This window comes from Capsicum annuum, chromosome 12 (assembly GCF_002878395.1).
Source record: "Capsicum annuum cultivar UCD-10X-F1 chromosome 12, UCD10Xv1.1, whole genome shotgun sequence".
Taxonomy (NCBI): Eukaryota; Viridiplantae; Streptophyta; class Magnoliopsida; order Solanales; family Solanaceae; genus Capsicum; species Capsicum annuum.
In genome coordinates this window covers 91649587-91721675 of record NC_061122.1, presented here as the reverse complement: position 1 = coordinate 91721675, position 72089 = coordinate 91649587, and the positions used below count along the sequence as shown (strand labels likewise).

General features: G+C 33.8%; 2 protein-coding genes across 2 annotated transcripts; both read right to left on the bottom strand.

Annotated features, from left to right (window-relative positions):
* Positions 1-47079: 47079 nt before the first annotated feature.
* Positions 47080-48758, bottom strand: LOC107850145 (HMG1/2-like protein). Its single transcript, XM_016694568.2, has 3 exons — positions 48627-48758; positions 47289-47378; positions 47080-47211 (listed from the first exon to the last, which is right to left on the bottom strand). The coding sequence occupies exons 1-3, from the start codon at positions 48674-48676 to the stop codon at positions 47085-47087; spliced, it is 267 nt and encodes an 88-aa protein (XP_016550054.1). The 5' UTR covers positions 48677-48758; the 3' UTR covers positions 47080-47084.
* An 803-nt stretch (positions 48759-49561) lies between these two features.
* LOC107849056 (probable ubiquitin-conjugating enzyme E2 26) lies at positions 49562-52179 on the bottom strand. Its single transcript, XM_047401608.1, is given in 6 exon segments — positions 49562-49601; positions 50016-50375; positions 50464-50602; positions 51130-51200; positions 51307-51872; positions 52099-52179. Coding segments are annotated over 6 exon segments (1257 nt in total).
* Between the last annotated feature and the right edge of the window lie 19910 nt (positions 52180-72089).

The window sequence follows — 72089 nt, the reverse complement described above, 5'->3', positions numbered from 1 at the left end:
CGTGAAGTGTAGTATTGATGTAGAAAGTATAGTCGAGGGAGTATTTGAGAAGTGTGGCTAAGATTGAAACTTAGTAGTTGTAGTGCATAAGGCTTAGTAACTTTATCCTAGCTAATGCTTCGTAGGCCTGTATTCTATATTACAGAATTTTAGCTATGTTGTGATTTCTTATTCAGACCATGCCCAAGATTCTTTGCTCCCTAAGTCATTAGAACTTCATAGAAAGTGTGTCAAAGAATTACTCCAGTTAAGTATAAGATTTTAGTATGAGTTAGCTTGTTTAGCCAATAATTCAGCATAACAGTTAGATAGATAAGTTCCTATGGTTTTTCATCTTTCCATCTAGCCATAATATATGAAGTCTCATGAATATGGCTATTTGATGAGGTTAAATATTCGCACCCCTGCAAATTATGAATTTAGCTCAGTTTAGTTCATGCATCAGTTCTAGATTCCAGATGTTCAGTTATGATTCAGTTCATAAGAGTTATGTGCATTATCTCAGTCTTTCCTTAGTATTTTAGTCAAGCTATTATCATGTGGAGGACAAACTATCCCAAGTGGGAGATGGTGTAACACCCTTGAGTTTTCATGTACAAAATCTCTCAACTTTTCGTCATGAAACTAGATCCAACTTGAGGCAGTGGTTACTTATAAGTTGACTACTCAGTCATATACTCACCTTCATGTCATTGCATGTATTCACGAATTAGTTTAGTCAGTCATCATGTTGAAGACTTAGTCATGTAATCATGTTCCCAGTCAAGCATGCTCAGTATGTGATCTCAGTTGCCTTAGTTCAGTACTCTCAATCTAACCAGTCTCATTCGAGGACGAATATTCCCAAAGGGGAGATATTGTAATACCCCGTACTTTTCTTAGCTTATTTTAGCTCATAGTGCATGTATAAGAGACTTAGAACCTGGAAATTTAGATAAGTGTTGGAGACTAAGTTTTATTTTTGGAATCTTAATTTTGTTGGTTTTTTTAGTGACCTTCCCGAACCTGAGATGTAAGTTTTTGAGTTGATTCATGTTTAGGGGTATAAGTAGAATATCTCGGGTAAGTTTTGAATTTTTTGGATGAGGTTTGGACCACTTTTGAATATCTAAAATAATAGCTCACTACAATTTTGGTGCATCGCGGTAGCTATAGCGGTGGTCACCTCACCGCATCGCGGTGAATTTCAAAATGATAATTGTTAGATTCTATCAAGTCATCGCAATTGTACTATGTTGTGGTAGAATTGTGATGATAGCCTTGGTGCATTGCGGTGAGGGTCAATTTTGAGTTCCAGTTATGAATTTTAATTTTCCAAGGGTAGTCTTGTCATTTTTTCCTCACCGAAATCCATCCAAAACACACAATTTAAAATTCTAACGGGGCATTATATGCCCCATTATTTAAAATTTCTCTCCAAGAAAGTAATTCTCTCTCAAGAACAAACCTTATCCCCTTCAAGATTCAAGCTCAAGTTTTAAGAAAATCACCAAGAACTTTCGCAAATACTTCAATAAAGGTATGTTAGATGTTCATCCAGGGGCTCTTTTCACCTATGGAGTTCAGGAATTCAATTTCAAATTCAAAGTTATGATTTTCTACAAGTTATTGTGATTTTAACCATGGATCTCCATGAATTTTTATTCTATACCATGTTTACATGCAATTATTGTTGTTATTAATCCCCACTCATTTGAAGGGTGTTTTTCGCTGAGTTAAACCTTAATTGGTGATTTTAATAGTGAAATCATACTATTACTACAAGTCTTAAGACTATTCCCATGTTTAGCTTAAACCATGAATTGAAAGTGTTTGATGAAATGCCTACAAGAATGAGTTTTAAATGAATGCTTACATATCATGCCCTTAAAGTTTTAGCATGATCTTGATATTATTGCTATCGAGTCCTGGGGTTTATGATACCCAAAATTGAGTTGTTTTACTTAGTTGTCGATAGTTATAAAAGGGTCCCAGTCGTATCATCAACATTAGTATTCAGTTAGTTATTCAACTATCAGTTGATATTGAGATTCTTATAGTATTGTTTTCATAAAGTGTTTTAGTATTTTAGTACAATATTTTTTTTCTTATTTAAAAACCTTATGGCATTTTATTCTAGATTTCGTACATGTTGCTTGTTTTTTAATTTAGTGATCGTAGTAGGTACCATCATGGGTTGGCTTGTGGTCACTTGTTACCATAAGCACCATGTAGCACCCAAGGTGTATTCTTGGGGAGTTACACCTGAACGTTAGAGTAAGTTTATTATAGCTTATTTTAAATGGTATGGAATATGTCCAAGGACTTAAAATATTAATGTTGATCTATGGAGAAGATGATAAAGTGAATAGCCAAATTGGGTCTTGAGAATTAGAAAGTGATGTGACTTGTAAAAAGTTATGTTGAGATAACATTTCATTCCTACTCTAGCGTATTCCTCATATTCATATTCTATTTTAGTTCCTAGTAATAAGAAATAGTATCTTCAATCTATGGTCCTAACTATTCTCTATTAATCAATGAATTTCATATTTATGGTATAAAACTCCTGAGTTGTGAACTCATATTTTATTATATACTAAGTCCTATAAATTAATGTTATGCCCTTAATGACTACTGAAAACACACTATGTCATGTACATTCTCACATCCAATCTCTTAGATAATTTGAGTTTTTGATCTTCTTCTATTAGCCTTGTTTATGCCCACCTATGAAAGTGTTAGATGGTTATGTCAAGTCCTTATCCATAACAACTCCCTACTCAAACTCTATACATTAATAAGTATTTATGCCTATTGAACCATACCTCAAAGGTCCTGATAAGTAAAAGTCATTGTTGAATAGTATCCCTCCTATTGGACATACTCATACCCTAGTCTTTTGTGGCTCTACTTATATTATGATAGTGGTGATAAAAATAGAAAAAAATGAGATAAATGGGATAGAGAGTTGATGTTCCTTATTATGGAAATTGTTGTGTTCTTGTTCTATCTAAGGTTATAATTATGGAGTAAGACTGAGATGAGGATTTGCTATATGAAATAGATATTAATTTTTGGGAAGTTTTTATGTAGTAGTTCTTTAGATTGTTGTTGGCAGAAATATTAGAAAAATGGGAAAATTCTTAGATAGTTTGGTTTTATAGAAGGAGCTGTGAAGTAGATATAATGATATACTTGAATGTTTATCATGGTGTACATATGGGTCAATGTAATATGCACTAGTTACTTCTTAATTAGAACTTGAGGCGGGTTGAATGGGTGGTAAATACAAAGCAGTTTTCTTGGGATGGAAGTCCCTTAGGAGATATAGAGCATAAATCATGTGGCTTAGATTAGTGTGATCAACTTATGTGTAGCCCTTTGTGACATTGAGTTAGGCTTAAACATTGTAAGAGAGTAGTTAGACTCAAACTTTGGTAGAAGTAGTCATATGTACCCTTCGATATAGGTTGCAAATGATGAGGTGGAGTATTCAGGATGATAATCATAGCACAGAAGTATGCTAAGTTTAAAAAATATCAGCCATATTACTTATGTAATAGTAGCCCTATTTTTACTTTAGGACCCAGTTAACTATGTTTCATATCAAGTAGCTTATGATAGAGTGTGACTTATGCTCAAGTCTATACTGCTCCTACTCTATGGGCACATATCAGATGACTAGGATGCATAGAAGATGTTAGTATTCCATATCTAAATGTCTTACATAAATCATGCATGTGATTCTTTCCCCTGAATGTTATGATAAATTCAGATGGGAATGTTTGAGGTAATTACCTTTTTCCTATAGCAACTCCTAGGAGCTTTCATGTCTTGATTAGTTATCTTGTAGTTCCATTATTACGTCCATGATCATGTACTCTCTAATGTACAAATCTTGGTATAACTCAATTTGGTTTATGATAGTAATTGAACTTTTAGAGATCCAAAAGAAACCTTTAATAACTCATCTTTTCACCCTATCTTTAGTCTTTATTCGAGGATGAATAATCCCAAGGGGAGATATTGTATCACTCCAAAGTTATAAACTAGGATCTGAAGAATTCTTTATATGTGTATAGACCTAAACATGATGATTTCTAATGGTACATAGGTGTTAGTAAAAATTTATTAGCATGGGAAGCGCTTTGGGTATGAATTAATGTCATAAGGAACCTCTAGAACTAAGTTATGATGAAAACTTCCAAACCAATTGAATTTTAGTATGTCATTTTACAAGTTCCAATTTCAAATGATCATAACTAGTTGAATATCAAGAGTTTTGTAGATCAAGACCCACCATATAAATATATTTGAGTCTCCTTTCCAATGCCACTAACAATTTATCAATCCAAAACCTGAGTAAAAAGTTGTACCTATATTATCAAAGGGTGTATGTCTGCCAAAGAGTGACGACGGAAGTGGCAACTCGTCAATTGGGTGACGACTAGCAACTGAGGTCATCAAGATTAACTAATAAGCTTGATAATCTCCTAAAAGTCATGAGCTGGGTGATGATTTCCATGGGTAACGAAACATCACCAATGTCGTCAGACGGGAAATATCTGCAGTTTTGAATAGTTTTAAGAGGTATTTTGGTCCTTTCATTACCCCTAAACTTCTCCCCACGAATTAAATAACCTAACAAATGTTATTTCTTTAACACTTAGCTAATTTTCATCACTCTTTCTCCTCCCAACTCTCAAGAACAACCAAAGTAAGGGTTTCTCTTAAAATTCAACCTCTAAGGCTCCAAACTCAAAGTCTCCTCCAAGAAATTGTTAGGTTCAGGTACGTAGGACTTCAATTAAGACTTTATTTCACCCTCATGTACAAAACTTCTTAGTTTCATTAATTAGTTTCTATATTTAGGGTTTATAAACCAACTTTTAAGTTCACCATTTTGATGATTTAATTGTATGATTTTTTGAAGTATTTACTCATGATTATGGCTTATTGACTATTGTATGTCCTTTTGTACTTAGTAAGGTTTTTCATTTTCATCATTTTTACTCATCGTATTTCACATAGCATGATCTCAAGTAATATGATTACAAATATGCATTGTCTTCAGAAAATCCTTATTTATGGTCTTTAACTAATTTACTCTTAGTTTGATACATACATTTATGAAAGTCAAATTTTAGTCATTGAGTTATTTAGCTACTCAGATTTGGATTCAATATATATTGAGTTTTCTTATATTGCTTAGCCATTGTCTTACATACATAGTACCTTCCTTGTACTGACACATACTTTTCTTGCACTACATTATTTTACAATGTAGCTTATAGATATACAGGTATATAGTCAGGCTTCATTAACCATCTTTGATTAAGCTCTCATATTTCTAAAAGACATGTCAGTAGTTCAGTTAGTCATTTGTCTTTCCTTTGTAGTGTTAAAAATTAGTATGTAGTAGAGGCTAGGACGATTCGACTTGTGTTCATCGAATTTACCCACATACATTGTCAATTCAAGTCATTTGTAATTAGTTTTACACATCTATAATATTTCAGTTATTAAAAGTTCATACTATTTTATTTCATTTTATTTACAAAAGTTTTTCCCAAGAATTTATAAACAGGACAATCTTATAAGCATGAGAATTAGTATAGGAAAAAAAGTCTTGAAAACCTACACTTTTGAACTATCTTACATAAGCTATAACAATGTTTTTATCCACAGAATGAATTGTAGTTTTGAAACTACATTACAATGCAAAATTTACAAGTTGATCTCATACTAAATGAACTATATCTCCTTCTCGTTTTTCTTCCACCACCCAGTCACCTTTGGTAGCATGTTTATGTGTTCATCATTCTTTCTTTATACTCCTTCAATTCCTTCTAGTACCCTTCTTAATCCTTCACTCCATAGTCTTGATAGACCTATATGAATACACCAATAATCAATATCAAACTCTCTTAATGTCCCTATATAATCTAAGTTTTGCTCTAATGATCCAATTTGAGAACAAAGAAAGAAATAGACTTCAATCAGAAACAAGTTCGAGCCGACTACATAAAACTTTATTATCAATTTGACCCATTTAAGGCTCACGTTATCACTTTATGATAAAACATCGTAATACAAGAAAACATTGTATGATTGAGTGTCACAACACAAAAACAAGGGTCAAGAGAACACTTGTCATGTCAAACCTTGACAAGTAAGCCAATCCACCAAACTGATACGAAAAAAGGAGAAAAGATAGAAATAACCCCAAGGTAAGGCTTCTAGAATAAAGCTGAACCATACAAGTAATTATTACAATTGCGGAAAGAACATAACCAAAATACCATACAATCCCAAAACTAGATGTCAATAGTTTAAGAACTAATCATACAGTTCATGAGTCAAATACATCAGAAAATAAGCACAAAGGAACAGTATCTGTCTCTGAATACTAATAAATACATAACTAATACAGAAAAATAGAGGTGAACTCCGGATGCATGAATTTCCAACCGCTACCTTGAGAAATATTTAGGCACCCACAATCAAGCCATATGAGGTGCACACGAACACGAATATTCACAACAACGATACAATAGGAGTGAGAATGGTCCACTTATACTTAGTAGGTATCTTAGGCCGACCGAGCAAGGTAGAAAATAAAGCATACAAAATACACACTAAGGGCACGTCACCTGCAATCAGAAAATGCCCCACAACGGTAGCCCACACCGCTTGCACTAATAGTTCTACTGTATACGTATCACATATATTGCAATAACACAACCAGGTAGAACACAATTATACATCATACAACATACACTTAGAAAACAAGAAGAACATGTATATACAAGATAGTTAAGAACATGTATATACAAGATAGTTAAATATAATTAGCGAAAGATAGAACAAATGAAGGTATGATAAGTCAATATATCTATTCAATCACAACATCAACTAAATAAAGCAAGGACAATGTATAATGAGATGATGATGATAATGATTATGGTGCATGAGTCCATCACACAATCTCCATATACACCCACCGAGGCAAGCCTCCTATAGTGGGACCCATGTAAGGTTCGTCAACCCTATACAATCCATAATCCATCTATACTCCTTCTTAACACATCCCTTAGGATGGATTTTATAAGGATTGCAATATCTCCTCCCCGCCATATCCCTAGGGGAAGGGGGGTTATAAAAAATATTTCCAGTGTTTCTCAAGTGTTTCCATGATGGTACCATTTGTTTCATAAATGAGTATGATATGAGAATGCAATGCTCACAATCTATCACAATGAGTATTTCCACATCCAACCACAATGATATATTTCCACAACCTATCTCAATTATATTTCTAAAACAACGTAAGCCAATATCCACTCATTATTTCCATTCATCCATGAATTTTCACAAGTTTCATTTGACAACAAGAATAAATATACCACAATATCCTGACGGTACCACAAAAAGGCATTTTCAACAACACAATATAATTACTCACATGTATTTTAGGCTATCAACATCACATAGGATCCCACACGATCATACATATCGCACAATATGTCAATATCAATAATTACATCACATATAGGCCCCCACATGGGCAAAACACATAGATAGCCATTTATCATGATTAGTTCCCACCCTTAACATTTATTTGTACTAACATTTACTACCTAGACCAGTCTGAAAGAGTTAAACCATAACCTACATGGAAGACCAAAACCAGGTCAGTAACACTTCAACCACAAAGCCCTACTTCTCATGAAAGATCCCCAAATCAACTAAAACCAAGAAATATAGAATCTATGTGTCAAAGTAAAGCCAATGATATTCATATTCCCCGGATCTGGTTGGGAATCAAAATGGACTCCCAAAATACAAAAAAGAAGGGCATAATGGTAACTTTACTTCATAAATATGTTCCCCATACCTTTACGAATCTACAGCCAAAAACTCAAGTCAAATCGAGTAAAAACCGAGGTTCAAATCAAAGAAAACCCATTTTGATCTTTACAGAGTAAAACCTTTGAAATCTATTTTAAAATCAAGAATTGAAGATGTTTTGAATATAAAATTGGAGAAACCTAGCAATATATGATTAAGAACATTATTCAAGTGAAAGGTTAAGAATGTGGGGCTAAATCAAGTACTAAAGTTATGGGATATTTGAACAATTAATCTAAGAAATTTGATAAAGAAAAAGGTGAATTCTTACTTTATATCCGTAAGAGAATCAAGAAATAGATTTTAATCTATCTTCCCAAGCACCTATAAGCTTCAATGTTAAACTCTCACACTATTTTAGGGTTTACTTATCCAGAGGCAAGATGAAAAATAAGTAAAAATCGAGGAAAAAAGGGCTATTTATACTCATACCAGGTTACCAGGTACATACGGCATAAAATACATTCCTCAAATAAGTTTTACTCTTTGTGATCCAAGTTGAACCAGCAACCCGGTAATCCAAAATTTTCAAGTCTAAAAAGGAATTCAACGGGGTGCTCGAGATTTATTTAGAATCTGATATATGCAAAGGAACTATGTAACCACTCTAAATTAAATGCTTTAGACACAATAGCGATATAAAAATTTCAAAAAATATCATTTTAACACAGTCAACCCCCGAAACTCAAAATCACAATTTTTCAAATCGAGGGTAGAAATAAGATTTAAAAGCCATAAAACCATACAAACTATGTTACCACCCTAAAATCGATGTTTCAGATTTGGTGGCGAACCCCGTTCCGCCATCCATCACGCAGATTAAAAGATAACCACAGAAGTTCAAAATATGGCTCTCGAAGCCACCAAAAACCACAATATCTCATAAATGGTACCAAAATGTATAGAAAACCATACCAGTAACTCTCACACCCTAGAAATACGACAATGCAACTACGAGGAGGGGAAAAATAATCAAATCACACAAAATCACATATTTCACATATTTCATCAAATTTCAGGTCATTACATTATCCACTACTAAAAATCTAGTTCGTCCTCAAACTAAAGGCAGAAGAAATACCTAAATCCACAAAGAGTTGGGGACAAGAACTACACATATCAGACTTAACCTCCTAAGTAGCCTTATCTATAGGTCGATGTGTCCATTGAACTTTAAAAATAAGGATAACCTTAGAACGCAGTGATTTAACATCTCGAGACAATATGGAGACCATCTTTTCAGAAAAACACAACCGCTCATCTAACTGAACCGATTCCAAATGAATGACATAAGACTCATCTGAAATGTAACTGCGAATCATAGAAATATGAAAAACAAGATGAACAACTGATAAATATAGAGGCAAAGTTAATTCATAAGCCACATCACCAATAGTTTGAAGAATCTTAAATGGGCCTATACACCTTGGGCTAAGCTTGACCCTCCTTGCATACCTCATCATACCTTTCATGGGTGACACTCGAAGGAAGACATAATCACCAACACCAAATCTTAAGGCATGAAGTCTATGATCTGCATAGCACTTCTGCATACTCTAAGTTGAACGAAGCCTATCCTGAATCATCTGGATTCTAACCAAGGACTCACAAAGAAAGTCCATACCTCGAGGTCTATCCTCAGAAACATCAAACTAACCCACTGGCGAGCAGAAACACCTACCATAAAATGCCTTAAAAGAGCCATATCGATACTAGAATAGTAGCCTTTGTTATAAGAAAACTCCGCTAAAGAAAAGTGCTCCTCCTATTGGACACCAAAGTCCATCACACAAGCATGGAGCATATCCTTTAGAACCTTAATAGCTCGCTCCAACTGATCATCAGTCTGGGGTAAAATGCTCTGCTAAGATCAACCTGAGTACCCAACTCATCTTGAAAAGTCTTCTAAAAGTGAGATGTGAACACCAAAACTCAATAATAAATGATAGACATTGGCACACTATGTAGTTACATAATTTCACAAATATAGATATGGGCCAACCTCTCAGCACTAAAGTAGACCTGAATTGGAATAAAATGAGCTGACTTGGTCAATCTATCCACGATGACCCAAACACTATCAAAACTAAGATATGTACGAGGAAAACTAGTCGCAAAGTTCATAGTGATCCGTTTCCACTTCCACTCGAGAATGGGCAACCGATGAAGCAATCCACCAGGCCTCAAATGCTTGATCGTCACCTATTGACAAGAAAGGCAATAAGCTACAAACTTTGCTATATCTTTCCTCATACCCCACCAATAATGTTTTCTCATGTCACGATATATCTTAGTCACTCCTGGGGGGATAGAATACCTGGAACAGTGAGTTTCCTCCAAAATCAATCTAATCCAATCACCCATTCTCGGCACACAAACTCGGCCCCCATTCCTTAAAATTTCATCTGAATCAAGTGATGTTTTCTTAGACTCACCACTCAATACCTTATCTGAATCGATTTTAATCTCACATTATCAAACTAATGAGTTTAAATCTGCTTTAACGAAAAAGCTCTAGCCTCCACAAATGCCAAAATACGCTCAGGTGTTGAAATATCAAGCCTAACCATCTGTTTAGCTAAAGAATGGACCTCTAAGGCTAGAGGCCAATCTTGGGTCAAAAGATGAGCCAAGCACATGCTAGTTGACTTTCGGCTTAAGGCATCAACAACCATGTGATCCTTGCCCGAATGATAAAAAATAGTCAAATCATAATCCTTGAGAAACTCAAGACAATGCCGTTGCCTCATATTAAGATCTCGATGGGTGAAGAAGTATTAAAGGCTATCATGGTATGAGAAGATCTCATAATGAAGTCCATATAAGTAGTTCCTCTACAACTTCAAAGCACAACTTCAAAGCAAACACAACCGCACACAACTCAAAATCATAGGTAAGGACTCCTCTCATGGGGCTTTAACTGACGAGATATATACGCAATCACCTTACCCTCTTGCATCAACAAAGCACCTAACTCAATGCCTGACGCATCACAAAACATGGTAAAGCACACACCCTCCTCGGGCAAAGTCAATATAAGAGTTGAAGTAAAAAAATCCTTGAGCTTTTTAAAGCTCGCCTCACACACATCAAACTACTGAAAATAAATCTTTTTCTAAGTCAACTAGTTATAGAAGTTGCAATGGATGAAAAGCCCTCAATAGTATGCCGATAATAACCTACCAAACCAACAAAACTTTGAATCTTGGTGGGCATAGTAGGTCTTGCCCAATCACAAACAACTACAATCCTGGATGGATCAACCATAATACTATCCTTAGTCACCATATAAACTAAGAAAGGAGCAGACTCCATCCAAAAGTTATACTTGGAGAACTTAGCAGACAACTTCTCATCCCTCAATCTCTGAAGCATAATCCGTAAATGCTCCTTATGATCATCCTTACACTTAGAATAAACCAAGATATCATCTATAAATACAATAACAAAGGAGTTGAGATATGATCAAAACACCTAGTTTATCAACTCCATGAATGTGGTAGGGGCATTAGTCAACTTAAAACACATGGCCAAGAACTCAGAATGACCATATCAAATCCAAAAAGCTATCTTCATAATGTCCAAAGCTCTGATCCTCAACTGGTGATAGCCAGACCTCAAATCAATCTTTGAAATTAGTGCAACACCCTGAAGCTGATTAAATAAATCATCAATAAAAAGAAAAGGATACTTATTCTTAACTGCCACCTTGTTCAACTGCCAATAACACACCCCAAGGCGTTACACTAGGTTGTATAAATCCTTTATCTAATAACTCCAACAATTGATCCTTCAATTTTCTCAACTCTCTTGGGACCATCCAATAAGGAAGAATAGAAATAGGATTGGTTCCCGGCTTAACATCAATAGCAAAATCAATATCACGATTTGGAGGCATACTAGGTAAATCCATAGGGCACATATCCATAAACTCACGAACAACAAATAAAATACAAGAAAGAAGGTGAACCCACACTGGTATTACAAATATGAGCCAAATAAGATAATCATACACTCTCAACAAATCTATGAGCCTAAACATAAGATATGATCCTCTTAGGACCCGAATAAAGCATACCCTTCCAAGCTATCCTTGGCACACCTGGTAAAGCAAAAGTCACAGTCTTACAATAACAATCTAGGATAACATTATAAGAATCAAACCAATCCATACCCAAAATAATATCGAAATCAACTATATCTAGCACAAGAAAATCCATCAAATTCCCACGCCCAACAAAAGTCACAACACAAGATTGGTATATCCAATCTACCACTAAAGAATCACCTACTGGGGAAGATACATGGATAGGAATGGTAAGAGGCTTACTAAAAGGATCAAAACCCAAAAAAAAATATACAGACACATAGTAAAAATTTAACTCAAGATCAAATAACTCAAATGTAGATCTAAAACATATACGGATGATACTTGTAATCACAGTATTAGAAGCCTCTATCTCTTGTCTAGCTGGTATAGCATAATACTATCCATGACTACCAACTGTCTAAGTGGCCCCATGACCACCACCACGAGCTTTACTACCTCTATCCCTTACACATCTGATAACACCCCTACCTCTTATATCTAAATAGGAGTAGCTCTAATTACATGGTGGGGACAGTCTTTAGCCACATGGCCAATCTCATCACACATAAAGCAACCTCTACGGCCCAAATTAATAGGAAAAGGTACAACTAGGCCCAGAAAAACACCCTAAATTATTGAACTAGAAGATCCACTACCTCAACTCTGTAAATCCGCTAACATAGGAATACCCTGATATCCATAAGAACTTTTGAAATCTCTATCGTGAGAAACATAACCTCTGAACTCATCAAAATTAGGCACCTTCTTAGTGTCTCCTTGAGATATCCGAAGAATACCCTCAATTATCTTAGCATGATTCAGTATATTCCATTAAGATGTTGCAAATACAACCATCTATGATATATCCAACTAAAGATAGACATCCAAACCCTTTAAAAACTTTTAAATGTTCTAAAATTATGTGGAAATACTAGCATAAGAATATTTGGACAAGGCATGGAAATATGACTCATACTCAGTATAATCATAAAGCCCTGCTCCACGTGATCAAACTTATCATGCATCTAATCCCTCATACTGTGAGGCATAAATATCTTTAAAAAAGCATTGGCAAATAGATCCCAAGTCATATCAGGAGAATTAAGAGGTTTGCAACTAACAAATGACCTCCACCAATATCTAGTAGTATCTCTCAACTAATAGGTAGTATAAGCAACCCCATGTAACTCAAGCAATCAAAAATTATACAATTTCTCTCAATAATAAATCAAGAACTCACAAGCATATTCGTCTATAACACCATTGAATCTCAGAGGACCTAAAAGAGTAAATCTCTTGAACCTCTTCAGATCTTCAGAAGATATAATAGTACTCACTACAAGAGGAGTTATAGTAAATCTGGTTGGCTGAGATCCCATCTGAAGGGGTAACATAGGTGAAGGCTAAACTCTTAATCCTAAAATGCCATACTCAAATATTGATGCTAAAACATAAATAATACTTGGCATCTAAGGAGTACCCAAAATAGAAGAAGGTGGAATAGGAGGATCCATACTGTGAACTGGAGAAACACTCGGCATAACCAAATGAGAACCCTCTAATAAGGTTAGAAAATTCACTAACAAACCCTCCAAAACTAGGGTAGACAAACTCTAAGAAACTGGAACTAAACCTACACCCCCAACATGCTCAACCTGAGGCATAGGGGAGAGTCCCTTAGCACTTCTCCTAGACAGGGCTGATCCATAAGATCACCCACTCCCTCGAGTCAATCCATGACTCAAGGCCCATTCTTTCAACTGAACTCTCTCTCCAGAAATAGGCTCCGCATCTCTGACCTCATAGGAGCTAATCAACACCATTTGCATAGAGAGAGTAAAACATAACTCAGAAGATAAGGTATTTAAGAACTTTGCATGATAAGGAATAAAATGACAGAAGTTTTCTAAATACATCCTATCGCCTCTCGAAGATAGATACAAACGTCTACGAATTGGTCTATGAGACTTTATTAGACATCTGATTCTTACACTGTTGAGACCAATGAAAAACTGGCTACTATGATATCAATTTGTCACGACCCAAAATTAAGGTCATAATGACACTTGTCGTAGCGAACAGTGACAAGTAAGCCTATTAATCAAACCAATATAAAAAAGAGAAAAAGATAGAAATAACTCAAGGTAGGGCTTCTAGAAAGAAGCCAAACCATACAAGTAATTATAACAATTACGGAAAGAACATAACCAAAATACCATACATTCCCAAAAGCAGGTGTCAATAGTGTAAGAACTACTAATACAATCCATGAGTCAAATATATCAAAAAATAACCATAAAGAATAATATTTGTCTCTGAATACTAATAAAGACATATATAATACAAAAAGATAAAGGTGAACTCCAAACGCATGAATGTCCAACTGTTACCTTGAGTAATCAAGAAGTACTAGAAGTTAAGCCACATGAGGCATACCTATACCTGGATCTACACCAGAAGGGTATAGTAGGAGTGAGTATGGTCCATTTGTACTCAGTAGGTATCCTAGGCGAACCGAGCAAAGTATAAAATAAAGCATAAAAAATACACACTAAGAGAACGTCACATGTAGTAAAAAAATGTCCTACAATGGTAGCTCATACCACTTGCACTAACAATTCACTATATATATATCACATATATTGCAACAACACAACCAGGTAGAACATAAATATATATCATATCACATACACTTAAAAAACAAGGAAGAACAGGTATATACAAGATAGTCAAATACAATTAGCGGAAGGTAGAACACATAAAGGTATGACTAGTCAATATGGTAATTCAATCACAACATGAACACAGTAAAGTAAGTGTAATATATAATAAGATAATGATGATGGATGCATGAGGTCATTGCACAACCTCCATATACAGCCACAGAGGAAAGTCTCCCAACCTGGAACCTATGGGTGGTTCATCAAACCATATATAATCCATAATCCATATAAATATCTCCTTCTCGACATATCACTCGAGAAGGGTTTCATAAGGTTTTGCAATATCTCCTCTCAATCATATCCCTCGATGAGGATTTTATAAAAGGTGTTGTAAGTATTTTTTAGGTGTTGTCATGTGGTACCATTTGTTTTATCATGAGTATGATATGAGGATGTAATGCTCATAATCAGCCATAATGAGTATTTCCACAATCAATTAGAATAATATATTTTCACAACCAATTACAATGTTACATTTTCACAACCACGTGAGCTAATATCTACGCGTTATTTTCGTTCATCATGAATTTTCACATATTTCATATTCCAACAAGAATGAACATACCATGATATGCCAATGGTACCACGAAAAGGAATTTTCAAAAACACAATACAATTACTCACATGTATTTTAGGCTATCAACATCACATAGGACCCCACACAGTTATACATATTGTACAATATCTCAATTTCAACAATTACATCAGATATAAGCCCTCATAATATCACAAAACATAGATAGACATTTATCGTGATTAGCTACCACCCTTAACATGCATTCTACACCAATATTTACTACCCGTTCCAGTCTGAAAGAGTTAAATCATAACCTGTCTCAATGGTCGAAACCCGTTCACAACACTTCAACCACAAATCCCTACTTCTCATGAACGGACTTGAAATCAACGAAAACCAAGAAATATAGAATCTACATATCAAAATAGAGCCAACAATACCCATATTTTTCACTTTTTGTTTGGAGTCAAAACTGACCCTTAGAAAAAGGGCAAAATTATAATTTTACCTCTAAAACAAGTTCTCCATACTGTTAGGATTCTACAGCTTTAAATCCAAGTCAAATTGAGAAAACATGATGTTTATATTAAATAAAAACTATTTTTGAGCTTTACCGAGTAAAACCTTTGAATTCCATTTTAAAATTAAGAATGGAAGTTGTTTTAAAGTTGAAATTGGAAAAAACTTTTAATTATAGGATTAAAAACATTATTCAAGTGAAAAGATTTTGAATTTGGGGCTAAATCAGGTACTAAGATTTTGGGATTTTTGAACAATTAATCATGAATATAAAGAAAAGGGTGAATTGTCACCTTAAATCCGTTAGGAAATCAAGAAATAGATGTTAATCTCGTTTCCTAAGCATCCCCAAGCTTTACTTTTTAGCTCTCACACTATTTTAGGATTTAGCTCTTAAGAGGGTAAATGAAAAATGTGTAAAATTGGGAAAAAATTGCTATTTATACTCATACCAGGTAAAAAATTGCTATTTATACTCATACCAGGTTACCAGGTATATAAGGAATAAAACGCATTCCTAAAATGAGTTTTACCCTTTGTGATCTAGGTTGCACCATGAACCTGGTGCGCCAGATTTTCTAAGTCTAAAAAGACTTTGACGGGGTGTATGGGATTTATTTGGAATCCGTATACACAAATGAACTATGTAACCACACTAAATTCGATTCTCCAAACCCCCGAATCCAAAATCATAAAAATTGTGGGTTAAAATGAGATTTAAAAGCCATAAAACCACACCAACCATGTTACCACTTTAAAGTTGATGTGTTAGATCTGCTGGCACACGTTTAGCTATCCATCGCACGAATCAAAAGATTACCACAAAGGTCCAAAATAAGGCTCTCAAAGCCAACAAAAACTACAAATATTGCATAGTTGATATCAAAATGCATAGGGAACTATGCCGATCACCCTTACACCCCAAAAATACCCCAATACAACTACGAAGAAGGGTAAAATAGTTAAATCACATAAAATCATAAATTTCACATATTTCATCAAATTTTGGATAGTTACATCGAGTTTAAGCATGCTTACCATTTTTTATTCAGGAGATAGATTATTCCAAGATTCTCCAATCATTTTTGTCAATTCCCTATATCTATGGGATAAAGATATTTGAGCATGGAAAGTTTTTCAGAAAACAATAAGTTGCATCTACTTCAATTAGCTTTTTGGCGATTAGGGTCTCCGTGCTTCCTTCTCCTATTCCTCTATCCTGAATGGTAGTGAGATAGTGGATTGTAAGGTACAATTGCATTGCAATTTTATTCAACTAATTTTGAAGAAGATGATAGAGGTTGTTGTGTGGATGTCAAAGTACTCAATCGATAACTTTAGATCCCATTGTGATGGACATAAGATAACAACAGTCAAATTTGGCATCAATTGTGCTTTCTGCTTGGAAACACCTTAACCCTAAATACACAAGAGAATATAACATAACAACCAAGGTGAGAAATAATTTAATAATATTTAAAGAAATAGTCAGATGCACGAAGCATTTCATATTCACTCAAAGGTTATATGGGTCGTACCTCAAAGAGGTCTGATGCATCCAGCTTATCCTAAAGCAAATTGGTCATGATGCAGGTGCTTTTTTACTGCATTTCAATTTTTTGGCACCCTTTCAACATAATTTCAGCACTATATAAGCACAATTTTAAGCATCATTTTAGCATTTTTTAGCACTGAAGGTAATTTTTTTTGCACATATTAAAAAGTAATATTTTGACACATCTATTAAAATTAAAAGTATCTCAAAGTCTTGACAAATGACACATGACAAAAAAATAGATTTTCTAGTTATTCTTCGATGAGAATGGAAAAAGAGGAGACTCAAAATAAGTGAAAATTGAATATGCCTGTAGACTAGTAATAACACATAAATATTATTGCATATTGCAATAAATAGAAAAAAAATATTTTCAAGTAGAAAAACATCAAAATGGTTGAACCAGTTAGTACTAATAAAATGTAATTTTGTCAAATAGCACCTCTAAATATTATTATTAAATAATTTTCAAATAAATGAGTCAAAAGGAAACAGTAATATTTTGACACATCTATTAAAAATAAAATATCTCAAATTCATGACAATAACACGTGATAGAAAATAACTTCTCTTGTTACTCTTAGATGTGAACGAAAAAAAGGAAGGCTTGGGAAGATAGAGATGAAAATTATATATGCCTAGAGCCTAGTAATAATGCACAGATGCTATCTCATCGTGGAATAAATATTGAAAAACATCTACCCTAGTAGTGAAAGATCAAAATCGTTGACATATTACTTATAAAGTGCAAGTTGGTCAAATGACAATTTTGATTATTATTATTATTAAATATTGATTTAATAAATGCGTCAAGACATAAGGAACTATATGTTGAAAGATAATTTTAAAATATCTCGATCTCATGCCATAAGACAAGTGGCTGAAAGTAACTCTCCTTGATGAGAATGGAGAAAGAGGAGATCAAGAAGATCAAAGTTTAAACTGAATATTTTTAGCCTAATAATAAGAAATAAATGTTATCACATACCATAGTAAATTTTTAAAAAAATAAATTAGCCTAATTGTAAAGGTCAAAATCCTTGATCTAGTTATTACTTATAAAGTGTAATGTAGTCAAATAATACTTTTTTAATGATTATTAAATATTTTTTAATAGACGTGTCTAAACTTAAGGAGTTATATGTTAACATGTCTTTAAGAATATTTTGGCCTCGTATCATATAACATGTGGCAGAAAATAGCTCATGTAGTTACACCTCGACGATAAAGGAGAAAGAGGAGACTCAGAAAGATTTACGTAAAAATTTACTATGTCTAACACAGTGACAACGCACAAATATTATCGTTTTCCTAAAGAAAATTGGTCACTGTGAAGATGGTTTATGACTGCATTTCAGTAGTTAATGAATCTATGAATTGGATTATTTTCAGCACCCTTCAACGCAATTCTGGCATTAATAAAGCACTATTTCAACACCACTTTAGCATTATTTTCAGCACTGAATTGGCAAATTTTTGGTGCACCTATTGAAAGGTAATATTTTCATCACACGCCTATTAAAAATAAAAATATCAAAGTCTTGACAAATAACTCATGATGAAGTATAGATTTTCTAGTTAATCCTCGATGAAGATGAAAAAAATAGGAGATTTAAGAATACCCAATAGGTGTAAATTGAATATCTTTAGCCTAGTAATATCACATAAATGTTATCGCATATTGCAATAAATAGAAAAAAATTATATCTCCTAGAAGTAAAGATCAAAATGCTTGAACTAGTTAGCACTTATAAAAGTGCAGTGTGGTCTGATAACACTTTCGAGTATTATTATTAAATAATTTTGTAATAGATATGTTAAAACTTAAGGTAGGGGAAATATTTTTACTCAACTGTTATTGATAAAACATCTTGAAATTATGACAATAACACATGATTGAAAATAGCTTCTCTAGTTACTCCTTGATCTAAATGGAGAAAAAGGAGATTCGAAAAAATTGAGATGAAAAATTGAATATGTCTATCCTAGTAATATAATAGTGCACAAATGTTATCTCATCTTGGAGTAAATAAAAAAGAATGAATCTAGTCTAATAGTAAAAGATCAAAATCCTAAATTAATTACCACCTATAAAGTATAATTTAGTCGAATAACACTTGCGATTACTATTATTAAATGTTCTTTTAACAGATGTGTCAAAATTTAAGGAAGGATTAATATTTTGATACTCTGTTAAAAATAAAATATTTTGAAGCCATGAAGATGACACATCACACAAAAATAGCTTCTTTAGTTACTCTTTGATGAAAATGGAGAAAGAGGAGACTCGAGAAGATCAAGGTGAAAATGAGTATGTCTAGCTTAACAATATGCAGAAATGTTATTTCAAATTGGAATAAGTAGAAAAAAAACTAGCGTAGATCCAAAATGCTAAAAGATCAAAAACCTTGAACGAGTTACTTCTTATAAACTGTAATTGAGTCAAATACTGTATCCGATTACTATTACTAAATAATTTTTTAACAAATATGTCAAAACTTATAAAAGGAGTACTATTTTGACATATCTATTAAAAATAAAATAACTCAAACTCATGACAGGTGATAAAAATAAATTCTCTCTAGTTACTCTTCGATGAGAATGGAGAAAGAGGATAATTGGAAAAGGTGAAAATTGAATATGTCTAACTAGTAATTACACACGTGTTATTACATATTGAAATAAATAGAATCTAGCCCAGGAGTAAAATATCAAAATCCTTGAACTAGTTATTACTTATAAAGTGTAATTTGATCCAATAACTATTATGAATCAGACAATATTAAGCAAACCACAAGCAAAAGAAAAATAAGAAGAACACACATATTTATGTGAAACCTCTTGCGGGAAAAAGCACAGGCAGAGGCAGAGTAGATTCACTATGAAGGAGAGGAATATAAGGTTGGTGACGTAGTCTCAATGACGTATTTTTGTTACATCCAAAATGACCCACTAAGTGCACTTATATAATACATGCGTACAAATAAATCTTAGGTCTGATCCCTACGCTACCATCACAGACCTCACAAAAAATCACAAAGATGGGTCACACCGCAAAACTTTCAGAGTCGGATCAACAAAATTCGGATCACAACTCTAACAATCTCAATCTTGACATGAATTCTAATTCAAACTCGAATCCATTTTAAGAAAATTCTCCACCTCTTCCACAAAATCCCCTAAGGGCACATCTTAACTGCTGACACCAACCAAGTTCAACCAATGCTCAAACTTGGCACTTGGTAGTGTCATGATCATCATATCACCAGAGTTATCATGTGTACTAATCTTGCTTATCAGAATATCACAACGAGCAATAATTTCACGTACAAAATGATACCAAACATCGATATGCTTTGCCCTTTCATAAAATATCTGATCTTTTGTAAGGAAGATAGAACTCTATCGTAATAGATCATAGTAATCTGAAAGTCTTTGCTAAGTTCACCAAAATAGACCCTTCAACCAAATATTTTCTTTGCAAGCATATCTAATAACCATGTACTCTGTCTCAGTAAATAACAAAGCAACCATAGTTTGTAAAGTAGCTTTCCAACTGATAGCACAACCAGTAATGGTAAAACTATTACCTTTAAGGGATCTTCTTTTATCAAGGTCTCCTGCAAAATTAGAATCAACATACATGATCACTCCATCTTTATTTTGCCCAAACTACAAACAAACATCAGCAGATCCATGCAAGCATCTAAAAATCCACTAAACTACATTCTAATGTTCTTTACTAGGATTTTCCATGTACCTTCTAACTGCACAAACTACATACGATAAATTTGGTCAGGAACACACCATCGCATGGGTAAGAGACCCGAAGGCACTAGAGTATAGAACTAACGACATATAGTCATGATCATTATCTATATTTGGAGATAACATGGCTTAAAGTTTAAAGTGAGCTGCCAATAGAGTACTGACAGGTTTGGCATTTTTCATATTGAACCTATGAAGCACTTTCTCAATATACCTTTTCTGATTTAAGTATAAGTTACATTTCTCTCTATCCCTAAAAAATTCCATGCCAAGAATCCTCTTTGCTGCTCCTAGATCCTTCATATCAAACTCCTTACTAAGTTGGGATTTGACTTTTATTATCTCTTTATTATCCTTTGCTGCTATCAATATATCATCAACATACAAGAGAAGATACACAAATAAACTATCACTTACCTCTTTGAAATAGACATAGCTATCATAACTACTTCTCCTAGACATATGAGAAGTCATTAAAAGATTCAAACCACTTATACTACCGTCTGGGCAACTATTTTAAGATATAAAGGGACTTTTTCAGCAAGCATGCATAGTCTACCTTTCGTGAAACTACAAAACCTTTTGGTTGTTCTATATAGATGTCCTCCTCAAGTTCTCCATGTAAGAATGCAATTTTGACATCCAACTGCTCAAGCTCAAGATTATTCATGACCACAATACCAAGAAAGGCTTGAATCGAACTATGCTTTAAAACTGGAGAAAACACATATGTGAAGTCAACACCTGGAACCTGACTATAACCTTTATCAACTAGTCTAGATTTGTACCTAGTATCTTTAACTCCCGATGTTCTTTCTTTCTTCTTAAATACCCACTTGCAATAGAAAACTTTCTTATGTTTAGGAAATCTCACTAGATCCCATGTGCCATTCTCATAAAGTGATTCCATCTCTTCCTACATAGCAATTATCCATCGGCCAAAATCATCACAACTATTTGCCTCAGAGTAAGAAGAAGGTTCTTCAAATGAATTAATATCTTCTACTATATTCAATGCATAAGCAACCAAATCATCTTTAACATACTTTTAAGAAAGTCTAATATCTCTCCTAGAACTGTCTTTAGCAATAGAATATTATGGCATCACTGGTAGTAAAGAAAAAATAGTATCACTCTGTATCTTCGGGCTAGACATAAAAATAGGCAATGGTATGGAATCAGCAATTCAACGTGCGTTCTTAACTTTTGCTGATTCATGTCACTAAGCTCATTTGAGGGTGAAGCATAAGATTCGGAGGAAGCTTGAATCATGGTAGTTCCATTGAACACAACATCTTTGTTAATTATAACCTTTTTATTTTTAGAACAGCAAATCTTATAACCTTTAACACCAGGCTTATAACCCATAAATAAGCAATTGACAGATTTATGTTCTATATTTCCATTACCATCATGAGCATAAGTAGGACATCCAAATATTCTTAAATCAAAGTAACTGGTAGGAGTATCACACCATACCTCTTATGGAGTTTTTTGGTCAATCACACCTGAAGGAGGGCGGTAAATAAGAAGACAAGTTGTGGCAATAGCTTTAGCCTAAAAAGACATGGGTAAACCAGCATTAGAGAGCATAAAATACACTTTCCCCATTATAGTCCTATTTAGTCGTTCAGCCATACCATTATACTGCGGAGTATGACGACTATTAAGTGCCTCACAATTCCATCTAACTTGCACAGATCATTAAATTCATTAGAATAAAACTCTAAACCATTATTAGTCCAAAGTTATTTTACCTTCTTCCCTATTTGTTTTTCATTCATAGTCTTCCACACCTTGAAAGTAGGCAACACATCATTCTTTTGCTTCAGAAAGAACACGTAAACTTTTCTGGAATAGTCATCAATAATAGTTAATATTTAGTAAGCACCTCCACTAGAAGGTACTCTAGAAGGACCCCAGATATCAAAATAAATATAATCAAGTATGCCTTTAGTTAAGTAGATGCCTTTAGTGAAATTTACCCTTTTCTACCCATCAAGAAGTCCTCTCCTACTCAGTTTAACTATTCTATTCTCACTTATATATCCCAAATGCATATGCCAAAGTTTAGCAACATCACTATCTAATACAAAAAAGTAAAAATAGTTGCATCACTTATAATCGTAGAGCCTTGTAGGACATACAAATTGGCAGTATTTTGCTGTCCCTTCATCACAACAAGAGCACCTCTAGTAACCTTCAGGACTCCACCTTCACCAGTGTACTTTTATCCTTTCGAATCAAGGGTACTCAAGGAAATAAGATTTCTCTTCAAGTTTGGGATATACCGCACATCACTAAGTGTCCTCAAAACTTCATCAAACATCTTGATTCTGATTGTTCCAATACTAGCTATCTTATAAGGTGTGTTATTTCCCATCAACACAACACCTTTAGAGACTGTTTCATATGTTGTAAACCAATTCCGATTATGACACGTATGAAATATTCAAGATGAATCAAGAATCTAATCCTCATAGGTTTTGGAGTTACCATTAGAAACTACATAGAGTTCTCTATCACTATTGCTATCTTTAACAAAACTGGCTTCACCGAACTTTTCTGGTTTTACAACTTTTATTTTATTTGTATTCTGTAACTTATAACACTCAAATTTGATATGGCCCTTATTCTTATAGTAATCACAGGTTTTGTTTCTATTTTTGTATTTTGACCTATTCCTATCATCACCCCTAGAGTTTCTCTCATGAGTCCTTCCTTGAATAATAAGACCATCTCCTTGAGGCTCTGACCCATTCACAAGATGCATCATCTTCTCCTTAGAGAACAATGCATCATTAACTTCATCAACGAACAGGATATCATGACTATATAAAATCGTATCCCTAAAGGTCATGTATGATGCAGGAAGTGAACACAATAAAATTAACCCTATATCTTCCTCATCATACTTAACCTCTAAAGTCTCTAAATCAGAGACGATTTCCTTAAAGACAGATAGGTTATCCTCTAAAGATGCACCCTCAGACATACGATGGGAATAATATTTTTATTTGAGATGAAACTTACTTGTTAGGCTCTTTGTCATACATAATAATTCTAGTTTCAACCAAAATGTAGTGATAGTGGTCTCCTTCAAAATATACTATAGAATCTGATTGGATAAATAAAGGTGGATCTGACATAGAGCCTTCCGATTCTTATGCCATTTGTCCTTCTCCATCCACGATGAGGATATCTTATCAAGCCCTAATAGAGTATCTTCCAAGTCTATCTATGAAAGCACAACCCGATCTTAACCTACCATAGTAAAATTTGGTGTTGCGGTCCAACAACAGAATATCATACTTTATGGTTGCTATTCCCGAGAAAACAATCAAGCACTCTGATTTTATTTTGTTATGAACCAGATAGTATTAAGCAAACCACAAGAAAAAGAAAAATAAGATGAAGACATAGATTTATATGGATTTTTTATGAGAAAAACCATGGGTAAAGGCAGAGAAAACTTAATATGAATGGGAGGAGTATAAGTTTGGAGATGTAGCCTCAATGACGTATTTTTTTTACATCCAAAATGATCCACTAAATGCACAGACCCTATGAAAAATCATAAACATGGGTCGCACCATGAAACTTTTAGGGTCGGATCAACAAAATTCGATTACAACTCTAACAATAACAATTCCGATCACTATTACTAAAAGTTTTTGATAGATGTGCCTAAACTTAAGGAGTTATAAGAGACATATTTTAAAATGTTAGAACTCAAGCCATATGACATATGTATGAAAGTAACTCTTCTCGATGAGAATGGAGAAAGAGGAGACTCGGGAAGATCAAGATGGAAATTAAATATTTTTAGCCTAGTAATAACGCACAAATATCATCACATACCAGAGTGAATAGACAAAAAAAACATGGCCTAGTACTAAAAGATCAACATCCTTGAATTATCTATTACTTAGAAAGTATAATATACTAAAATAACACATTTAATTATGATTATTAAATATTTTCTTAATATATGTATAAAATCTTAAGGAATTATATGTTGACACATCTTTAAAAGTATCTTGATCTCATGCCATATGGCATGTCGAATACAATAATTCATGTAGATACTCCTCAATGAGAACAAAGAAAGATGAGACTCAGAAGATCGAGGTAAAAATTTGATATATCTAGCCTAGTAGTAATTGACAAACACTATGGCATGCCGGAGTAAATAGAAAAAATCAACCCTATTAGTAAAAGATCAAAATCCTTGAACTAATTATTACTTATAAAGTAGAATTGGTCAAATAACACTTTCAATTACTATTATTAAAATTTTTTTTATAGATGCATCAAAATCAAGAAGTCATATCTTGCCACATACAATAAAAGTATCTCGACTTCATGTCATATGATGCATGGTAAAAAGTAGCTCATTGTTGCTCCTCGATAATAATGGAGAAAGAGGAGACTCAGGAAGATCGAGGAGTAAATTGAATATATCTATCCTAGTAATAAGTCACATATGTTATCACATGCTCTAGTAAATAGAAAGAAAATTTCCCTACTAGTAAAAGATAAAAATCCTTGAATTAGTTATTAGGAGTACTTATAAAGTATAATTTGGTCAAATAACACTTTCTATTACTATTATGAAATATTTTTTATAGACACAAAAAAACTTAAGGAGTTATATATTGACACATTTTTAAAAAATATTTTGATCTCAAATCATAAGACATTTGGCCAAAAGTAGCTCGTGTAATTACATCTTGATGAGAACAAAGAATGAGGAGAATCAAGAAGATTGAGGAGTAAATTGAATATATCTAGCCTAGTAATAACTAACACATGTTACCACATGCTGGAGTAAATAGAAAAAAAAAATTCCTAGTAGTAAAACAAGATCCTTGAACTAGTTATTAGGAGTACTTATAAAGTCCAATTTGGCCAAATAATACTTTCTATTACTATTATAACATTTTTTGTAGATGCGTCATGTCTTTTAAAAATATTTCAATCTCATGTCATAAGACATTTGGCTAAAACTAGCTCATGTAGTTACTTCTAGATGAGAATGAAGAATGAGGAGGATTGGAAAGATTGAGGTAAAAATGAATATGTCTTGTTTTGTAAAAATGCACAAAGGTCATTGCACATACCATAACAAATAGAACATTGATACGGAAAAAATAGATACACTTAATGAGAAAAAATTAACATTCACGAAAGATTACGAACCTGGAAATTTATCATTCAACACTTCATGCATAAAGAAGTAAACTTGTTCAAAGTGATTAAACAAAGTGAAATAATATTTTCTCAATACATATGAAGCACTTATTGTAGTTGGAGAAAACTTGAATTCTGAACTCACTTCTTTCTATTTCTTCTCCACAACTGTCTATACAATAAAAAAAATATTTGTATGTCTTCTTAATTTTTCTTTTAAAAAGAAACAATAAGAAGAAGAAGATGTATTATATATGACTGAAACAAATAGTTATAAGAATAAAAATAAAGGGATAAACATATTTACTCGTCAAAGCCACCCTTTTTAGTCACTTCAATATATGAAATATGCAAATCAATCTTCTTTCCTCCGATCACAGAAATCCATAATTAAAACAAAAAGAAAAAAGAAAAAATCAAACATTATGGGAATTGACCACAATAAACATTAATTAATTAAGTCAAACTTTATAAGGTAAGAACTTTTGAATATATTGGTTCAACTCATTATTGAATACACCCCATTATTGGAGGAACTATGGAGAATTGAGTTCAACTCAATTATCTTCTTTGGAAAATTATATCATATAAATATATCAAAATTATTTATGTATGATTTTATTATACCATCGATCTTTTTGTGTAAGTATGTAACGATCCTCCGGGTTGTTTGTGAAATTTTCTCATCTTCCCTATTTTACCTTTTCCAGTAGTTGGTGTACATAACTTATAATAGTATCGATTCTCAAGTTATTCGGAAGTATTTTAAGTCATTAACGAGGCTATTGAGTTTGAGAAAGTTAAACCCAATAATATTCAATCTTGGATCGAAATGACCTCGGAGTAGAGTCGTAATATTTTTAATAGGTCCAAAATATATTTTTTTAGTCAATGTAATATATTTGGCATGTTTTTTCGATGTTTTGAATAAATTTTAATGATCTATTAAAAGTTTAGGATATTTTATATAATTAATTTAAGTAGTGATTTTATGGGCCAAACTTTTAATTTAGTTTCTTATGTGGCCAATACAAGAATTAATTTAAGTAAAAAGAAGTTACCATATTTATTAAAATAAAGTCAGTTAGATTGAGCAAGTAGGGCATGAAGTTGCAGTACATTCTCTTTTCACGGCTTGTGGAGATACATATTCAGGTTAGTTTATGATATTTTCCTCGTCAAATTGTTCATGTTGTATGGTGTACAAAACTATTTGGTAATTGTCAGTAGTGGTATTAGGTGGCACTGGCGAGTTATTCAACTGAAAATTTTAAAATCTGTTGTCCCGTAGTGATAGTTTAGTTAACATTGGGTTATTATTGATTACTAATAAATAATCACTAGTACAAATAATAAAATAGTAGTATGTTAAGGATTGATTAGGTTTGGTATAATATTTTTGCTACTGTTTCTCGTAGGATGGCAATCGTGTCAATATAGGGTTACCAATTTATATTATAAATGCGATAGATTGGAGTATGATTTTAGAGTAAGAATATATAAAATGGGATCATTAAATTCATATTCTTATGCAAATTATATACTTCCACAGATTTGGACCATTCAGAAGCTTTATGGAAGGGCAAGACCCTTGCGAGGTAGCTTGTATTTGAGTTCTTCAATCGAGGTAGGTTACAGTTTAATTGGAGTTCAGACTCAATTTAATTATGTGCATGCTTCTAAATTGGATACTTTTTGATTGGTATTCAGACATGCTTGAAATTGATAATGTTTGGATTGTTGAGGCGTGTATAAATAATTATTAAAAATTTACTTGATGGAGTTATCTTATGACTTAAGTGTACTTGTAAAGTTGGTACATCATGTTGTATGCTACGAGGTAGTGTAAATTTGATATTTATACAACAGGTTTATGGTGGATCGGGTACCACATTGGTACAGATATGGTAATGATACTACTTGTTTATGGTTTATCGGGTACCACAATAGTACGGATATGATATTGATAAGCATTTATGGTGGATCGGGTACCACCCTGGTATGGATATGATACTGATATTACTTTTCATTGAGGATTGAGTATCATTCTGATACGGTACATGAACATAGATTGTTCTCCACAGGTCATGACTATTTGGGCAAAAATAAGTCCCTTAGCATGTGTGTACATATTTGTGTTGATTCTGTGGATTTTTACAAAATGGTTGATACTCTTGATGGTTATGTGGCTTGGTTGTGTGCACTGTTTAACCTTTTATTGTTGTCTTATTGATTAATTGAATTTTTTATTAAAGATGTCTGTCTACGTATTATTTGATTTATGCTTTGTACATGCTACTAAATTGAGTTGGCCTATGATGCCTACCAATACATGGTGGTTTGTACTGATAATACCCTGTACTCTTCTTTTGTTGAGTGTATAAAGTATTCTAGAGGCCCAGACACGACCTAACCTCTAGAGTTTGATAATATATCTTGATCTAAGGGGGAGCACTCCGTCTTTTGGATACCATGGGTCATCTCGTTTGTTCTTGTCCATCTTTCGGGCAATGAAACATTCTTTATTTACTTTATTTTTGGATATCTCTTTTAGACATAATATTTGTTAGAAGTTCTTGTACGATGACTTTTGGGTCTTTGGGATTTTAGTGAGTAGTTTCTTAATTTTTGCCCTGATAATGTTTAGCTCTAGATTATTGTTATTAAGTTGGTTTTATGATAACATCATTTTAATCTAAATGAGTGCATTGTTAGCAAGCAAGTATTGTTATGCCTTTATAATCATGCTATGTTTTACTTTCCATGCTATCGAGTCTTGGGGGTATTTACTACCCAAAAATCTACCTATTTACCTAGAGCCACAGTCAGTTACAAAATAGTCTCAGTAGTGTCACGATCAGTAGCCCTCAGTTAGTTAGCAGAATTCAGTAAACTCAGTCAGTTTCCAAACTCAGTAAACTCAGTATTATACTAGTTCAATTCAATTTAATACTCAGTGTCTTTCAGTTGGGAGTAGGATTTAGCATCAAGCGAGTGTAGGGATGACGGATTTCCCATCAGAGAGGCAGAGTCATTAGTAGCAGTCCTTGTACTTAAGAACTGCGTAGCCAGCGCAGGATGAGGAGTCACTTATCAGACTAAGCTAGAGTACCTCCCAGAGGTCACCCGTTAGATTAAACTTGACTCCGACCAGGTGTCACCCACCAGTTAGGCTTAGCATCCTAGTTTTTCAGTGTTAGTACCGTGGCATGGTATTAGCACCCTTCCAACTGAGGAATAAGTTGAACCCTTATCAACTTAGATTTAGGGCATGTCGGTTAGATGATTACCTCCAATCATTTTAGTTTCAGACTTAGCATAGAACTTAATTTAGTTCCACAGAATTAGGACTATTAGATACAGTCACCTAGCTCAACATAGAGCTCAGTTCAGTTTTATAGGACCAGGACTGTTAGACATAGTCACCTAATTATCAGTAACCTCAGATATCAGTTAATCATCAGTTACTCAATTATCAGTACTCAGTACTTAGCTTTAGAAAATCTCAAATACAGTATACATATATGTATGTTCAACATATTACATAATGAGTATTTACAGTAGTTTCAGTTTTCCATGTACTCTCATATTTAGTTACTCTATATCATTCAGTCATTTATTGTTCATGCATATGAACCCTTGTATTCAGCCTTACCTCATCTTGCTTACCAGTACATTCCACGTACTAACACATACTCTTTATTTGTGCTATGATGCCTCATATCATAGGTTCAGATGCTCAGGTTCCTGAGCACGCATAGATAGATTCAATTCAGCAAGCAGTGTCAGAGTTAGTAGTGAATCCTCATCTTTCGAGGATATGTTTTATTCAGAATTTTAGTAGTTGGGGGCTTTTCCCATCAACTCTATATTCAGACAATTCAGTTAGAAGATTTTAGATTAGATCCGATCAGATAGTGTTTTGTTTTTAGATGTTTTACCAAATATTATTGTCTATCAGTATTTAGATTTTCAACCTTATGGAAATTCATCTTAATGCCACATTTATTTTAGTATTATTATTCAGTGCTCACAGCAGATAGCAGTCATGGGTTAGCTTATGGTCCTTTAAGGTTGTAAGCATCGTACAACATCCAGGGTATAGACTCAAGGTGTTATAAACTTGGTATCAGAGCCAAAGTTTCAAAAAAGTCCTAGGGAGTCTAAAATCCACATCAAGTAAAGTCTTGTGCATGAGTGTGTAGCATGCTATATTTTTGGAAAGGAGGCTTTGAGATATTTTTAGGAAAAGTTTTCCTTCTTTTAGTGTTTATGTCGTACGAGTGAGCATGAGCTCAAGCTTAATTCTCAGTATAATCCTTTTCTACGTTCTGTTTATAGAACATGACTCCCAAAAGACTAATAAAAGAAGAACTAGAAACCAGTCAGCATCTCAGCCCATTCAAGCAGATCCCCTGGACGAGCATGTCTTTCATGCAGAGTTCATAGTTATATTCACTACTCTATCCAACTCCGTCACAACATAAAATGAATGGCCAGCTGTTGTTCAGACTAATGCAGTGGGAAATACTGCTGCAGCCAGGATTTGGGACTTCACCCGAATGAATTCTCTGTTATTCTCAGGATCTAAGTCATAAGAGGACCCACAAGAGTTCTTCGATTAGGTTTAGAAAGTCACAAATATCATAGGAGTAACTTCTAGTGAGAGTGCTGAGTCAGCTTTCTATCAGCTACAAGATATAGCTCATACATTTTTAAGTAATGAAAGGTAGATAGGGGCACAGATGCAGAACCCATAGAGTTGGAAGAGTTTGCTACTGCTTTTCTAGATAAATTCTTTCCCTTAGAGCTGAGAGAAGCAAAGGTGTTAGAGTTTATCAATCTTAGACAAGGAAGTATGAGTGTGAAAGAGTATTCCCTTAAGTTTATTCAGTTAGCCAGGTATGCTTCTCATGTAGTAGCAGACAATAGGTCCAGAATAAGCAAGTTTGTGTTTGGGATATTTGATAGTGTGGTTAAGGAGTGCAGAAATGCGATGTTGATTAAGGAGATGGATATCTCTAGGCTTATGGCCTATGCTCAATAGATTGAGGAGCAAAAGCTTAAGAAAAAAGAGAGAGAGAACAAAAGAGCTAGAATAGGTAGTTTCAATTTCAATCAGCCTAAGTCAAAGGGTGGTAACCATTCCCAGTTTTATCCAAAATCTTCAGGTCCAGCTCCATCCTTAGCAAGTACACCAGTAATAAAGTTCAAGAATGACAGTCGATATAGGGGACTAGGCTCCAAAACCCAGGGTAGTGTGAGCAGTAGTCATACCGATCCGCTTTGAGAAGAATGTGATAGAAATCACCTAGGTACATGTAGAGCTGGCAGTGATGTATGTTTTGGATATAGTAATCCAGGCCATAGGGTGCGGGAGTGTAGAGTAATGGCTAGGAGAGTAAGGGATTTGCACTAATAGGGTCAGTCCAACCATCTTTCAGCTCAGTCCGATCGCCTAAACCAGAAGGGTGCCACTTCTAGTGCTGCTACTGGGCAATGCCCAAATAGGCTTTCTGCACTTCATTCCAAACAAGATCAGGAAGGTTCTCCTATTGTGGTCACTGGTACGTTACAGATCTTGCATTAAATTTTTTTTCTTATTAGATCCAGGAGCTTCTCTATTTTTTGTAACTCCTTACATAGTAGTAAGTTTGAAAGTCAAACCAAAACTCTTAACAGGACCTTTCTTTGTACTTACCTCAGTAGGTAAGTATATTCTAGCCAGATGAGTATACAAAAATTGCTCGATTACAGTATGTCAGAAAATTTCTTCAGTTAATTTCAATAATAGAGTCATTCTATTTTAGTTTCCCGATGAACTAATCATTGAATGAAGGGGTAGTACCTCAGTTTCAATTGATTTAACTTTGAATCTCTAGATTGAACTAGTAGAAAGAAAAGTTGAGAATTCTATGTTAAGTTAGTTTTGAGGTTGTTATATGATGATTGTTGGGGAAATAGAAATCTAAGAATCATATATCGGGAGGAAGTACTAGCAGTGGACCTTACATTGTAAAGCATAGTCCTTCAAAATGAGTTTAGTATTTATGAGTATTGTTATATCTCGGGCTCCAGAGTAAAGTGGTTTCAGTTTGATTTAGAGTTTATTAAGGGGTTCACAGACTTAGAATAATAGCTTTAAGATAAGGGGGAGATGGTAGAACAAGTAACCAAGTCAGACTTTCAAATTTTAGTAGTAATGTTAGTATAAGTAGAAAAGCAGTAGGAGAGGTTGATGCCTAACCTTTCATTACCTCAGTGCCAAGTTTTGTACTTCAGCTATCATGATAACTACCTATGCTTTGCATGTCAACAATATGATCATAGCTCATATTCATTCATATTATCAAAAATCATGTACGCTTACTGTTCCTAATATAAGGAGTTCCAGTTCACTCAGTGTTATGAATCACGTTCATCGAACACATAAACTCCAAACTCAGGTCATGTAGCTTATGACTCATGTACTCATGCTTTACAGTATGCTCAGTTGCCATGACTTATGCTATACTCCTAATGATTATATAAATCCATATTTATGTCATGTATCTCCTCAATCTTGATCTCTTCATAGATCTATGAGGTTGATATTTTATTCTTCAGGCCTCAGTTAAGTGTCAAGTTTGGTATAGTGCTATTCATGCTTCAGGTCCTCTTGTTTTAACCTTCAGTGAACTATTCTTATGAAATGATATAGTGATGAGCAGCTGCTTAGAAGGGAGAGAGTAAATGTTACATGTTAAGGAAAGATTGTTGCATGCTAGTTTTACATGAGGCTATAGTTATGAAGATAGGCTTGAATGTCATGTTAGTGTGCGGGTGAATAAATAGCAACAGGTTGTATTTAGTTATTGGAGGAAAAACCATAATTATTCTTGAGATAAGAAGTTAAGAAATGAAGAGTGTGAGTGTTCATTCAGATCCTCGATTTATGCCAGTCCCTATCGTGAAACTATCAGAACTCAGTTATAGTCTCAATTTAGCATTCAGTTCCAAACTCAGTCTAGTTTCAGGTTTGCTTGAACAAAGCGTACAGTTATCAATTATTCAGTTGTCAGTATCTTGGTATTTCATAATCATATTATGAACTTAGTATTACATTCCTAGATAATACCATTTCCACGAATTCATGCTTAGTTACCTTATGTTCCTCATTCAGTCCTTACTTTATATGCATAGTACTCTATAGTTTTAGTCTAGTTATTCTGGTTAAGTACAGTTCAATCTTACATGACCAGTATTCAGCTATTAATCATCCAGTTAATCAAATAAGTTAGTATGTTTACGCATTCGTGCTTAGTGCCCATGTGAATATTTTCAGTAGCCTCAGGTGAAGTGGTGTATTAAGGTGGAGGGTATAGTTGAGAGATTATTTGAGAAATATGTCTAAGCATGAAAATTTATAGTTATGGTGCATAAGTCTTAGTAACTCCATCTTAGATGATGTTTCATAGGCCTCACCCCATATTACAGAATTATAGCCATGAGGCAATTTGTTATCCAAATGTTGTGTTCAGACCATGCCAAGATTTCTTGCTCCCTAAAATCATTAGAAATATATAGAAAGAGTGTCAAAGAAATGCTCCAGTTTAGTATAAGATTTTAGTATGAGTTAGTCCATAAGGCCAGTAATTTAGTTTAGCAGTTAAGCGAACAAGTTCATATCATTTTCCATCTTTCCATCTAGTCATACTATCTGAAGTTTCATGAATGTTACTATTCCAAGATGTAGCAACCAGGTAGTTGTGAGTTCAGCCCAGTTCATGTATCATGCCTCTATTTTAGATCTCAAATATTTAGTCACGATTCAGTTTATAGGTGTTCCATGTATCATCTCAGCCTTTCCTTAGTATCTCAGCCAAGTCAGCATACTTCGGGGGACATAAATTCCCAAGGGTAGATACACTATAACCCCTAAGCTTTTATGTCCTAAACCTTCCAATTTCTCTTCACATAATAAGACCTTATTTGGAGTAGTGAGTACTCATAAATTGACTCTCTCATTCCAACCTCAGTCGTATAACCATTCCGATGCCATAACATGTATTCAAGAAATCAGTTCAGTTCATGATATTCAGTTCACGTATCATATTTCAGACTTAGTCATGTTCTCATGTTCCTGTTCATATATGTTTAGTAAATGATCTCAGGTTCATCAGTATTCTCAGCTTGAGGTAACAGTCTTCCTCAGATTTACTCAGTTCCCTGTTCAGTACAGTTACAAATCTTAGTATCAGTTACTATTACATATTCAGTCATGCATTCATGAATTAGTTCAGTCATGTACACATACATCAGATATGCATGTTCAGTATGAAAACTCACCTTATAAGTAGCTTTAGTCATGTATTCGATGCATCAAACATATATGTTCAATGGTAAGCTCAGTCTATCAGTATTCTCAGCTTAGTCAGCCTCTTTTGAGAATAATATTCCCAAGGGGGAGATATTGTAAGACCCCATAAAATTCTAAACTTAGCTCAGTCCCTTAAAGTGTGAAAAAGGTCCCAGACTTAGAAATTTTAGCTAAGTGTTAGGACTTAGTCTTTTAAAAAGACCTCAAACTTTAGGGATTTTTTTTACGACATTCCCGACCTCAGGGAGCTAGTTTTTAAATTGATTCATGAATAAGGAAGTCAATAGTACATCTCGGGTGAGATTCAGAATTTTCAGACAAGCGTAAGGGCGTGTTTGGAATTCAAAAATAGTGGCTCGAGGCAATAATCCCACAAACCCCTACCCAGAGCGGCTTTCCAGAGCCCACAGCACCCTGGCTAGTTCAGCCCGTGTATTTACCTGCAGTTATGTTTCGCGTCTTTAAGGGAAAATATTTCATTTTCCCCTCACCCAATAAGTCCATAACAGGGGATTAAAGCCCTAAATAGCATAATTGCTCATCCTTTTCACAAAATCCTCTCAAGAACAAGCCCTAGCTTCATAATGTTTAAGAATCAAGCCTCAAAAACTCACCCCAATCTCCACGAAATTTACAATCAAGTTATGTTAGGTGTTCATCTATGGGTTCCTTTCACCCATAGATTCTATGAATTCGTTTTCAAAACTACAAGATTGTCAATTCCTAATTTATATGCTTAAAATTGGAATGTATTTATGTTCATGACATTAATGGAGTTTCAATCCATGATAAATTATAGATTTAATGAAATTACAATAGCATGTACCTTGAATTGTGTAATTCCCATGTTATAACCTATGAATTTGAAAGATTTTGCAGTGTAGTTGCAATGTTTATATGTTATCCATTATTATGTGTATTAAGTTGTGTTCTCTATATTTTGATAGATTGTCAATGTGAATTAAAGGGTGAAATCATGACATGTTAGTATATGTACAAGCTTATGCCCTACTAGTGTTTGATAAAATGCTTATGTGATTTGACTAGTGAAAACATGACATGATATTATGTGATCCCATTCATGCACAAGTTCATATATATCAAGTGTTTGACAAAATATCTAAATGAGTGCATTTTTAGCAAGAAAGTATTGTTATGCCTTTATGATCATGCTATGTTTTACTTTCCATGCTATCGAGTCCTAGGGGTATTCAATACCAAAAACTCTAGTTGTTTACCTAGAGCCAAAGTCAGTTACAAAATAGTCTTAGTAGCATCACGATTAGTATCCCTCAGTCAGTTAGTAGAATTCAGTAAACTCAGTTAGTTTCCAAACTTAGTAAAACTAAGTATCAGTCTAGTCCAATTCAGTTTAATACTCTATGTCTTTCAGTTGGGGGTAGGATTCAGCACCGAGTGAGTGCAAGGATGATGGTTTCTCCATTAGAGAGGCAAAGTCATTAGTAGTAGCCTATATACCTCTAAATTGTGTAGCCAGCGTAGGATGCGGAGTCACCTATCATACTAGGCCTGAATACCTCCCAAGGGTTACCCGTTAGATTAGGATTAACTTCAACTAGGTGTCACCCACCAGTTACGCTTGGCATCCTGGTTTTCCAATTTTAGTGCCCGTGGCATGGTATTAGTACCCTTACAACTAGGGTCACAGGTTGGACCCCTATCAGCTCAGATTTGAGGTATGTCGGTTAGATGATTACCTCCTACAGTTTTAGGTTAAGACTTTGCCTAGAACTCAGTTCAGTTCTAAAGAATCAGGATTGTCAGATACAATCACCCAGCTTAACACAGAGCTTACTTCAGTTATATAGGACCAGGACTGTCAGATACAGTCACCCATTTATCAGTAACCTTGGATATCAGTTACTCAGTTATCAGAACTCAGTACTTAACTTTAAAAAAGCACAGATATAGTATATATATATGTATGTGCATTGTATTACATACTCAATGTTTACAGTAGCTTTAGTTATCCATGTACTCTCATATTCAATTACTTTATATCATTTAGTCAATTACTCTTGATGTATATGAACCCTTACATTTAGCCTTACCTCATCTAGCATACCAGTACATTTTATATATTGACGCATTCTTTTTATTTGCACTATGATGTATTATATCATAGGTTTGGATTCTTAGGTTCTTGACTGTGCATAGATAAATTCAGATTCAGCAAGCAGTGTCAGAGTTAGTAATGAGTCCTTATTGAGGATATATTTTTATTCAACATTTTAGTAGTTGGAATTAGTTGGTGGCTTGTCCCATCAACTCCATCTTCAGACAATTCAGTTAAAGGCTTTTAGACTAGATCAGATCAGATATTATTTAGCTTTTAGATGTTTTACCAGATATTATTATTTATTAGTATTTATATTTTGGACCTTATGGAAATTCAGCTTAATTTAACACTTATTTTAGTTTTATTATTTAGTGCTCACAGCATATATCAATCATGGGTTAGCTTGTGATCCTTCGGTGTCGTAAGCACTATGTAGCCTCCGGGGTACAGACTCGGAGCATTACAAAAGGATAGAAAAGAGGAGGACAAGGCAGAGGAAGGAAAATAGCACATACCAGGGGTAGAGCTCAGGCGGCGAGACCTACTTGGGAGAGCCTAGTATCTCCTCCCCCCCCCCCCCCCATATAAGGATTTGGCTTAGTTTGTAGAGGATGGAACTATACCAGTATAGAATGAATGAGTTTTGCTTCTTGATGGGTTGCACCAGTTTAGGGAGTTGTAGCTTTGATTTAGATGTCTTCTGCAATGATTCAATAAGTTCTATCTTTTTTGAGTAGTTTGGCAGGAATAGGGACTATGCCAATAGCACCCATAGTCCAGCATCCAGGGATGTAGCATGCTACTGCCGTAGCTCCTCGGATTGGAAAAGTGTAATGATCAGATATTTTTCTAAGATAGGTAGTGGTCTGATGATGACTAGAGATGAGCATGATTTTTTTTCTAAGTTTATCAAGATGAATCCTCCTGTTATTTATGGAACTAAGTCTGAAGATGCCTATGATGTTATTATTAACTGTCATGAGAGGCTTCATAAGATGGGTGTGGTTGATAGGTATGGTTAGAGTTGGTTACTTTTTAGTTTCAAGAAGATGCTAAGATGTGGTGGAGAGATTATGTAGATTTTAGGGATTTAGGTGTCCCTACCTTGACTTGGACTCAGTTTTTCTAGAAAAGTACATGCCTCATACTTTGAGAGATAGAAAAGGGATGAGTTTACCAATCTTAAGCTGGGGAATATGTCAGTTGTGGCCTATAAGGCCAAATTCCATTTATTGTCTCGGTATGCATCTTAATTATTAAAAATTGAGGAAGAGGGGATCGATATTTTTGTAAAATATTTGAATACAGGTCTCTAGATTTCTTTTCTTCAGATGACATCATCAGGTAGGTCCTTTTAGAAGATGGTTGATTTTTTCAAGAAAGTAGAGGGCATAAGGAAAGAGGGTTATGCCAAGTCATTAGAAAAGAAGGCCAATAGAGAAGGCAGTTTTAGTGGTTCTTATTCTAGGGGTCAGAGTTCACAGAGATACCCTACCTACCCCATTCAGTCAGAGTTGCAAGTGTCTGTTGGTGGTCCTTTAGGAGCTAGCCAACTATTTTAAGACTTTGGTGGTTACCTTGCTTCATCTTCATTAGCTCAGCGGCATACCTTGGACCATATATGTTATAAGTATGGTGGAGTGGGTCACACTAGGAGGTTTTTTCCTAATGTGAGGTAGTATGGTCAGTCTAACCAGTAGTAGGCTTCTAGAGCCCTAGTTCCAACAGGTTGAGGAGGTGGTAGTAATGGTAAGGGTTATCCAAAGGGTGGTAGTGGTGGTCATCAGGCAGGTAGGGGTGCTAATCAGTACCATCGAGGTGGTTCTTAGCTAGGCAGGGGTGATGTTCAGACTAGTAGTAGGGCCCAAATCTATGCCTTTCAAGGCAGGCCCAAGGCAGAGGCATTAGACATTGTTATTACAAGTACTATTTATGTATGTGACTAGATGGACACTGTATTATTTGATCTTGGCTCTACTTTTTCATACGTATCTGCTAATTTTTCTGTTGGATTGGACATAGTGTGTTATTTACTTAACTTTTTTATTCACGTGTCTACTCCTATTTATGATTCTATTATTGTTGATAGAGTTTATCATTCTTGTTCTATTATGTTTGTGAGGTATCAAACTTGGGTAGATTTAGTGATTCTAGACATAGTAGATTTTGATATAATTTTTGGTATGAATTGGTTGTCTCTGTATCATGCTATATTAGACTGTCCTGCCAAGACAATGATTGTGGATATGCCGATATTAGATAGACTTGAGTATGAGAGTGATTATAGGCTTAATCCAATGAAACTTATTTCCTTTTTTCATGCAAAGAAGTTAATTGAGAGGGGTTGTTTGGCCTTCCTAACACATCTTTGAGACACTTCTGTAGAGGTCTCAACTATTAAGTCAATTTTTGTGGTGTATGAGTTCAAGAGGTTTCTCCTATAGATTTTCCTGGTATGCTACCAGACTGTGACATTGATTTCTGTATTGATCTAGAGCCAGGTACTCGTCCTATTTTTATTCCTCCCTATAGGATAGATCTATCTTAGTTGAGGGAGATAAAGGCTCAGTTACAGGATTCATTAAGTAAGAGTTTTATCCATCCGAGTGCCTCTTTATGCGGTGATCTTGTCTTATTTGTGTAGAAGAAGGATGGTAGTCTTTGTACATGTATAGACTATAGGCACTTGAAAAAAGTTATGATCAGTAATAAGTATACTTTGCCCCATATCGATGATTTATTTGACCAATTACAAGGTGAATCCATATTTTGTAAGTTTACTTTGAGGTTCGGGTATCATCAGCTTAAGATTCAGCCTAACGATATTCCTAAGACAAATTTTGAACCAAGTATGGGCACTATGAGTTTTTTGTGATGTCTTTTGGGCTGACTAATGGCCCAACTGCTTTTATAAGTTTGATGAATGGGATATTTAAAACCTACTTGGATTCTTTTGTGATTGTCTTTATTGATTATATTCTGGTTTATTCTAAGAGTAAAGAGGAACATGAGAATCATTTAAGGATTTTTTTTGGGTTTGTTAAAAGAAAATAAGCTTTATGCAAAGTTGTCTAAGTATGAATTTTGGTTGGGTTCCGTATCCTATTTGGGGTATGTGGTTTTGAAGGAAAGAGTAATGGTAGAACCATAGAAGATCGAAGCAGTTAAGAACTGGGCTAGGCCTACTTTAGTGATAGAGGTTCAAATTTTTGTGGGGTTAGCAAGTTATTATCACAGGTTCATGAAGGGTTTTACTCTATTGCTGCTCATATGACATGGTTGACTCAGAAGGATATACCTTTTATTTGGTCTGATAAGTATGAGGAAAGCGATCAAATTCTCAAAACCTTACTAACTACTGCTCCAATTCTTCCCTTGCCGGTAAAGAGTGAGGATTTTATTATTTATCGTGATGCCTCACGTTCTAGGTTAGGTGATGTGTTAATGTAGGAAAGTAATATAATTGCTTATGATTTGAGGCAATTAAAGCCTAATGAGAGAAATTATCCAACTCATTATTTAGAGTTGACTGCTGCGGTTTTTTATTTTAAGATGTAGAGGCATTACTTGTATTGAGTTTGTTGTGAAGTGTTCACTAATTACTGGAGTTTACAATATGTGTTCACTCAGAGGGATTTGAATTTGAGATAATGTGGATAGATGGAGTTGATTAAAGAATATGATATCACCATTCTCTACCATCTGGGGAAGGTTAATATGATTGTTGATGCATTGAGTAGGAAGTCAGCAAGTATGGGTAGTTTGGCTTATTTGAATTGGAAAAGGCGTCCATTGGATAGAGAGATTCAGACTCTATCTAACAAGTTTGTTCTACTTGAGGTGACTTAGAGAGGAGAAATTCTATCTAGCATTGAGGCAAAGTCCATATTTATTGATCAAATCAAGGCTAAACAATTTGAGGATGCTAAGTTGAGTTAAATTCATGATAAGGTTTTGTAGGGTAAGGCCAAAGAGGCCATTCTTGATAGTAATGTTGTGTTGCGGATCAAGGGGTGAGGTTATGTACCTCGTGTTGATGATTTGATTCCTACTATTATAGTTGAGGATCATTGTTTGAAGTATTCTATACATCCTGGAGCGACTAGGATGTATCATGATTGAGGCAGCATTATTGGTGAGGCCGAATGAAGAGTGACATAGTTGACTTTGTTGACAAATATCAGAGTTTCCATTAGATAAAGTACGAGAATCAAAAGCCTTGTGGTTCTCTTCAGCAGATGCCCATTCCTGAATAGAAATAAAAGAGGATAGCTATGGATTTTATTATTGGTCTTCCTAAGACTTTTGGAAAGTATGATTCTATATAACTTATTATGGATAGGTTGACTAAATCTGCACATTTCATTCAAGTTCAGGTGATTTATAATGCAAAAAAGTTCACCAAGATTTATCTTAAGGAGATTGTTCGATTGTGTGGGGTCCCTATTTCTATTATTTCGAATAGGGGAACTTAATTTACCTCTATATTTTGGAATAAGTTGCATGAAGAGTTGGGTATAACGTTGGACCTTAGTACAGCTTTTTACCCTCAGATCAATGGGTTTTTCGAGTGAATGATTCAGGTGTTAAAGGATATGCTCCATGCATATGTAATGGATTTTGGAGGCATTGGGATTAATTCTTACCTTTGTTTTGAGTTTGCATATAATAAAATTTATAATTCGTGTATCGGCATAGCGCCATTTGAGGGATTATATGTGAGGAGGTGTGGATCTCTCCTTGGGTTGTTTGATGTGTTTGAGGGAGACCATAGGGTACTGATTTGTTGAGGGACTCATTGGAGAAGGTTAAACTCATTTAGGAGAAACTTATAGAAGCTCAAAGTAGGCAAAATGAGTATGTGGATCAAAAAGTTAGAGATATGTACTTTATGAAGGGTGACGAAGTGTTGCTCAAGGTTTCACCCTTGAAGGGCATCATGTATTTTGGAAAGCGAGGTAAAATTAGTCCTAGATATATTGGACCATTTGAGATTCTTCAGTATGTGGGGCTGGTGGCCTATAGCTTGGCATTACCTCAGAGTTTGTCGGGAATGCACCCCGAGTTTCATGTATCTATGTTAAAGAATTTTCATGGTGATGGTAACTACATAATTTGTTTTTATTCGGTCTTGTAAGATAAAAACCTCTCTTATGAAGAGGAACATGTTGCTATTCTTGATAGAGATGACCATAAGTTAAGGGCTAAGGAGATTGTTCCTGTGAATATCCAGTAGAAGAACCATCCTATTGAGGAGGCCATTTGGGAGACCGAAGCACACATGTGTACCAAGTATCCACATTTTTTTGCTGATTCAGGTAATTCTTTAATTTCTTTTCTTGTCGCTTGTTTGCCTGTTCGGGGATGAACGGTTTTTTAGTTGGTATTTGATGTAACGATCCTCCTGATCGTTTCTAAAATTTTCTCATCTTCCCTAATTTAGCTCTCACAATAGTTGGTGTACATGACTTATGGCTTACTTTGATGAGTAGTATCAATTCTCAAGTTATTCAAAAGTATTTTAAGTCATTAATGGGGTTATTGAGTTTGAGAAAGTTAAACCCGATAATAGTCAACCTTTGATTGAAATGACCTCAGGGTAGTGTCACAATGTTTTTAATTGGTCCAAAATGTATTTATTTAGTAAATGTACAGATTTGGTATATTTTCTTGACATTCCAAATAAATTTCTATGATCTATTTAAAGTTTTGGGTATTTTGTATAATTAATTTAAGTAGTGATTTTATGGGGAAAAGTTTTAATTTAGTTTCTTATGTGGCCAATACAAGAATTATATACTTGCACAGATTTGGACCATTCAGAAGCTTTACGGAAGGGGTGGACCCTTTTGAGGTAGCTTGTATTTGAGTTTTTCGATAGAGGTAGGTTGTGGTTTAATTGAAGTTTAGACTCGACTTAATTGTGTGTATGCTCCTAAATTGGATTCTTGCTTATTGGCATTCGGACATGCTTCAAATTGATGATGTTTAGATTGTTGAGGCGTGTATAAATAATTATTGAAAAATTACTTGATGGAATTGTCTTATAACTTTAAGTGAACTTGTAAAATTGGTATATCGTATTGTATGATATGAGATAGTTTAAATTTGATATTGATACTACTTCTTTATGGTGGATTGTGTACCACGCTGGTATGGATATGGTAATGATATTACTTATTTATGATGGATCGAGTACCACACCGATATGGATATAATATTGATACTACTTATTTATGGTGGATCAGGTACCACGCCAATATGGATATGATATTGATATTACTTGTTATTATGGATTGGGTACCACACCGGCACGGTATATGAACATAGATTATTCCCTGCAGGTCATGACTATTTAGGCAAAAATAAGTCGCATAGCATATGTGTATATATTTGTGTTGATTCTGTGGATGTTCACAGTATGATTGATACTCTTGAAGGTTATGTGTCTTGGTTGTGAGTACTGTTTAACCTATTATTTTTGTATTATTCATGCATTGAATTTTTGTTATTGATGATGCCTGTCTACTCGCTATTTTATTTATATTGTGTACATACTACTAAATTAAGTTGGTCTGTGATACCTACCAGCACATAGTGATTTGTGCTGATACTACCCTGTTCTCTTCTTTTGTTGAGTGTAGAAAGTGTTCCAGAGGCTCAGATACGACCTCACCTTTAGAGTTTGATAGAAGATCTTAATACAAGGGTGAGTACTCAATCTTCAGGCTGCCATGGGTCATCCTATTTGTTCTTGTGCATCTTTCGGGCAATGAAACATTCTTTATTTACTTTATTTTTGGATATCTCTTTGAGACATTATCTTTGTTAGGAGTTCTTGTATGGAGGTTTTTGGGCCTTTGGGATTTCAGTGAGTAGTTTGTTGATTTTTCGCGTTGATAATGATTAGCTCTAGATTATTGTTATTAACTAGTGGAATTGGCCGCGCTTCGCGCAGTGATAAACTATTTTATTAAATAAAAATGTAATTTTTACTATTACTCAAGTACAATGAATACGTTAAGATTTCTTTTAGTTTTCAAATTCAAAAAAATGAAAGTTAATACTTTAAATTCATAACATTATTTATAATTAGTTGTGTAGTTTATTTAAAATTTTCACTTTTTGAAAATTTATTAGCTTTTAGGGATACTTGATTTTATCTATCTCTATGCAAATGATATAAATTTATATTTTTACTAAAAATTTTATTTAACATATACAAATAATATATCAAAACACAATAAATATAAGAATTGTAATTAAAATTTCAAATATTAAAAATACTATTTCGATTTTGTATATGTGTGTATATAATGTTTAAATATAATGCTAAAGCAATAAAATTTTAAAACTAATTTTAAAAGACACTACAAAATAAATTATCAGGATTCTTAGATATTATTAGGATTCACATTCTCTCAATTTCAAAAAGTATATTAAACTTATATTTGGAAACTCAAACTTTCAATTCTCACCATCAATACATAAATGAAGCTTGGTATTAGAAAAGTGATGTGACATCTCCATTTGGCCAAAAAATTATTTTATTTTTCTATTTTTTTTTGGATAATTCTTCAAATTTAATTTACTTATTATTATTGTTTTACAAAAATAAATATGTCAATTACCGTTTTCTCTAGTCATTTACATTTCTCAGCAATTATACTAAAATCACGAGAATTGCATTATTTTCCATGAATAAGAAACTGTCATAATTGATATGTGAAAAGGTGGTAGCATTAATTTCTAATTAATTTCAAAACTGAAAAATAATTCAAACTTAAAAAATTCACCAGTTAACTAATAATGAAATTTAAGGAATACAAAAATATATGCTTGCACTAATACTTTATCATAAAGAATTTGAAGGGGTACACCACATGATTATAATATACATCAACTTAATTGTAAGTACATCTTTTTAATGTTTAGTTGTAACTACCAATAATTATAATGAGAAATATGAAAAGGATAGCAAATTACTAATTGTAATAATTAAGGAATCAATTTTTACATTAATTACTTAGAAAATAGAAAAAGCCAAAAAATAGAGGGAAAAATAAATTATGTATTGTATTAAAATATAAAAAAAATAAAATTATTATCTGAACTAAAAGAGATGTTTTTTATATAACTTTAAAGAGGTTATATAATTACATAAATATAAATTTATGACCTCATATGCTATTTGTCTTCTTCTTTTCTTTTCAAAACAAAAAATTGTGAATAATATTTTAATTTCTTTTATTTTTTTTGCTCAAATACCCTATTTTATTGTCAATTTTTTTTAATTTAATTCTTGACAAAGAGGGTGTTGGATTTTTTTTTCATTTTTTAAAAAATATTCAATAAAATAAGTGCTAAAGTTATAAGTTGGATATATTCATTTTTTTTTTTACTTTTAGCTTATTTTTATACTTTTCTGACCTGAAAATAAATGTTTAAAAATAATATTTTTCTTCAAACAACAAAAAAATTAAAGCAAAAAAGGAGCGTAAAAATCTAAATAAATGTAAAACAAATTAATTCAAAAACTCTCAAAGTTCTTGAAGTTATTAAATTTTCGTTCTTCAAAATGCTTCTAACGATAGTTTTTAACCTCAATATCGAATTTAGAAACCAGGAATGCACTCACATGCAAAAAACAATATCATCAAGCACATAATGTTCATTTTAGAATGTTGCAAGAAATATCACAGTAAAAATTTACAAAATCTAATCACAACTTAACATAATGAAATATATGTGTACAACTATAGTCATATGAAAGAAAGTTAAAAATAAAAGGAGGTCATTTCTGTGTTTCAACATTATATTTTGTCTTATCTATCATCCTATTCTTATCGTCATTACGTTTTTAAAATATAATTTTAAGAAATAAGAAGAAAAAGTATCACAATTATAGTCTTATGAATGAGCAAAAAATAAAAGATCATTTCTCTTTTTCATTACTACTCTAGTCATTCTTTATAATTATTTATTCTTTATTACCTTCACTTTTTTTTTCATTGACATTAATTTTACAATTACAACTACATAGTACATAAAAAGAAATTAATTATCATTACGATTATGTTATATAATTTCTCTTATGTGAATTGTCTTAAGCAAATGGTGAATTGGGTTCTATTGTAAAAGATCTATTTTAAGGATAGTTTTGATTTATTTTATGAAATTTTTAATAATTTATTTATTTAGTAAATTATATAAAAAAAATAAAAAAAATTGAGGTGTCATGTCATCTTATTTATATTTCTTCTTTATATCTATTTTTAGTATAACGACAAATAAAAGTAAACAAATTATGTAGCAATTTAAACTATTTAGAGAAAGCAAAAAGAATATATATAATTTTTTTTTAAAAAAAGACATTCATCTCAAGTGATTCTTATGTCCTTCTCCTCAAATTTTTACATAGTCATCATTTCACCTTTACTTTATTCGTTCACTATATGATCTTCTTCTTATTCCTGTAAAAAATAATACATCACAAAAATTAATATATTATGAAAAAATTATAAGAAAATAGATTTAAATTATACATGTTTTTGCTTAAAAGTTACAAACAATATAAGATAACATTAACAACAAATTTAATGTAATCTCATGTATGAGTTTAGTAAATCAATTAAAATGTCAAAGGAACAATACATGTAAAAGAAGAAGAAGCAATAGCATACCCAAAAGAAAACAATAAGAAGGACATTTTTGAAGGTATACAAATGATATTTTTTAAAGAATATATAAAAGTTCAAAAAATATATAGTGAATGAAATATACTTAGTTTTGATAATGGAGGAAAAAAGACTTATAATACATCTATTTATAAGGCAACAATATGGAATATCAAAGATATCATGAACATGACTATCAATATAATTTAGGAGTTATGGTCATTAAAGGTCATGAGAGTAATGTTAAAGAAATATTAAATTTCTATATTAAAGAATAAAAATAAATGAAGGAGTAGTAATTGATTCATTTATTTTGATTATTAAAAAAATTGATTGATTAATGAAAAAAAAAAGAAGAAAAAAAAGTTCAAAAAAACCACAAAAAAGATAAATAGTATTAAAGGCTTCTAAGATATGCCACATAGGATTGACTATAGTTTTCCTTTATATATATACACACACATATATATATATATATGTATATATATATATGTATATATATATATATATGTATATATATATATATACTAGACGGGAGTGCCCGCGCTGCCCAATAAAAAACACGCATTGATTTTTATGTGAAGTAATGAAAAAATTCTGATATTGTTAAAAATACATCACAACAAACATACATGAGCTTACCATTAGGAGAAATGAACACTATTGTAAGGCTATAGAACAAGGATAGAGAAGTAGCAACTTTGTGGCTATTAGATAAAACTAAAGGGATAAAGGGGCAAAAGGAGATTGTTATTAGGAACAACTGAATTCAGCACTATTGTGGAGACCCTCTTCCAGTCAGGATTAACAGCCTTGAATGTTTGCCTAAACTCATCCCTGCATGTTTTTTGTTATTTCAAACTACTGACAACTTCTTAAACACAAACTCAAAATAGAGAAGGAGTGAGGAATACATGAACACAAACAAAGCAGTAGGAGGGTGATTTGGAGCATTTGGGTTTCTTTTCCCTTTAACTTTTGGCTCTGTTGATTTCTCTTTTTTCCTGAATAAATTAAATAGTATGTAAGTACGAAATCAAAAATGCAGTCAACTGTTAAAGAGGTAACGACATGGACAAACATAAAATAATAGTAATAGTAATATAAGAAGTAGAAAATTACTTTGCTACTGGTTTCTTTGATTCACTGTACAAACAAATAGGAACAACCAAACCCACCAAGATTCCAAGAATATGAAATTTGGACAATAGGATGAATTGAAAATGAAAACAGATAACATAGGCAAAGTGCTAATCAATGCAATAGGTACATCTTTGTTGCATTCTTCACTGCAATAATGAAAGAAAAACTCATAAAACTCTTCTAATAGGAATAAAACCACAACACAATTCATGACTGCACATATATACTCACTTTGTTTATACATTATGATCATGGTTGCAGTGTTTATACATGTATTTACAAATTACGTAAACTGGTATCGAAAAATCCAAAATAGTAAGACAAAAATTTCAACAGTGGGAGCAAAGTAAAACATAAAGTAGGAATAGAGTGTGGTTGATTGTGTCATACACAAATGCCAAATTTGATTTTTGGCACTCACCCATCCCTTCAAATTAGATAACGAAAAGGCCTTGATAATAACTTCATATACACATATTCGAAAGAAGAAAAAGAGTGATTTTTCCAAATTTGAATGAGTAAATGGTGAACAATAGTTTATGACAAACTATAAAAATTTATTTGATTGTTCAACTCGCCAACATCCAATGTGCACATATAAATTCTATAACATTTAACATGCATAATGTACTTCCTCTCTCTCTTTCTTTCTCTCTCTCTCTCTCTCTCTCTCTCTATATATATATATATATATATATATATATTTCTAGACCTAATCCATTATGTATATATTATCCCGAGAGATAATTTTTCAATAGAAATATTGTAAGCTTATGTAGTTATCAAATGTACTGAAAAATCAACATTTATTTTGTTGAAGTGGTTTAATTTTTGATGTTTTAAGAATATTTATAGAATTACAACCCACAAGTGTATCATGTAAAATCCTCAAAGATAAAAAATGGGAGTGAAAGCACGCAATCATCTTATTCTTTTTAGTGAAGAAGCAAAGAAATAAAGATGATCGCTCAACTTAGCTGGGGAATATAGTATTACATCTGACAGGAGAGGTAAGTGATGCACTACATTTTCACAAAAATGAAACAACTTGTAAAATCTGAAATTTTCACCAACCTAAGAACTAAAGAATTGTGGAGAGAAAGTAATACCTCAGTGGAAGTGACTGTGATAATGCATTAATCGTAATCAGCTTTGCCATCACAAACCTTGATCCTAGCACCACTTGTTTGTTTTTCACTTGTAATCAAAGCTTTTCCTTTGCCAATAACGTAACATTGAAATTAAAGGAATCACAATCAAGCACCTAATGATAAAGCCAAATATGAAAGTCGAAAATAATTCTTCAGAAAATGTCAATATGCTTGGTAAAGGAAAAGAACATTGAGAGAAGTGTTATATCGCTACTGCTATTTTTGTATAGCTTCTAATGCAGACACTAATTTTGATTTTCCTTTATATATATAGTTATCCTTAAAAAGATGTTTTAACAGTCATCCCTCTTATTTCTTCATCATCTTATTTCTGGTTTGGTGCAGTTAAGTTCATTTTCTTTATTGAAGGGTTGTCTTTATTTATTCTTTGTATTACTGCATTTTTGAACACATCAAAGCTACTCTATCATAAATACAAGAATTTTTTTCTTGATTCTTGGGACTTGAGGCAGTAGCTCTAAAAGTGTTAGCATACATAATCTGTCTCTTCTGACTACTGTGAAACCAAGCTCACAACATGATCGATGGCTAAAATCTTTTTACTTCTCAACATCATAATCAACACAGTAATCAATAATATACTCCTCCATGTTGAAATTTATTCACTCATACCATAGAAAATTAAAATCCAAACATATAGCTTGGTTGGAGCATTTTAACAAATAGTTAGACAACAAAAGTGACATAATTAATGGTTTTGCAAAAGTATGATGTTGATCCTTCTTTTTCTCCAAGGCATCAGACCATAAAACGAAAGAGCGAATAAAAAATATACCCCACAATTTGTTTCCCCTAAATTACTCTCACTGAATAAGCTGAAATTGAACTTAGAGGAATCTTATGGAAGCAGAAAAAATGAACCTAAAAGAAGACTAATCAACACGCAGTGAACCAAAAGAGATACATACATACCTGAAAACGGAGAAGCAGAGCACAGAAGATGCAAAAGAAATAATTTAACTATTGGTAATGGAGAAGAAGAGCCCAGAAATATGAGAAAAGCAATATAAGCTGTTGTGTATAGAAAATAAGGCAGGCACGTGTATTTTTGTGGAAATACCACATCAAATAACCAAACTAAAAAGACTACAATACCCCCTTAGTTGGAGCATGCAAAGACTAAAATGTCCCTGTGAGGAAGCACACATGACAACCATCACCTGTGTGCTTCACTCACATTTATATATAATTGTAATATATATATATATATATATATATATATATATATATATATATATATTGATTATTTTATCTTAAAGAAAAGGGCTGCATTAAATACAATGTGAGACATTCTTGGACTACAGTTACAGTAAAATTGATTGTTACTTTTGACAAAATATTTGAATGAAGTAGAAGTTGGAACCAGGATACACGATCATAACCTTTGGTGGCCTCCTCTTCATTATTTTCAAAGATAGAACAAAAGCATGTTCATGGCAAGCGTGAGATCTCCTCTCTCCCTCGCATCCAGCATATGAAGTTATATATCCAGGCTTATCAAAGAAAGGGTTTCCATTCAAAATTAGAGCTTGTATTGAAACCAAGACTTGCAACATGGTCGATGTCTTGGGCAACCACTTCTCATTACCTTTACCACTCCAAGTGTTAACAAGCTCGAGACAAACTTTCCCATAATTATACAAGTTGGGATTTAGTCTCAAACCTCTAGAATAGTAGTAAACCATCAAATGAAAAGGGAAATAAGTAAATAAATATATTTGTATTTCAATAGTACAAAGTAAAGAAAAAAAACAAGAACACCCCAATAATTACTGTTGGCACATCAGGATAATTTTGCGAGAATAGGATATCAAAGACAAAGAGACCATAATGGTATGGAGTTCCTTGTGGTTCAATGATGACATCCCTAAGGAGGTCCTTCTTTTCTTTGCAGACCCTTACATATATTATATCTAAAAATGAGAGAGAGTATGACTTCAACATTAATCTAAAAATGCATCAGAGATTGATTTAGAGCAATCTACCAATGAGAGGATATCCCATAAAGTTAATTGACATAATTTTTCTATAATTCTAGATAAAACAGATGGTGTATCATGACAAAAAGAGGATAAATTCCTAAATTTAGTAGCTGATAAGAGAGTTGAGGTTTGTGGGGTGAGTTTTGGGGCAGGGAGGGATCTGGGAGAGCAAGGATATCTATTCTACCATTTATTTGTGACAAATCGATGTGTCAAAAATACTTGCAATGGATTTCACCTGAAACCACACATATCGTTTTAGGAACCACAGATATCACATAAGCCAATTGCTGCATTTACCATTACAACCAGCAAACGGAGGTTAGACAGAGAAAACAAACCAGTTTCACAAGACTTCTACATCAGGAAACCAACATTGATACATTAACCAAGACAAGATAAGAAACATGAAACCAATAGAAAAACAAATGATGAGTGACTAAAAGCATCTGACTTACCAAGTAAATCATTTTCTAATATTTTTCACTCATCCTGAACCTTCTTATTCTAGGCCTTAGGTGGCTGTTCGAAAAGTAACAAAAGAGGTTAGTAGAGCCACATTTGTGATTTAACAAACAACTAAAATAGCAGAAAATGATCTGCCCAGCACAAGAAATTCCCCTGCATACCTGTTTCCCAGGAGGCCCAAGTTAGTGTAATGATGATCTGAGAAGTCTTCTACCGCATCAAAATGCTTAAAACTTTGATACTTTTTCATGAGTTCATCTTCAGTCGCCTCTTTTTTTCCACGAGAATTTGACCATCCAGACACCAGAGTACTGCTTGAAGAAGGGACCTGAGGAAAGTTACTACTTACATGCTCAGAGTTTATAGGAGTTGACGTCTGACCACTTGCTAGATGACTTGAAAAGCTAACTTGGGAAGACACATTTGAACTGGAAGAAGGTTCATTTAACCAAGAAACTGTTGCCTCAACACCAGCAGGCAAATCAATATTATCAAATTGTGCCTGCATACTCAAGTAATCATATTCATCATCATCATTATTTTTGTAAAACAAATTGTCATCATCATCATCATCATAGTTTGACGCATCATTACAATTATCCATCCCTTCATCTCTGTCATTCTGATCTTCATGAAATATGAGGTCTGAATTAGAACTATTGTTATTACCAGAGTTTGGACATCTAGATGTGGTCCCAGCTATTGTATGTGGATTATCCTTAGTTATAGCCTTCTATAATTCAAACAAACATAATAGATAAGGCAAAGGGAAATCACTGATTCAATATTTGAATCATAAACTAATTTAGGCATGTTAGAAATTACAGTACTGTATGCTACTCTAGTACAGTACATTTCTGAAGCAGAGTAATCAACCGATGCATACACAATTTCAAAATACCTTTTTGAAATTCTAAACTACCCCAACCACCTCTTTCCTAATTTCAACAGCTGCATACATAATTTAAGAATCCCTTTGTTAGAGCCCTCCTGCTCAGGTCATCACTGACCCACCCCCTTTCTCGCCAATTTTGCTCCATTTTAGCCCCAAATTCTCAACCTCTTGATCCTGTGTATTGCTCTTACCATTTAGCAAACTCTCTTATGCACTATAACATACCATGTGTAGTCCCACAATGTGGAGTCTTGGATGTAGAGGGTAGAGCATTCCAAAACCTTACCCCTTAAAGACTCTTATAGAGAACAAATAGAAGAAAAAGGGCTTCTGATATGCACAGGGACTACAAGGGTTTATTTTATGCTGACTCTAATGGACATAATTTTCAAAATTCTTTTCTAGATCATTTAATTTATTCAATAATTTCTTTTCTCATTACAAAGGTCAATTCAACAGACTCGTAATTATAATTATTTGTTGTTGGATCATACTCATTGATGGATCATGCTCTAATACTCACACAACAACCCATCTAACCACATTATAACAACAATTCTTCTATTGATAATACTCTAATACTCACACAACAACATATCTAATCACATAATACAAGCAACCCTAGCCTGAAAACTCTACCAATGTAATGCAGGTAGAAGTTCACAAGCAAGTGGGTTAGACTACACAAGCAACATATATAAGACACATGTTTGGAAAGATAAAACATACTTTAAAGAAATAGTAGTGATAATTATTGACGTATTCAGTTAAAATAACAGAATGGAAGTCAACAAGGTAAAATTGAGAAAATTTACCATGGGTAGATTACTTGGTAAGGACCCAAACCACATAGACCATACCAGGTAGCCATCCAAAGAGGGTCATCAAAACACAGATCTAGAGCTCCACCTATTTTCTTTTTCCAACACAAATACATACACGTACATGTGCTCAATAACACTTACAAGGAAAAAAAAGTGAAAAATTTTCATAAACCATAGGACATTTGTACCTAAATACACCATATTCCTTGTCACAACCTTAGCAAACCACGCTTGAAAAATTAAAATTTTTGTGGGATGATGTCGATGTCTTTCGAATCGACAATTAAAGGAACCTGATTTTTATTTTAATCCTAAGCAAAGAAAAAGAAAATTTAGATGTAATTGAATTGAATGAAAAGGGGAAGGGAACGGAGGAATCTCTCCATTAACTATTAGAAAATCCATTAAAGGTTATCGCCGGTGGCTCTTGCCAAAAAACTCAATTAACACCACCCTACAACACTTTACCCTCCATTTTACCAAGTAACAATAGTAATCGGAGGCCCAACTGTGTCTGAGCTCACGCCAGCGACTCTTTCTAGAAAACTCCATTAACACCACCCACCAATATTTTACCATCCATTTCCCCGATCAGCAATAGTAACTGGAGGCCCAACTGCGTTTAAGCTCGTGATTAAGGCTTCCATTGGCTGCGAGGGCCTATCAATGCTTTGGAAGTAGCCACATGCTATCCCCTATGAACACGCCGCCATACCCCCCGCAAAACAACCAACCCTCCACCGTCATCTCTCTATTGACGATCAAAATTTACCAAAGAGTTGTCTTTTTCCCTTCCTTTTAAACAATTGGATTCCCAGCTGTTAGTGTGCGTTTAATTGCATTAAACACTAATTTATTGATTTAATTATTTATTTAATATATTAAAATGAGAGAATAAAGTCAAAAATCTGACAAAATAGATAAATAGGTGTCTTGATCATTGAGGCATTCCACATAAGCAGCCTCCAATAATCCCTTTATATACATATATATATAGATTTGATTTTATGATAACATCGTTTTAATCTTGACCAAGGGTTTGGGTAATGTTTCGATTTAGATAGTTCTCCCACATAAAGATTAGTGTGGCTACTACTCACGGCCTTTTTGGTCATAAAAAAATATTTTTTTTCTATGGATATTCTTAGTAAAAATCCACATTCATTTGTCTACAAGAGGAAGAATGTAATAAAAATCCAAGAATAAAAAAGATAAAATTAAATATTAAATGCGGAGTGGGGTAAGGGAAAATGGGAGAGGGGAAATCTCAAAGGTTTCTCAAGCAAAAAAAGGTCACTACTCAGTTCTGAGCATCCTTCACCTACGCCTCCAATTTTAAGGTCATAGTTTCGAGTTACCATCCTTAAAAGTTACGTGTTTGAATTACCAATGAAACAAAAAGGTGGATGCTCCATGGTATTAAAAAAAATGTTGCTAGCGTGAGAGGATTGGTCAGGTAATAAACATCTAACACAAAAATCTTAAAGGTATGGGTTTTGAAAAACCAAAAGGGAAAAAAGGTAAAAGCTTCAAGGAGCAAAAAGAAAAAGTTGCTAATGTGTACTTGGTGCCCAAAGTGGAGTGAAAATTCTTAAGACAGTCCATGAATAGATTTGGATCATTCACAATCTTCTCATGTGACACCAATGGTGTAGGATACACCTCCAATTTTCCAATGCCGGGAGGAACAAAAGTTGCCTGAGGCATTATTGTACTTCTAGAAAATCAGCAATCCAACAAAACAGAGCTGGCTTAGTAATGGAGATAATGTAAGCCAAAATATAAAAAAGGTAAGGAATACAAATTAGACAATATTAGAACTCAAGCAAAAGAAGTAAGTGAAAAGATTAGAGGATTTTAGACAAGTTTTGATGTAATGGTTTTGTGCAAAGAGTTTTGTATCTTGACTTCTTCTTCATAGCAAATCAAATGGAACAATTGAGTTAAGAGTCAAAAACAATGTTAGTATCTGTTGATTTTTTGAGTTTTATGTTGGCAAACTTAAAACAAAATTCATCCAAGACTACATGTAAATCATTAGATAGAGATACAAAATTAGTGGGGTGGTTGAATACTAGCTTTTATCTACAACAATAACATTTGAAGAAAACAAGATCTTCTAAACCTTAAAGATCTCTTGTTCCAGAGTTATTTATCAGAGATGGAGAGAAAAAGAAAAGAAGTTGTTTTCTAATTTAGGGACCATACCTATATAAGGTTTTGAAGTGTCTTTTCAGGAAAATGCCTTTTCTATAAGTTTCCATAAAAAAAGGCCAATAAATTTCAACTTATCTAAAATAAACTCCATACTAATAGATATTTAATTTTAGATCAAAAAACTTTGATACTTTATTGTATCATAAATTGATCTTCTTTATAGATGGCATATCTATGAATAGTATATATTGTTATATGAGTCCACAAAATAGAAATTACTAACAATCTTCCACTTGGATCACATATATTTATGAATAATCATACGTAGATGAAACTTTTGTGTACACAAGTTTTTGAAATATTAATTTAAATATATCAAAATAATTTGGTCCATCGATGTTACCAATCTAACATCAGAGCATTTTTTGTACTATATATTCGAAACTAAACCTATCAATGATCACAAATATCATTAATACCAATAACATACATCAAATACGAAATGTAAAATGATCTAAGTCATGTCTATTTTTAAATGGTCCTACCTTATGACTTTAATAGTCTAAAATTTCTTTCTTATACCTTATGCAAAATTGCAATAGAAAGTTAATATCTTTATTTCATAGTTATCAATAAACACGTGAATTTCATAGATTAAATTAAAAAACTTCAGTCTGTATAGAAAATAAACTTTAATATATCAATAATATAAATAAAATAACAAACTACCACTAAAATGACTTATCATTAAATTTGACAACAACAATATGAGCCACATAACCATGAAACACTTTAGGTGGCAAACCCTTCATGAGTAGATCAACAATCATCAAGTTTTAATATGCTCAATCGACGCAAGATGATTTTGAACCCTTTCTTTCACAATCGAAAACTTAATATCTATATGATTTGACTTTGACAATCTTTGGTTGTTCTTCAAATATAACTCGACAGACTTATTATCATAATGAATTTTCAATGGTCTTTCTATGCCATCGACTATTTGCTTTTGAGTGATAAAATTTTTTAGCCATATTTACTGATTTAATATTTCTTAGCATGTCACAAATTAGGCTTCTATTGTAGAACAAAATACTAATATTTGTTTCACACTTTTCCAAGAAACAGTTCCTCTAGCTAACATAAAAATATAACCTGATGTATATCTCCTACTATCAAGACTTCCAGCAAAATCTGAATCAAAATACCCTATGATTTCTAAATTATCCAACCTCCGCTAAGTGAATATGTAATCTTTAATTCTTTTAAGATACATAACCTATTTTGCATCAGGTTAATAATTATTCCCTAATTATTGAAATTTCATCCTAACATTCTCTCTATGTATGCAATATTTGGATGCATACAAACTTGTGCATACATAAGACTTCTCTCTGCTGATACATATAGAATTTTGTCCATCATTTTTTTCTCTATGTCCAAATTTACACAATGGTGCAAACTAATTTTTTATCACCTTTTTCCACAGGTGTATTTTCTTGTACATAATTTTCCATGCCGATCTATTTAGCACCTTATCAATATAAGTCTTTTGCAACATTCCAAGAATGTTTCTAGTAAGATCCTTATAGATCTCTATACCTAGAACATAGGATCCCTCACTAAGACCTTTCATTTTAAATTTATTAAAAAGAAATTTCTTTATTTCATGAAATAAACCTATATCATTTCATGCTAGTAAAATATCATCCATATATAGTACAAGGATTACAAATTTGCTCCCACTGAACTTGAGATATATGCACTGATCAATAGTGTTTTCCTTATAGCCAAAAGAGGCTATTATCTGATAACACTTTTAAGATCACTGATGGAGTGCTTGTTTAAAATCATACATGGACTTCTTAAGTTTTTATACAAGTGTTTTTAATCTTGAGATTCAATGTAACACCCCGCATGTTTCTAAGCTAGGAAGTGAATAAGTATTCCTACATATGAAATCTTCTATCCTGTGATTCATACTTGAGTACATGACTTACCATGAATATTATTGTGATAGGATAGATTATGATGCATTAATCATGTTCATATGAGTCACTTAAGGTAATACAAGCTAAGAGTTTTTGAATCCATCAAATTTTAGTGTTTAATTTTGCAAAGGTTATCTTTGAACGAGTATAACTAAATTTTAATATGGTATTATGGCTTATTTAGACCCACCAAATTTTAGAGAATTGAATTAGCTTTCCAATGATACCAATATCACCTTAATCCAATACCCGAGCAAAAAGTTATGCCCATTTTCGTGAGAGACAGTAAGCATAGGCGATTGGTTAGGCGCCGTCCAACCCAAGCATAGACGATCACTTGAGCGCTGCCAAAGTCAATTCTAGGTGTCAAAAATACTCCGTTTTAAGTTATTTTAAAGGTAATTAAGTCTTTCAATACTCCTTACATGTCCCTAAACTTAACCCTATGAAATATATAGATTCTAAACATACTGCAACCCTATTTTCATCTCAAAGCTCATCATCCAAGAGAGCTAAAGGAGAAAAACAACTAGGGTTGCATAATTAAGCTTGAAGATCCAATTTCAAGGAAATTCCTCCATCAATCATCAAGAATCTTCCTTCTAAGGTATGCGTAGTGTTCATCCATGGATTTCTTTCATCTGTGGAGTTCAAGAATCAATCTTTAAAATACAAAATATTGGTTGATAGTGGTGATATAATCATACCCATGTTGATGCTTGTTTGTTTTCTTTTTTTTTTCATTACAAAGTATGATTTCTATATTATTGGGTGTTGATGATCATGTTGTTGATATTGGGTGATTACCAAGATGGAATCTTTATATGTTTTTATAAATTCATGATATCATATGAGTTGGAAACATGTAAATTTGTTTTTTCATGATGTATAATTTGATGATTTCACCTATTCTTAAGATGTGCATGTAAGGTATTTGATAAAATGCCTAAGGAACTAGAAATCATGTAATATAGCTTAATTATGACTATGTGAAGGATTCATGATATACCCTTACGTTCAATGACTTCTATGTTGATAATGTGCCTTGTAAATGTTGTTGGAATACTCATGAACTATCCTTATGAGATTATGCTATGTTTACTTGCAAATCCTACTTATGAACAAGATGTATGATAACCATGCAATCCACATGAACTTCTATACTATTGGTATATGTTGCCAATATGATTATGCAATGAACATGATATTAAGATTGTGCAAGTACTTCCATGCGATATGAAATCCTTTCGATGCAATACATTGTTGATAACCATGCTTAGTATGAGATCCCTACTTATGATATTATAAATTATGGACTCTACACTTATGATCAAGTAAGTCATGTGTGTCGGTTTCATTCCATCGAGTCCTGGGGGTACTTGTACCCGAAAACTATAGCTGTGTGCCTAGATCAATGTCATGTTTCACGATATCCAAACTCAAGCTATGATTCCATAGAATTCAGTCAGACATGTAACTCAGGAAAACCTCATAATCTTAGTTAGTTGTCAAATATCATTAACATTCCGCCAGTCAATGGAATTCAGTAAGATTAAGTCATGTACAGTCAGTTATTCATGTCCAGTCCCTCTATATGGGAGTAAAGGTTAGCACCGAGTAAACCCAAGGATGGGAACTCACTCGCCAGTTCAGGGTGTGATTCTTAGTAGTCATCCTTGTGCTCTAGAACTACGTAGCCAGCGTAGGTTGAGACATCTTAACCTGTCAGATTAGGGTTGATGAGGTGGCTTAACCCATCAGTTTAGGGTTCCCACCATTCTCATTGAGTACTTGCCAGATAAGGGTCACTCATAAGCTGTCCTTACCCATGGCATGGTATTGACACCCCTCAAGTCAGGGTGGAGATTGAACCCCATCTTAGACATAACAGCATACCTGTGGCATATCGGTTAAACGCTACTTCCCATAGTTTTAGTATCAGTCTTAGTAAAAGAACTCAGGGCGTTCTTCAGATTTCAGTATATACAGGACTGTCAGATACAGTCATCCATGTTATCAATTTAAGTATCAGTCATGACTTTTATCAGTAAACCATGTATTAGCTTACAGGTCATGCTATCACGTATTCATGATCCCAGTTTCTATATATGTGTATTTGCACTCCCATGTTCATTTTAGTCAGTCAGTGTTGTTCATGCATGAAACCCTTTATGTTCATCATACCTTCCTCGTATACTCAGTACTCCAGTTGTATTGATGCATTTGTGCTATGCTGCTTTCTTTTCATGTTACACCATAGGCTCTGAGACATGAGCTCCAGCCCAGCAGTAGCGGTAGCATTCCAGTCGCAGAGACACAGTGAGTCCTCATTGATTCGAGGACAATATGATTTGATTTATTTATTTATTTATTCAGTTCAGTTTTACGGAGTTAGTTTGAGACATGTTCCTTCAACTCCATATTCAGATAGTTTAGAGGCTTTTAGATTTATGTTCAAATTTACATTCAGATTGAGTTATTTTGGGTATTTTCACCCACATGATTGTATTCAGTTGAACCTTATGGCCTTACAGTTCCATGTATTCCGTATTATTATAACATAATTTGCCATATACAGGTACAGATATCAGTCATGGGTTAGCTTGTGGTCCCTCAGGGTCATGAGCACCATGTAGCATTCCGGTTCAGCGAATCGGCGTGTTACAAATTTTGTATCAGAGCCTAAGGTTGAATAGAGTCCTAGAAAGTCTGAAAGCCATATCTAGTAGAGTTTCTTACATGGGTGTATTGCGCGCCACATTTATGTACGGGAGGCTATAAGATGTTTTAGGAACAGTCCCCTTTCTTCATTATTCATGTCATGCTAGTGAGCATAATCACAAGTTAAACTCTCAGTCTAATCCATTCTTCTCTTATTCCAGACCATGGCCCCAAAGAGAAGAAACCAGCTAGCTCCTCAGCCCGAAGATCCTTTGGGCGAACATGTTTCCTATGTGGAGTTTAGAGCCGCATTTACCACACTTGTTCAGTCCATGGCTGCACAGAATAAATAGCCACCAGTTATTCCGGCTAATCCAGTGTCCACTCCCAAAGCAACTAGGGTTTGGGACTTTACCCGGATGAACCCTCCATCTTTCCATGGGTCTATGTCTGATGAGAACACTCAGGAGTTCATTGACCCAAGTCCAGAAGGTCATTGACATCATGGGTGTTACTTCTATTAAGGGTGCTGAGTTAGTCGCCTACCAGTTATAGGATATTGCTTAAGATTGGTACAAATAGTGGAAGTCTGAGAGGTTAGATGATACAGGAACTATCGAGTGGGAGGAATTTTTCACGACCTTCTTAGACAGATTCTTTCCCCAAGAGCTGAGAGAAGCCAAAGTTCTTGAGTTCATCAACCTCAGGCAGGGGAATATGATGGTTAGGGAGTATTCTCTCATATTTACTCATCTAGCCAGGTATGCTCCTTATGTAGTTATAGACAATAGAGCTAAGATAAGCAAGTTCGTGTCAGGGGTCAACGATAGCATGGTAAATGAGTATAGGTCTATGATACTGATCGGTGATATGACCTTAGCAAGACTCATGACCCATGCCCAGCAAGTAGAAGAGTAGAAGTTTAAGACTAGGGAGAGGCAAAACAAGAGAGCAAGGTCAGGTAATTTCAAATTTGCTCACCCCAAGTCAGATGGAGAAAATCATTCACAGTTTCACTCCAAGTCATCCTTTCTAGCTCCTTCATCTGCCAGCGCTCTAGTGCCAAAGTTCAGGGATGACAATAGAAACAAAGTGCTAAGCTCTAACTCATAAGGGAGTATTAGCAGTACCCGAATGAATCCCCTTTGTCAGACCTATGGTAAGAACCATAAGGGCATTTGTAGAGCCGGTAGTGATGTCTGTTTTGGTTGTGGCAAGCCAGGCCACATGATTAGGGAGTGTCTGCAGTCAAGTCTTCAAGGTCAGCAAAATCATTCTACAGCTCAGTCCTGTCGCCCGAACCAGCATGGTACCACTTCTAGTGCTACCAGTGGGCAACGCCCAAATAGACTCTATGCTCTTCAGTCCCAGCACGATCAGGAAAATTCTCCTGATGTCATTATTGGTACATTACAGATTTTCCATATTTATGTTTATGCTTTGCTAGACCCAGGTGCATCTTTTTTTTTACTACTACATACATAGCAGGCGATTTTAGAATCAGTCCTGAATTCCTAGTAGAGCCCTTCTTAGTATATACCCTAGTGGGTAAAACCATCATAGCTCAGCGGGCATACAGGAACTGTCCGATTATGATATCTCAAAATATACGTCAGCAGATTTAGTGGAGTTAGAGATGACTGATTTTGATGTCATTCTCGGCATGGATTGGCTTCATTCCTGCTACAATAGTCGACTACATAAAAAGGATAGTTCAATTTCAGTTCTCGAATGAGCCCATCCTAGAGTAGAAGGGTAGCATTTCAGCATTCAAGGGTCAACTTATTTCCTACATTTGGGTAAGGAAAATGATTTTTAAGGGGTGTGTGTATCATCTCGTGCATATTAAAGATTCCAGTTCTGAATTTGCCAGCCTCAAAACAGTCCCTGTTGTTAATGAATACTCAGATGTCTTTCCCGAAGATCTTCTAGGCATTCCTCCGAAAAGAGAAATAGACTTTGGTATAGACCTTCTTCTGGATACTCAACCTATTCTATTCCACTATACAAAATAGAACCAGCAGAACTCAAAGAACTAAAAGATCAGTTGAAGGATCTCTTAGATAAGGGATTTATCAGACCTAGCATTTCCCCATGGGGTGCACCAGTATTGTTTGTGTACAAAAAAGACAGTTCTCTCAGGATGTGTATTGATTACCATCAACTCAACAAGGTCATGGTCAAGAATAGATATCCTCTTCCCAAAATTGATGATCTATTCGACCAACATCAGGGTGCCAGTTACTTCTCGAAGATAGACCTTAGATTAGGCTATCATCATCTCAGAGTTAGAGAATATGATATTCCAAAGATAGCTTTTTGTACTCGGTATGGTCACTTCAAATTTTAAGTCATGTCATTTGGTCTTACCAATGCCCCGGCAGCTTTTATGGATTTGATGAACCGTGTGTCCAAGCAGTACTTGGATATATTTGTCATAGTCTTCATAGATGATATTTTGGTCTATTCTCGTACAGAGCATGATCATCTAGACCATCTCAGGATTGTTCTTCAGACTCTCAGAGATCATCAATTATTCACTAAGTTCAGCAAGTGCGAGTTTTTGCTAAGATCAGTAGCATTCCTTGGCCATATTGTTTCCGGTGATGGCATTAGAGTAGATCCACAGAAAACAGGGGCAGTAAGAAACTGGCCCAGACCTGTATCTCCATCAGATATTAGGAGTTTCTTGGTTTTGGCTGGCTATTACAGACGGTTTGTCGAGGGATTTTCTTTTATTGCATCTCCCATGTCTAGATTGACTCAGAAGAAGATTAAGTTTCAGTGGTTAGATTCATGGGAGAAGAGCTTTCAAGAGTTGAAGACTCGACTCACCTTCGCTCTAGTTCTAGCTATTCCAGATGGTTCAAACAGTTTTGTAGTCTATTGTGATGCATCCAGAGTGGGTTTAGGTTGTGTCCTCATGCAGCATGGTAAGGTCATAGCCTATGCCTCCAGACAGTTAAAGCCACATGAGAAGAATTATCCTACTCATGATCTTGAGTTAGCAGCGGTAGTTCTTGCCTTGAATATTTGGAGGCATTATCTCTATGGAGTTCATGTAGATGTCTTCACAGACCATAAAAGCCTCCAGTATGTCTTTTCCCAGAAAGATCTTAATCTTTGCTAGAGAAGGTGGTTAGTTCTCTTGAAGGATTACGACATGAGTGTTCTTTATCATCTGGGCAAGGCTAATGTTATGGCCGACGCTCTCAGTCGGCTCTCCATGGGTAGTATTTCTCACATTGAGGATAGTAAGAAAAAGATGGCTCAGGAGATCCATCATCTTGCTAGACTAGGCATTCACTTAGTAGATTCTTCAGAGGGTGGTGTATGCGTTCATAGTAGTTCAGAGTCATCTCTAGTTTCCGAGGTGAAAGAGAAACAAGAAAGGGATCCTAGCCTTGTCAAGCTCAAAAAGTCAGTTAAGAATCAGAAAGTTGAGGTTTTCTCCTAAGGGGGAGATGGTGTTCTTCGTTGTCAGGGCCGTCTATATGTTCCAGGTGTAGATGAATTGAGGCAGTGAATTCTTATAGAAGCGCATGGTGCGCGATACTCTATTCATCTAGGGGCCACTAAGATGTACCACGACATGTGGGAAATCTATTGGTGGAGTGGGATAAAGAGACATGTTGTAGAGTTTGTGGCTAAGTGCTCTACATATCAGTAGTTTAAGATAGAGCATCAAAAATCTAGTGGTTCCATGAAAGAGTTCACCATTCCTACTTGGAAGTGGGAAGAAGTTAACATGGACTTCTTGATAGGTTTGCCTAGAACTCGTCATCAGCATGATTCAGTCTGGGTTATTATAGATAGAATGACCAAGTCAACTCATTTCCTTCTTGCTCGTACTTCTCATTCCACTAAGGATTATACCAAACTCTATATCAGGGAGTTTGTCAAATTACATGGTATTTCACTATCTATCATCTCAGACAGAGGTACCCAGTTGACTTCTTACTTTTGGAAAGTATTCTAAAAGGGTTTCGGTACCCAAGTCCATATCAGCACCGCATTTCATCCTCAGACAGATGGTCAAGCAGAGAGGACCATTCAGACTCTTGAAGATATGCTAAGGGCGTGTGCAATTGACTCCAAGGGATATTGGGACGACCACTTGCCTTTGATTGAGTTTGCATACAACAATAGCTATCATTCTACTATTTAGATGGCTCCATTTGAAGCTCTCTATGGTAGGAGATGTAGATCTCCGAATGGTTGGTTCAAAGTTAGTGAGGCCTCAATCATAGGTCCTGACTTAGTATTCGACGCCTTAGAGAAAGTTCAGTTGATTAGAGAGAGACTCCGGGCTGCTCAGAGCCAACAGAAGTCCTATGCAGATGATTGTAGAAAGGATCTCGAGTTCAAGGTCAATGAATATGTCTATCTTAAGATCTCTCCTGTGAAGGGAGGGAAGAGGTTCAGCAAGAAAGGGAAACTCAGTCCTCGGTATGTCAGTCCCTTCAGAATTCTTTGTCTCTTTGGCAAGGTAGCTTATGAGATTGAGTTGCCTTCAGATCTAGCTTCAGTCCATCCAGTCTTCCATGTCTCTTTGCTAAAGAAGTGCATAGGTGACCCAGCAGTTGTTATCCCTATTCAGAGCATCGACATTCAAAACAACCTCTTCTATGAAGAGATTCCAGTTCAAATCTTAGATTATCAGATTCGTAGATTAAGGAACAAAGAAGCCCCTCTAGTCAAGCTTCTTTGGCAAAATCAGTCTCATGAGGGAGCTACTTGGGAAGCAGAAGCACATATGCGTACCAAGTATCCTCACCTCTTCCCCACCAATTTAGATCAAGCTCAAGGTAACAGTTCTCTTTAATCTTATTCAGTTTCACGTTTATGTTTCCAGTATAAACTTGGTACCTATTAACTATTTTATATTCAGTCATGCATTCATGTGTCAGTTGTCCGTGCATCAGATATGCACGAGCTCAGTATGTTTAGCATGTCAGTCATGAGATCAAGTTTCAATTCTTCATGTTTAGTTTAGGCTCTATTGTCTTGTATCCCTTCTCAGTAAATTCTCATTTGAGGACGAATGTTCCCAAGGGGGAGATATTGTAATACCCCACATGTTTCTAAGCTAGGAAGTGAATAAGTATTTCTATGTATGAAATCTCCTATCCTGTGATTCATACTTGAATACATGACTTACCATGAATATCCTAGTGATAGGATAGCTTATGATGTATTAAGCATGTTCATATGAGTCACTTAAGGTAATACAAGCTAAGAGTTTTTGAATCCATCAAGTTTTAGTATTTGATTTTGCAAGGTTAATTTTGAATGAGTATAAGTCAATGTTAATGTGGTATTTTGGATGATTTAGACCCATCAAATTGTAGAGAATCGGATTAGCTTTCCAATGATATCAATTTCAACTTAATCCAGTACCCGAGCGAAAAGTTATGCCTATTTTCATGAGAGATAGTAAGAATAGGTGATTGATTAGGCGCCGCCCAACCCAAGGATAGGCAATTGGTTAGGCGCCGTCCAATCCAAGCATAGACGATTGGTTAGGCGCCGCCCAACCCAAGCATAGGCGATCACTTGGGCGTCGCCTAAGTCAATTCCAGGTGTCAAGAACACTCCGTTTTAAGTTATTTTAAAGGTAATTAAGTCTTTAAATACTCCTTACACGTCCCTAAACTTAACCCTATGAAATATATAGTTTCTAAACATACTGCAACCCTATTTTCATCTCAAATCTCAACATCCAAGAGCACTAAAGGAGAAAAACAACTAGGGTTGCATAATTAAGCTTGAAGATTTGATTTCAAGGAAATTCCTCCGTCAACCATCAAGAATCTTCCTTCTAAGGTATGCGTAGTGTTCATCCACGTATTCCTTTCATCTGTGGAGTTCAAGAATCAATCTTTAAAATACAAAAGCTTGGTTGATTATGGTGATATGATCATACTCATGTTGATGCTTGTTTGTTTTCCCCTTTTTTTTCATTATAATGTATGATTTCTATATTGTTGGGTGTTGATGATCATGTTGTTGATATTGGGTGATTCCCAAGATGGAATCTTTATATGTTTTTATAAATTCATGATATCATATGAGTTGGAAACATGTAAATTTGGTTTTTCATGATGTAGAATTTGATGATTTCACCTATTCTTAAGATGTGCATGTAAGGTGTTTGATAAAATGCCTAAGGAACTAGAAATCATGTAATATAGGTAAATTATGACAATGTGAAGGATTTATGATATGCCCTTATGTTCCAATGACTTCTATGTTGATAATGTGCCTTGTAAATGTTGTTGGAATACTCATGAACTATCCTTATGAGATTATGCTATGTTTACTTGCAAATCCTACTTATGAACAAGATGTATGATAACCATGCAATCCATATGAACTTCTATGCTATTGGTATGTGTTGCCAATATGATTATGCAATGAACATGATATTAAGATTGTGCAAGTACTTCCATGCGATATGAAATCCTTTCCATGCAATACATTGATGATAACCATGCTTAGTATGAGATCCCTACTTATGATATTATAAATTATCGACTCTACTCTTATGATCAAGTAAGTCATGTGTGTCAGTTTCCTTCCATCGAGTCCTAGGGGTACTTGTACCTAAAAACTATAGTTGTGTGCCTAGATCCACGTCATGTTTCACAATATCCGAACTCAAGCTATGATTTCATAGAATTCAGTCAGACATGTAACTCAGGAAAACCTCATGATCTTAGTTAGTTGTCAGATATCATTAACATTCCACCAGTCAATGGAATTCAGTAAGATTAAGTCATGTACAGTCAGTTATTCATGTCCAGTCCCTCCAGATGAGAGTAAAGATTAGCACCGAGTGAACCCAAGGATGGGAACTCACTCGCCAGTTCAGGGTGTGATTCTTAGTAGTCATCCTTGTGCTCTAGAACTACGTAGCCTGCGTAGGTTGAGACATATTAACCCGTCGATTAGGGTTGATGAGGTGGCTTAACCCATCAATTTAGGGTTCCCACCATTCTCATTGAGTACTTTCCAGATAAGGGTCACTCACAAGTTGTCCTTACCCATGGCACGGTATTGACACCCCTCAAGTTGGGGTAGAGATTGGACCCCAACTTAGACATAACGGCATACCTGGGGCATATCGGTTAAAGACTACTTCCCACAGTTTCAGTAACAGTCTCAGTAAAAGAACTCAGGGCGTTTTTTAGATTTCAGTATATACAGGACTGTCAGATACAGTCATCCATGTTATCAGTTTAAGTATCAGTCATGACTTTTATCAGTAAACCATGTATTAGCTTACAGGTCATGCTATCACGTATTCATGGTCCCAGTTTCTATATATGTGTGTTTGCACTACCATGTTCATTTTAGTCAGTCAGTGTTATTCATGCATGAAACCCTTTATGTTCATCCTACCTTCCTCGTATACTCAGTACACCAGCTGTACTAACGTATTTGCGCTATGGTGCTTTCTTTTCATGTTACGCCTTAGGTTCTGAGACACGAGCTCCAGCCCAGCAGTAGCGGTAGCATTCCATTCGCAGAGACACAGTTAGTCCTCACTGATTCTAGGACAATATGATTTGATTCATTTATTTATTTATTCAGTTCAGTTTTACGGAGTTAGTTTGAGACATGTTCCTTCAACTCCTTAGTCAGATAGTTTAGAGGCTTTCAGATTTATGTTCAGATTTATATTTAGATTGAGTTGTTTTGAGTATTTTCACCCACATGATTGTATTCAGTTGAACCTTATGGCCTTACAGTTCTATGTATTCCTTATTATTATATCATGATTTGCAATATACGGCACAGATATCAGTCATGGGTTAGCTTGTGGTCCCTTGGTGTCATGAGCACCATGTAGCATTTCGGTTAGTGAATCGGGGTGTTACATTCAAGCATTCTGGTTACACCATGTATGCCATTTATTTAATGTCTTCATTGAGAAATGCAGTCTTTACATTTATTTATAGTATCTCTAAGTTATAATGAGCTACTAGTGCCATAATGATTCTAAAGGAGTCTTTCAATGAAACTGCTGAAAAATTCTCTGTAAAATTTATGCCTTCCTTCTGGGTGAATCCCTTAGAATCTAGGTGCACTTTATATCTTTCAATATTATCTTTTGAAATATGTTAGGTTTTAAAAAATCATTTACAAACTCAACAAGAACTCAAACACCATTGTCTTTCATAGACTTCAATTCGTCTTTCATGTCTTTGATAAATTTAATAGAGTTTTGAAATGGTTTCACTTTACTAACAGTTATAGGATCATTTTACAATCCCATGTCAAAATCATTCTCTTGAAGATAAATAACATAATCATCTAAAATAACATTTCTTCTTTCTTTTCTTGATTTTCTTTTAGGCACTTCAACTTAAGGCTGTTAAACATGTGATGATATTATTATGTTTTCTCCATAATCCTGATTTGTAGGTTGAAACACATTCAGTAAACTAATCTAATCATTTTCACTAAAATTGATAATAACAAATTCCTATTCAAACATAATTTTTTTATTTTGATACTCCCATTAAAATCAACATCCTCATAAATTTGGTATTTCAAGTTTCAGAAAAGATCTATTTGAAGAGATATAAAACTTAAAACCTCTTTATTCCGAGTATCCTACCAAGTAGCAACTAACAGTTCTTGAATTGGGCTTCTTTTTATTAGGTTTGGAGGCTTATCTACCATTTTCTTGAAAATTTATTTAGTATATAAACTACTGATTGTAATGCTTCCCCCAAAACAATACAGGTAAAGAGGAATGACTAATCATATTTCTTACCATATCCTTAAAAGTTTGGTTTCATCTCTCAGCTACAACATTTTGACTTGGATCCTCCAATATGGTGTATTGAGGTACGATCCCACACTCTATCAAATATTTTTGTAAAATGCACTGGATGTTGTTCATCGAATCCATTATATCTACCGTAGTATTCTCCTCCACGATCATATTTAATAGTTTTAATTTTCTTGCATAATTGAGTTTCAACGCCAGCCTTGAAATTTTTAAAAACAACCAAAAATTGTGATTTCTCATGAATTTCCTAATGAGAGTAGTGATCTATAAAGTTAATAAAATATTATTGATCATTCTATGAAGCCGTAGGAAATAGACCACAAATGTATGTATGTATCTACTATAAAGATTCTTTACTCCTATAAGCATCTCTTTTCCTTGTATTTGTTTGTTTTCCCTTAATACATTTTATAAAAATTTTAATATTAGATAAATCAAGGGAATCAAGAATTTCCTCTGACACAAGCCTTTGTATTTTTTATTTAGAAATATGATCGAATCACTTATGCCATAATATTGATGAATTTTTATTTGTTAATTTGTTCTTAGTACTAAAGTTACTTGAATGCATATTTTCATTATTGCATGAGGATTGTCTGTTGAATTTGTATAACTTTTTAATCAAAGTATCAATTTCAACAATATTAGAATTTAAAAAAATACTACAAATTTCATTTTTAATAGAACAATTGTATCCAGATATATCCAAAAAAGAAATAGAAATTAATTTTTTTCTAAATGATGGTAATTCCTCTTATTCCAAATAAAAATTGGTATATACTAGAATTCTAAAGACACCAATAGCCTCCACAACTGCTTTATTATTGTTGCCTACATAAATGTATCTTTTAGCATCAATCGACGGTCGACTTCTTAGGCAATCCTGCATAGTAGCACTTACATGAGTAGTTGCATTCATATCTATCCACCAAGTGTCACGATATACCATATCCAAATTAAATTCTTTACAAATGAAGTTGAGAAGTTTACCTTTCTTTTCACGACAACCGACATACTTGGAACATTATTTCTTTATGTGATTAATTTTTTAGCAAAAGAAATAATTTTTTTTATTCTTGGACAGTGATGTTTCACCGTATGCAGTTTCCATAGTTTTACTTCTTTTTCACTTATTTGAGGCATTTTAGTTCTAGAGGTAGATGCTAAATGAGTACTTTAAGTCTTCTCTTATTTTAGTCTATCCTCTTCTTGAACAAATGGAACTATAAGCTCATTTGAAGTCCATTCCTTCTTTTGAGTATTATATGAAACTATAAACTGCTAAATTATATTTGAAGAGAGATCAAAAAAAGGTGCACAAGTATGTCGTCAGACAATTCAAGCTTAAAGCCCTGAGTTTTGTCCAAATATTGAACGTATTCATAATGTACTCCCTTATGTTTTATTTTTTCTTATATCACATTGAAAATAACTTTTTAAGTATAGAGTCTATTTCAACCTTTTCATTAGCAGAGAATTAGTCTGTGATTTCTTTTAAGAAGTCTTTGGCATCTTTATTTTCTGTTATACCGCCCTTTAAGGATTCTGGAATTGAGTTTTGCATCATCATCAAACTCATCCAATTTGATCACTCCCAGTTCTCGTATGCAGAATTTTGTTCCTTCAAGTTAGTTTCATTCAAGTCCATAGAGTGATCAAATCTCAATGCATATTCAAGATGCATGCAACCAAGCACAATTATAATGTTCTTATTCCATTTTGAAGTTTGTGTCATTAAGCATAGAAATGTTGTTCATATTAATAGATATAGAAGATACTATAAGATAAATAATCATGCTCAAAATTAATAATCAAGTAAATAATGTGTATATGATGATAATCCAGCTAAATAAAAATGAAGAAAATAACAAATAAACTCAAAACTACATATTTATCAAACACATATACACAAAAGTGAACTCATCTCAAGATACCTAATACAACATTATGCTTTAGTCTTTAAAAAAAAATTAACTTGTAAATGGTACTCTTATATATAGTTCACAAATATTAATTACTAAAATGGTCTAACAATATGACTTTCTTTGGACCAACACATTATCAACATATATTAAAAATATATCATATATTCATAACTATCTGTAGTCTGGCCAAAAACAATCTTCCTTTGGAATAATTATTTTGCGTAGATAAAACATGTTTATATGTACAAAGTAAATAAAATCTACACAGTAAATATTGTTTAGCAACATATGGACTCAATGTACTCACTTTTAACCAAGAAGCACCAACAAAAGAATACCGCTTTAAAAAACGTTACAATTGAAATAATGATAATACAAAAACTTGCCCAAAATTTTTTTAAAAAATAATCTGATAAAAAAAAATATAAATCTATTATATTAGTAATATTAATTAACAGAACAGTGGTTCACTTGTTCCAAAAATTGAAACAAAACTAAATACATGCGTCAAACTTTAGCAGTAAAGATTTGAACCCTTTTCTTGAAAGCCACATGTTTCCCATCTTTTGGCTAATGAGAAAACACTAAAAACTTCTTCCACCAAGTAATATCAAAATACTACTCAACTAAATACGTAGTAAATAAATCTTTATTGGCGCTAACTTGTTCAAAAATAATAAACAAACACAGAAAAATGATTCAATGAAACTTTGTTTCTTTTTTAAATTTGACCAAAAATTATTGAAAAGACATCTAATGATCTAATAAGATTGTGTTTTTGATACTACTTATTGGCAAACATAAAATATAATTCACCCAAAACAACATCTAAATCATTAGATAGAGATATGAAACTAGAAGAATGGTAGAATACAAACCTTTATTCATAGCAATAACTTTTGAATAAGATCAGATCTTTTAAACCTTGATGATCGCTCTTTCTGGAGTTCTTTATCTAAGATAAGAAGAAAAAGAAAAGAAGTGTTGCCTTTTAATTTAGGGGTCATACCTATTTAAGGCTTTGAAGTGCCCTATCGGGAAAGATACCTTTTTCTAAATGTTTCCAACAAACAAAGATAAGGCTAATGAGTTTCAACTTATCTAAAATAAAACCCATACTAATAGATATTTAATTTTAGACTAAAAAACTTTAATACTTTATTAGATCATAAATTGAGATTCTTTATCGATAAAATATTTATGTAAAAAATATTAATATGTGAGTCCACAAAATAGAAGTTACTAACATTTCACACTTAAACTTTGAATTGTATGAGTTTTCAATGTGAACTGGAATCAAATGTTCATCGAAATATACCTTAATTTTTAGTTGCTTGCTTCTTTTTTTTTTAACCTGAAATATCACCGTTCATAGAGTGGGAAAAGTAAATAACTGAAAGTTGATGTGTGTTATGGTAAACATTTGATGATATTTCAAGTAGGATTCTCGTATGCCTAATATTTCATATATGAAACTTAAAAACCCAAGATACTTTAAAGGATCGATTGGTATACAGACTAAATTCCTAGAATTAATCCTTGGACTAATTTATTCCACCTAAGAAATGAGATAAAATAATCTCAAGTTGGAAGGAATAGGGTGGGATATCCTAGAAATAAGATTCATTAAATATTTGGTAGACGACATAAATTTATTCTAGGATAAATTTACGTATGTAATACCCCATATTTCC

What these genes read in the sequence shown, in the direction of transcription:
- LOC107850145 (XM_016694568.2), bottom strand. Translation starts at nt 48,676, where the DNA reads ATGGCAAAGCTGATTACGATTAATGCATTATCACAGTCACTTCCACTG. An exon ending in TCACAGTCACTTCCACTGAG is followed by an intron (nt 47,379 to 48,626) that starts GTATTACTTTCT and finishes TAATTTATTCAG; the next exon opens with GAAAAAAGAGAAATCAACAG. An exon ending in ACTGCTTTGTTTGTGTTCAT is followed by an intron (nt 47,212 to 47,288) that starts GTATTCCTCACT and finishes AAAAACATGCAG; the next exon opens with GGATGAGTTTAGGCAAACAT.